The sequence below is a fragment of the Arachis ipaensis genome, chromosome B9 (assembly GCF_059453495.1).
Source record: "Arachis ipaensis isolate K30076 ecotype BB chromosome B9, ASM5945349v1, whole genome shotgun sequence".
In the NCBI taxonomy this organism is placed as follows: domain Eukaryota; kingdom Viridiplantae; phylum Streptophyta; class Magnoliopsida; order Fabales; family Fabaceae; genus Arachis; species Arachis ipaensis.
In genome coordinates this window covers 15,515,956-15,588,044 of record NC_142444.1, presented here as the reverse complement: position 1 = coordinate 15,588,044, position 72,089 = coordinate 15,515,956, and the positions used below count along the sequence as shown (strand labels likewise).

Here is a 72,089-nt window from a genome sequence, read left to right as displayed (position 1 = left end):
CCACCCTTTTCTACCCCCACTCTTCTAACATTGTAACTGCTTCGTGCTTCACATTTTTTCATTGGTTGCTGTTGTTTGCCATTGTACCTCTGCTGCTCGTGTTCGTTTTGTTCTGCTGTTCGCGTTCGCGTGTTGCTACTGCTGTTCCTATTCGCATTCCGGTTCAGTTCGTGTTGCTGGTGCTGGTCGCGCTCCATTGCTGCAGCTGTTTGCATTCATAGTGGCAGCTGTGCTTCTATGCAAAGGTAACAATTTGATAGCATATACATATGGAAATGATTAGGGTTCATACACTGATTTTTGAATTGCATGTGTGGTAGAAAACAAAAGAGGGATTTGTTGCGATGGTTATACAGAGCTTTGTTTATTTATGTTAATGTGTCCTCCATTTAAATGAATTGTTGCTTGAGTCTCTCTTCAATGCTGACTCTGAATCAGTGTTCTGTTTTTTCATTTTTTATAAATTTCATATTAAATCGATAGAAGTTTTTTCAATACTTTCTAAATTTTTAAATTTATTGAGTACTATATACATACTCTTATTAGTTTTATCGACAAATGGTTTGAGACATGTACTGAATTAAGGTTGGTCTTAATGGCAAGGCAGCACAAAGAGGTCTATTAAATAGAACTAAAAATGATAAGTTGATAACATGCATGGTTAATGTAAAGTGATAAATAACTTAGTAATAGTGATAAAAGATTTGTAGAATGATAAGACAAAAACTTAAATGAGTTATATATTAATATTCAGGAGATTATTTTAAACTCCCAATTATTATTGAATGTCTAATTGTTTATCCTTCGAAACCTTAGAAAAAGTTGGAATTCTTATACTGTGATTAGTAATGGATATTGGTGCTATAATAATTGGGCATAGGTTTAAAAGAAACTTAGTAGAATATAATCAAACATATATGGCTTTTATTTTCTTGTTTTCTTTGCATCCACTTCTGTAACACTCTAAAATTCAAATTCTTATGCTCGAGTCATAATTCAATGATATTACGGTGGTACGACTCTCAGGTAGATTTTTAATACATATTTATAAGTATAATTGAAAGGAGTATTAATCGAGAAGCCTAAAAAGAGTAAAAATAAAATCACGAAGTCGTGTCACTCACGCATCGACAACTAAAAGATAAAGCATGAAGCCAAAAGCGATATAAGGAATAAGCCATAAAGGAGAACGAGAGAAGGACAATATATAGATATATAATATAAGTACATAGCCACTAGTCGCGACCCACAAAGTTTAGGCTGGCTAGAGTACAGTATGAAAGTAGTTGACAACAGTATCTCCTAATCTCTCCCAAAAGAAACATAAGAGCCTCTATAGGCAAGATCAAAAGAGTTCAATACATAATATAAACTTTTCAAATAAAGGTGGAGAGATTCTAAGCAAAATATAAAGTAGAGAATATAAATTTCATCGCCATCTCTAAGATGAACCACAGCTCACTTCTGAGCACCTGGACCTGTATCTGAAAAACAAGAGATATATACGGAATGAGAACCCCCGACCCATAGGCTCCCAGTACGGTAAAAGTGCCAAATAAATACAATGCATTGTAATAAAAACTCACTAAGTATCCTAAACTCCCGTTCACCAATATTCACCCTATGTTCTCGCTAATCCGTAAACAGGCAACTGTCATAAGGGAATGCTAAATCTAAATTATATCTTTCATGCTTCTCAACTCTCTCTAACACTCCAACGAATCAGAGTCAGAGTCATAAACAAAACTATCACCAGTTATTCTGTCTCAGCAGTTCTATATCGTTACATCATATCCTCACCTGGAGCAAGTGAAATCACTTCACTGCATCTACCCAGGGAGCCCAATTCATCTCATTCAATAGTCATTGTCATTATTCAATTACATCATCAACTCATCTCATCAAGCACAGCCCTCAGCGTCCACCGACACCAGCATGAGGGACCTCTCAATTGTACAAACACAAGCAATACAGACAAGTAATACACAATTAAAGTACAAGTAGAGCAAGTAGTACATAATCAGGTAGCATAGCATATATGATATAGCAATCCAAAACAAATAGGCAAACCCAAACAATTCAAACATATGCAAATAATGTATGCCTGCCCTATGCTGATGAGTCTCATCTATCGGTTATAAAGCCAACCCGACAAGTCATGGTAGCTAACCATTGGACTGTCCCTCTGTCGTGCATCCCCAACTCGAGTTATTCTCAATCATAAACATGATCATAATCATAATCATACAACACTCACACTGGTGTTTATTCACGGGGGCGAGCTCATCCGGAACTTTCAGTGTCCGGCCACACTTATGACATAGGTTCAGTAGAATCTCGGATCTCAACCTGAAGCAAGTGGAGCTGATCCAATGCATCTACCCAAGGAAATCTGAGACTCAGATAGTTTCAATATCAAATCATACTCGACTGGGAGCAAGTGGAGGCTAACCACTGCATCTACCCCAAGAGTCTCAAAACTAAACCTGGAGCAAGTGGAACGAACCACAACCCTTACTACTACCAAGGCGTCACAATCTCTGACCCGGAGTAAGTGGGACGAACCACGACCCTTGCTACTACCCAGGCATCACAATCTCTTACCCAGAGCAAGTGGGATGAACCACAACCCTTGTGTCCACCCGAGGAGCCTCTATACTAACCAACCTGGAGCAAGTGGGGTGCAACCACAACCCTTACTACTATCTAGGAGGTACGTTCTCATATGCCCAGGAGGAACCAAAGAGGGGATCCTAACCTCCCACCATCTCGCTGGGGGCGATTTTACAATACCAGGAGGAATAAGGAAGGGGATCCTCCCCTTCCTCCATCTAATTGAGGTCGCACTTCCGAGAAAGAGAGCTCAAGATAAAACAATCGTTCAAGCCATACTTTCATTTTCACCCATAAATCAATATTTATCATAGCCATCCGGCTCATGGTATATCCCATAACCAGCCAATAATTATTATCAAATACAGCCCTTTGGCTCACGGCATACACCGCACTTCCATCATCACCCTCAGCAACTCATACAATCATCATTTCTCATCATTCATCATTAATTATCCCCTTACTTCGTCCACAAGTTACCACATCTCCTAGCCTCTTCTCATCACTAGGCATACTATAAGTATTTAGGACATAAAGGGTGAGAATGGAGACTTAAAAGTCTAAATTTTGGCTTGGAAACTCAAAAATCAACTTTGGAGTGAAAACCGGGTCACGCGTGCACGTCGCCCACGCGCGCGCGTGGGAGGCAGCAAGATACAGCGACACGTACGCGTCTCCCACGTGCACGTGTGGATGGGAGAAAATCCAAGTGACGCCTGCGCGTCAGCCACGCGTACGCGTGGGTGCGTTTTGTGCCTCAGGCACAAAACCAGCACAACTCAGGCACAACTCTCGAGAAATTTGGCTGGGCAACTGATTTAGCTCATAGACGCGTACGCGTCGGCCAGTCGCACATGTAAGGAGTGAAAATTTGAAAACTACGCATGCATGTCGGCCACGCATACGCGTGGGTGTGCGTTCGGCCAAAAATTTTACTAAGTTAAAAAGCTGCAGAATTCATTTTTAAACCTCAAATTCCCACCACACATAACTTCTTCTGTAAATTTTTTTTCAACCATTTCTGAACTGTTGGAAAGATCTTTGAATAGGCTTTCATAAAAATCCATTTTTGAAGAATTCCGAACTCCGTGGACCGAGTTACGGACCGCCAAAGTTGGTCAAAAATCAGTTTTTACCCAAAAATAGAAATCACCAATTTTTCTAATGTTCACAAGCCAAATTCATTTTCACCCATCCAAATGGCCACAATCCAACCACATTCATATAATTACACTCAACCAAACCAAACCTACCTCCTCTACACAATTTCGTCCAAAACTATAAAATTCCACACCTCAATTCTTTAGACCTTATTATTCAATAACCAAACCAATTATTCACACATTCAATAACTAAAATCCATCCAATCTCTTATATCATTACACAATACACATATCAACTTATCTTCCTTACCTCTTTCCGGCCTCCGGCCCAAAATTTACGGCCTCCGGCCCAAATTCACAATTTAAAAGCATATTCCACAAACCAATATTCATTATTCAATTTATCAAATTTTCAACACACCAAACATACAAATTCACACAATTCTCAACTCAATCATCAATTCTCATTACATAGCAACTATGCATATTAGTAAGGATGGCAATACCACCTGAACCCGCGGGTACCCACCCCGTCCCTACCCGCTCGGGGCGGGTTTTTAGTGGGGCGGGGTCGGGTTTAGGTAATACCCGCCCCTACCCGCCCCGCTATATATATAATATATATAATTTTAATATATAATATGTATAATATATGTAAAATAATTAGTAAATAATTAATAATATTGTATCATATTTAAATTTTTACTTTAATTTATGTTATGTATGTGATGATGGTTATATAAATTTTGAAATTTAATTTTATTTATTGAATTTTAATAATTATAGGGGCAGGGCGGGTACCCGCAAGGGCGGGGCAGGTATTCGCAGGAGTGGGTTAGGGTTCAACGTTTTACTACCCGCAGGTAGAAGAGGGGCGGGTTCCATGCAGGTTGTTGTACGGTGGGGCGGGGTTGGGTAGAGCAAAAACCCGCCCCTACCCGCCCCGTTGCCACCCTACATATTAGTACCAACCATTTGCACAATCCAAACTTAATCCTAGGGGCATCTAGCCTAGGAATTCTCATCACACCACACGGTACTTAAATGAAACTTAAATCGTACCTCTTGTAGCCAAAATAATTGAGCTTCTTCTTGGGAGTCTCCACCAACCTCCCAATTGTCCACAAAAATCACCAAATACACTAACATAACCAATTTCACATATATACATCAACCTAGGGTTCATGAAAATGATAAATCACAAGGGTTGGAGGGTTTCTTACCTTAACCCACTGAAGTTTGTGATGAATATCACCCATGGCTCATACTAGAGCACTCCTAAACAACAAAAATCACAAGATTTCCTCAAAACCCAAACCAAATTCGAATTTAAAGAGAAAAATGAAAGCTGGACAGAGGACAGTGGGATACTCACCACAAAACTTAGATAAAACTGTAGAGGATGAGAAGAGCAACGCGTGGCCATAAACGGCTCGTCAATCGGAGCTCCGTAGCTCAAGTTATGTGGTTTGAAGATTGAAATTGAAGTTGGAACCTTCCCCTTTCACCTCTCTTCTTATTTCAGCGCCCCACACCCCCTTCTTAGGGTAAGTGAGCTGAAATGCTCATAACTAATGTTTATATATGTTGGGTCTTAGGCCCACTTGGGTCCGATTCACTTATTTTTGTCCGTTGGTCTAATTTTGGGCCAAAACCTTTAAGATTAGAGTTTTAAATCGCATTTTAAATATTTCTACATTCCCTAATTATAAATCCTAATTTCTTAACCTTATTCACTTATAATTAATTTTCTCAAATACAGTACCAGACAGATCTCAGCCGGTACTGCCGGTCAAAATTTCAGTGCGCGTTTTTACGCAAAAAACTATGTTTTTCAGCTCAGAAAAATCCACTGAGTCCAAATATCATATTTAAATTATCAAATTCCGATTGCTAAATTTTCTAACCATATTCGCTCCTATTTAATTTATTATTTAATTAATTACGGTTTGACTGAATTTTACAACTTCACTGGTATTTGGCTAATTGAAGTTGATAAGAGTGGTTGGAGGGTCTTGATAACTTAAGTTAGTTCAATCCATTTGAAATTGAAGTATTTAAAAGCACTCTATATAGTAGCATTGATTAGTTTCATGCATGATTCCTGATATTGTACTGATTCAGTGTTATGTTTTTTCAATTATATGCATGACTCCTGATATTGTATTGATTAGTTTCGTGTTGCATATAATTGAGTCTATTAATTTGTTAGGTGTTATTGAATTTTTTGAACTTGATATTTGGCTTGTTAAAAAGTGAAATAATATTTAGCGATTCTAAACTCATTTGAAACAGAGAATGCTTCATGCTTCATTAACTTGGACCTTCGTCAGTTTCCAATTAAAATCTGATGAGAAAATTTAAAACAAATCTAATCTTGGAAAATTTAAAGCTTTCAATTTTTATAAATTACCATTTTTTTTCTTTTTCCCTCCTCTAATCCTATCATGATGTTTTAGACTGGTAGAAATTATTTTTTTTACTATTCAGTATCAGTTTCTACCTTCTACAATAGTAACATACTAAATTTTGAGGATATAATATTAATGCGTAATCACTTTTGTAATCTTCATTTTTCTTTTTTAATAGGAGATGTGTAAGAGAAATAAAGAAGTTCGTAAGAAGCAAGCAATTTCTCATACTGGTGGCTCGAAACCCATCTCAAGAAAAAGACATGAAATAGTGTAAACCATCACTCATTTTTTATTTTTACTAAATTATCATATGCTCTTTAACATTTTTTAATATTCTTTTGCATAGTTTTTAGAAACTAGACGAAAAATTAGCCGTAGAGAAATGTACATAGAAACTCATAAGAAGAAAGATGGGTCGTTTGTGACTGATGAAGCAAGGGATATAGCGGTAAGTTGTACTTTTTGGTCTATTTTAGTAAAAAGTGTAACTTCAAAAACTGCCAAACTTTAATGTTATTTTGTTAAATTTTTGTTGTTTAAATCTCAACTGTAAGAACAAATTGAAGTACTTATGACTCAAAATGAGAAAGATGAATCTGGACCATCTACAAATGATGCTATTGGAAAAGTGTTTGGAGAGGAGCATTCTAGTAGGGTGCGATGCATGGGAATGGGAGCAACACCTACTAATACTTTTAGAAATGCCAATCATCCTAGCCAGTTAGCTAATTCTTCAACTTCAATGTCATCTACTACTAATTACTCCCAAACTGATTTTAAACGTTTAGAGTCTAAATTTGATGGGACATTGATTGCATTCAAGGCTTATTTTCTTGCTAAAGAAGGAAGAATTCCTGTTGAACTTACTAGTATATTTGACCATAGAGCTCAGGTAAATTGCCTTCTCTTGTCGATTTTATGTTGCACTAATAATTTTGAAAATTATGATAAATGATAACTGTTATATTATGCTAATGTTCTAGCATGGTATTAATCTCGTATATTCTAACCTTACATCCCTACTCTTACTAATTTGTTGTTCAAGTTTTTGACACAAGGAAAGGTTAATGCCTTTTTAAATTATTTTTTATTTGAATTGTCGTTATAGTATCATAGATGTGGCAATTTTTATGTTGACATTTCTATTTTTAATTTATTTTAGGCTAATAATGTTAAGAACGAAACTATTACACCAACAACAGGAAGAACATCATCAGACGGAAGCAATGAAAATCGTGAAGACATTGTTTAGTATTGCTTTAAAGATTGATTAGTTGTGTATTATTGCACATTTGTTAGGGTATTATGTTGCACTTTTTTACTAAACAAACTTATTCAAGTAGTGAACTCATTAGTGGTAGTTATGAGTTTATATTATTTTAGCTTGTTTAATTTTAAGGATTAGACATATAGGATGTGTTTGTTTCCGAGAACAGGACAGGTCGACAAGACAAGACACTGAGAACAGGACACGACAAGACACTGATGGACAGAGACACAAAATTTTGTGTTCTTGTATTCTGTTTGGCGATAAACTAGAACAAATTATGAAAATCTAATTTATTCTCATTTTTTTCATTCAAAAAATTTGAGATGAAAATTATAATAATAAAAAATATAATTATGAAAAATTAATAAAAATAATGAAAGAAAAAATAAAAAATAAGTTGTGTCCCTTGTTAGTGTCTCCGTGTCCTTACTGTCAGGATGGACACAAAATACACTAATTCAGTGTCTCTGGACACATTGTCTCTATCCATATCTCCTCTGCCAAAAACAATTTTGTGTCTCTGTGTCCCTGTCTTAGTGTACTGTCTGTGTAAACAAATGTAGCCATAAAGACAGTGAGAATTCAGATATTATGCATTTTATTATAATATAAAAAGTTATTATTTATTTTAATGGGTTATATTTTAGATTTATACTTTAAAGAATTTTACTTTATTAAATTTTTCATTCTAATTAATATTTATAAAATAAGAAAAAACTATATATATCATAATAAATCTTATTTTGGTGTTACATTATAAATTGCAGGAGTTCACAACTCCAACAAAATAAAAAGTTATTTTAAGTATAAGATATTTGCGGGGGTTTAAAACCCCCCACAACCTGAATCAAAACTGCTGCAACATAGAACCGTTGGAGGTCTTTAGAAATCGATGCAATTTAGTTGAAACTGCCGCAAACAGCGGAGGGCAAAAAACGGCTACAATTCTGAGTTCAAAATAGCGTGGGTTCCAAAAAAACTCCCATAACTTATTGCAGGACACCTAACTGCGTCATTTTACTAAACCTCCGTTACACAACTTGCAGGGGTTAAAAACCCTGCAAAACAAAAAAAAAAAACTCCCGCAAATTAGCGCCTTTTTTGCAGAAATATACATATATCGACAGAATAAAAGAAACCCCAAAATGGATCCACTTCGCTGCAGAAGCTTCAGACGCCTACCAAGGTGCCTCTTGACCTGCATCTGAAAATAACAATATAGTATGGGATGAGAACCAGAGGTTCTCAGTATGGTAAAGGTGCCATGCACATAAGATATAAGGTTCTGGGAATGCCAGAGGCAATCCTAGAACGCCGACACTCAGATTATGAAGCTTAAAGTACTAAACAGAAGCCATAAAAGGGGTAGTTATCTAAGGAGTTCTAAACCTAGCTTAAACTTAATCTTAACACTAAACATGTCCACCTTTCTTCCGTTCCTCCATCTCTAGTGAGTTTACAAATACAGACAAATAGACAATTACAAGCACATGTAAGAGACAAGTAGTACAAGTAGCAAATATAACAATTAACATAATATATTCAGTTAGGCATTCCCAAGTAATGCATAGCAAATAAACAAACAAAATGCACATGATGTATGCCTGTCATGTGGCTGATGAGGCTCATCTGTCGGTTATCAAGCCAACCTGACAAGTCCGGTTTGCTAAACCCTTGGACTGTCCCTCGATGCGCATCCCCAAGAGTCTATGCATAGCTTTTTCTCAAATATATAAACTCGCTCAATGGGGGTCAACATCCCCGGGAATTTCTAAGTGCCCGGTCACACTTACGTCGTAGGGTCAACAGAGTATCGAATATCAACCTGGAACACGTGGTGGCAAGCCACGGTATTTTATCCAGGAAAACTCGTATCTCAAATAACATTAAATGCATAAGCCACATAAGTATTTATAGTCATCCATATTCATTACATAATCGTTCGTCATAGTCATGGCATCATATATCCCTCATGCATACATATTTCTCTCATATAATTCATCACTTTTAACCTTTACTTCATCCCCAAGTTACCTCTATTTCCTAGCTCCAACTTATTACTAAGCTTATCATTATGTTCTAGGGCTAAAAGGGTAAAAATAGAGGTTTGGAGGTTCGAAATTAAGCTTTAAAACACAAAAACTCATTTGCTAAAAACAGGGGGGTCACGCGTACGCGTGGGCGTGCAAACGGACCATTACGCATACGCATCCCCTCATTACGCGTACACATGCGCGCCTAACAGAAGCACACGATTGCGCATGGGAGTTTCGCGTGCGCATGCACCTCATGTCACGCGTACGCGCGGACATGTATCCTGGCCCACTACCCGTATGCATCGGGTTGTTCGCGTACGCATAGGAAGGGGGCAGTGAAGACAGTTCGCGAATGAAGTGTATGCGTACACAAAAATTCCATGTCACGCGTACGCGTGGGCGTACGTTTTACCAAAAATTTGACTAAGTTAGAAAAACCTGCAAAATTTTATTTTTAATTCCAAACTTCCGACGCGCATAACTTTTTTGTTAAAAATCATTTTTCTCCCATTCTTCGAATGGCATAAACTTCACGGACTCAATTTTCATATAAAACAAGTTTGAAACAATTTGGGGGCCCGGAAGCCAAGTTATGGCTCGCCGAAATTCGGCTAAAAGCCAATTTTTACACAAAATCTCAAAACCTCCATTTTCTTTAAAACTCAACTTTAATTCCACTTACCATACCTATAACCATCAACACAACATATCCTTATCAATACCACAACAATCTTCGCATCCTACCATTTCTCAACTCAACAATCTCATACATCAACCTCTCAAATACATCAACAAGATTCTCATTTTACCCATCCAATATATATATACATACAAATATCATTATCAAATCATCATTCATCATTCATCCAACAAACACCAAATCTATATCATAATCCTATGGTCATCTAGCCTAAGTTTTTACAGAACATTATATATTAAATATGCGAAACCTAAACCATACCTTGGCCGATTTTCACGTAATGTCCAAGGCAAATCACTAAAGCCAACACAGACCCTCAAGCCCAAAATCACCAAAGCACAAGCATCCAACCTCCACCAAGTTCCAAGGCTCACAATTCAAGCTCTTCCTCTCCCCCCCCTTCAATGTTACAGCGTGAATCTCCTTTTGGGGAAGAAGGAGATGCTGAGTCTTTAATTAATGAGGCCTTGGTTGGGCCCGGTTTGGATCCAATTCGGCCCGTTCGGCTCAATCTTGGGCCAAATTCTTTGAAATTAGTGTCAAAATTCTCATTTTAATTAACTATATCCTAATTTAATATAATATTCATATTTTTAATTTTATTTATTAAAATTTAATTTATTGACTAATTATTTGCTAATTTAACGGAGTTTACAAAAAGCATGTGGGATTGGAACACAAAGACAGAAAAAAACTGATTATAATTTTAAATACGTGTGATGAAATAGAAGAAAGGCAACCTGATACAACTGAACAATCAGAATCATCTAGAAGATCGCAAAGAGAGCGAAGACTACCTGCTAGATTAGCAGATTATGAAGTTGGCATGACAACGACCCGTTTGATGAAGAAATAATAGATTCTGCTCTATTTTCTGATTGTGAGTCGTTGAACTTTGAAGAAGCCTCTAAAGATAACAATTGGAAGAAAGTAATGGATGAAAAGATTCATGCCATTGAGAAAAATGACACATGGGAGCTAACAGATTTACCAGCAGATAAGAAGCCGATCGGGATAAAGTGGGTTTATAAAACTAAGTACAAACCCAGCGATGAAGTTGATCGTTTCAAGACAAAAATAGTTACAAAGGGAAACAAACAAAAGTCAGATATCGATTACTTTGAAGTATTTGCTCCTGATGCTAGATTAGATATCATTCATATGATTATTTCACTCTTCAGCATTTCTAAATGGTAATTTAGAAGAATAAATTACGTTGAGAAACTTGCAGGATATGAAGTTCTTGGAGAAGAAACTAAAGTTTACAAGTTGAAGAAAGCTTTGTTCGGGTTAAATTAAAGCAAGCACCAAAAGTGTGGTACAAGAAGATTGATTCTTATTTCACTCAGAATGGTTTTAAAAGATGTCCATTTGAGCATACTCTTTATATCAAGTTCGTTGAATCTGGAGATATCTTGATTGTGTGTCTTTATGTTGACGGTTTAATTTTTATTGGCAACGTTTTGAAGATAATTGCAGAATTCAGGGAGGCTATGATAAAATACTTTGAAATGATGAATATGGGCTTGATGTCTTATTTTCTTGGCATTGATGTTCTTCAAAAGGATGATGAAATTTTTATTCTCAAAAAAAAAAATGCAAATGATATTTTGAAAAAATTTCAGATGGAGCACTCAAAAATAATTCCTACTTCGGTCGAAGAGAAGTACAAGTAGCTGAGAGAAGATAAAGGAAGAGTAGTAAATCCTACATATTATAAAAACTTGATTAGAAGTCTGAGGTATGTAATTGTAACTAGACTAGATATTGTGTTTGACTGTTTGGAGTTGGTTTGCTTAGCAGATTTATGGAGGATCCTTGTACCGACCATTTGCAAGCTGCAAAACAAATTCTTTGAAATAACCAAAGTACTTTAAATGATGGTATTTATTATGAAAATACTAATAAAGTGAATCTTATCGGTTACACTAATAGTGATTGAGTTGAAGATATAGAAATAAGAAAAAGTACTTCAAAATTTGCATTTCATCTTAGTTTTGGTACAATTTCATGGTCATAAAAAAAATAAACGAGAAACAAAGTATTCCAATAACAATATTTTTCAATAGCAAGTCAACTATTGCACTTTGCAAAAATTCAGTATTTCATGGAAGATCGAAGCATATTGATATTCAATTTCATAAAATTAGAGAATTGGTGAATGAAAAAGAAGTTGTAATCGAGTATTGTCCTACTAAAGAACAAGTAGTAGATATTTTTTCAAAACCATTGAAAACCGAATTATTTTTCAAGTTAAAGAAGATACTTGGAATAATTAATTCTATAAGCTTGATTTAAGAGAGGCAATGTTAGATAATTAAATCAAGAACATTCAAGAATAGTACAAATACAATATGCTAGAATATTGAAGAAATTCGAAATCAAATTGAATTGGAATTTGAATCAAGTTGCAACGTAGCTTAAAAGGTTATAGAAACTGTATGAATACAAAAGAAGATTATGAAAACTATATGAATGCAAGTTTCTAGTGCAAGGCACCAAGTTTGACAAGTCAAAAGAAGATTAATAAAGACAACTTATAGGATAGTGAGCAATCTAACAATTTGAAGCAAATTATACAAGTTTTATTGTGCCATTTATGTATACAACTGAGTATTAGTTGTTAAAAAAATTATGAATTCTGCTAGGAAACCAAGAGGAGTATAGCCAACAACAAGCCAACAAGTATATTTAAACTACATTCTATATTAATTAATTATCATTAATTATTAATTATATAAATTATATTTTTAAAAAATATAAAATTAATGATTATTAATTACTTCTTTTTACTTTAATTCATCTTTTACCATTTATTACATAAATCCTAATTTCTCTTTTAAAAGAAAAACGTCAGAACTAAAAAAATACCAAAATATAAGATAAAGAATCATCCAAATCCTAAAAACAAACATACAAAACATAGAAAAAAGAATTATCTACATTCTAAGAAAAAAATATACAAAACATAGGAAAAAGAATCATCCAAAACTAAGAAAAAGAATCATCCAAAATTTAGGAAAAAGAAACATAAAAAGCTAGTTAAAATAATCATTTAAAACCAAATAGGAAAGGAGAAGAAGAAGAGCCGCATGGTGACCAGCGATGCATCTTGGACGGTGTTGCATGTACCGTGGGAGACTCGTGGTGGCGCGTTGCAAAGAGAAAGCCACTGATGCCGGGCATGGCGAGGGGAAGAGTCGCCATGGATCGGAGTAGTTGATCGCGTGTCGTAAATGGAGGACCGGCGGTGGCTGCGTCACAACGGGACGGTGGGCGATGGCGTCGACGAAAGAAGAACGGTGATGGAACGTGTGGAAGAGGCCGCACAACGCGCGAAAGACGCGACGGTGGTTAGTGGACGGCGGCGTCGAAAATACGGGGAGACGGCGGGTTTGAGGAGGGAAAGATTTAACTGTTTCCAAATGAATGAAAATGGATTAGTTTTTTATGAATTGTTTTTATTGTGTATTATAAACGTGATTATGATAAATGAAGAAAGAATCTTTTCTGAATTTTGATTTTTGATTTTTAAATTTTTATTTATTTATAAAGTTTAAATTATAATAGAGTTGGCTTATATTGACTTGTAGGAGAGTTGTTTCCCTATACTTTTTCAAAAATTATTATTTTATTGAAAAATTTTGCCTATATAAAGGCGTATATATCTATGTAATGATCATCTTTTTATAAATCAAAATGCTTAGTGTTTGTTTCAAAGATTCTCTCTTATATTCTTATAATTGTTGATGAGTTTGAGATATAAAAATAGAAATATTTGGTAACGAGAGAAAATTAATCAAAAACAATCATAACTTGTCTTATTTAGTATTCATTAATAATTACGACAATTAATGAATGCTAAATAAAGTAAATTCTGACTTTTTTTTCTCTTCTTAACATTACTAATAAAATATAATATTATTTATGTGAGTGAATTATCTTGAGATTAATTAAGCGTAAATATTATATTTACAAACATAAATTTTGACGTTTAAATAAGTTACATATACATAAAACTCAACTAATAAAATGATAAAGTATGAGTCAATGAGTTATAGTTCAAATGGTATAATATTTCCATAGTCAACTAAAAGGTTGGAAATCCGAATCTCTCTTCCGTAAAAAAAAAAAAAGAAATTATAAAGTATAGACTCAATTTTTATAAAAATTCAGTTAGTCTAACTTAATCAAATCGGATCAAAACTCTATTGTTTTTTCTTAGTCATATACAAACAACAACAACAACAAAGCCTTGTCCCACTAAGTGGGGTCGGCTACATGAATCAAACGACGTCATTGTGCTCTGTCATGTATCATGTCTACAGAGAGACCGTTTACATGTAGATCTCGTTTGACCACCGCATGGATAGTCTTCTTAGGTCTTCCTCTGCCTTTCGCCCTTTGTCCATCTTCCATCTCATCCACCCTCCTGACTGGATGTTCTATCGGTCTTCTTCTCACATGTCCAAACCACCTGAGACGCGATTCAACCATCTTTTCCACAATGGGTGCTACTCCAACTCTCTCCCTTATATCTTCATTCCTTATTTTATCCAATCGCGTATGACCACTTATCCATCTCAACATCTTCATCTCTGCCACACTCAACTTATGTTCGTGCTCCCCTTTAGCCGCCCAACACTCCGTACCATACAGCATAGCCGGTCTTATAGCGGTGCGATAGAATTTACTTTTAAATTTTAAAGGCACTTTTTTGTCGCATATAAAACCAGATGCACTCCGCCATTTTGACCAACCTGCTTGGATCCTATGATTTACATCTTGTTCAATCTCTCCATTATCCTGTATGATGCACCCAAAATACTTAAAATTTTTAACTTTTCGTAGGATGTTTTCTCCAATCTTCACCTCTATATTGGGATTTTCCCTTCTCAGACTGAACTTGCATTCCATATATTCCGTTTTGTTACGGTTTATGCGCAGACCATACACTTCTAGAGCTTCTCTCCATAACTTCAACTTTTTATTTAGGTCTTCCCTTGACTCTCCCATAAGGACGATATCATCGGTAAAAAGCATGCACCATGGCACAGCTTTCTAATATCTATTTTTGCTGATGCAGTAAATTTTGAAGCTTTCTAACATTCTGTCCTTATGAAATCCTTAGTTTATTTATTTATTATTTATGATTTTTTAATTATGACATAATTAACGTGACGACGTAAATGATTCCACCAACTTGCTTGGCTCAAATGCCCAACAAACAAAATTAAAACGGTCACACACTGCCTCACTAAATCCAAACCATACAATCATACACAGCTGAGAGACTTCATTTCATTTCATAAGATTATAATGTGACTAACCCCATACCTAATTAAATTTACTTCTTCCAACCCCAAATGCCCAAACTCAATCACTCATATGTTATTATTTTTTATTTATAAAAAATATAAATTCAAATAATATCTATTTTACTTCATAATCAGGCGGCATCCCATTTAAGCATTAGCGTAATTTTAATTTTTCAAATTCTTACTTATGATATGAATAACTCTATTTTTAAAAAAAGTTGTTTGAAATGAATAAAGTATTATTTTTATTCTAAATATTTGAGTAATATATATATATATATATATATATATATATTATTTTTTCGTGTTATTTGTATCACAAAAAATTTTAAAAATAATTTAAGTTGTTTCGTTCTTAATTCTTTAAAATGTTACTAATGAAGGTGGTGAGATATATAGTAAATTAGTGTTAAATTCGTGCAATACACAAATTTACATTAAATTTGATATGATAAATTAAATAATATTTTATAATTATAAATTTTTAATTTTAATATAATATTATTATCGTTATTATATAATAAGTGTATTGAATATATTATTTTATATTTATTCAAAGTAAAATGTAAAGGAAGTAGTATGAAATCTATAATATTCTTAAACCATAAGAAAAGAGACCTGAAAAAATAAGAACATATATAATTGTATTAGTAGCATGTCAAATTTGCACTAAACTTTATATTAAAAGACTAAACAAAGTTTATCGATAATTTAGTATTTTACTAATCTCATTAGATAAACAATTGCTATATGATGCTGTGCTCCATATTACACATTTTATTTCAAGTCTGAAAGTGTAGTTATAGATAAATTAGTTATATCTATGACAAATAATTGGACAAAAGTGTAAATTATAACATATTACTAAAATGAAAATGATATTTGTCTTACCTAAATATTATTAAAAAAATTTTTGAATACAATATTTGTTGTTGATAACTTTGGATTGGTGTCTTTGTCTAGAATTAGAACGTTCAAGTCATTGCGACTCTTAACTCTTGAGAAAGTAACGTAAAGTTGCCCATAAGTGAACACTAATTTTGACAAGTAAAATTCTACATGTGATAATGATTTACCACATAGTAAAATACCTTGATTTTTCAATATTTTTCTCCTCTTATATAGTATCCTGTCAGCCAATGATACCCAAGTTGCATTCCAAATACGATTTGATTTGCTAACATTATTAAATATTAGTAGCATAACAAATAGTTTTCTCAAAATTGATGACCAGACCTCATTAATAGCTGCAATGATTTTTTTATCATTACACAGTAGTTCCATAGAATAGAAAGCATCTTGAAAGTTAGGATATATAATTTTATTAACTGTTCTAATAGACTTATATGTTGTGCAATTTTTTTGAACAGTTAACAAAATTCTCATATAGTAGATTTCATCTATATCCGATGGAACATAGTTTAACCTCCTGATAAAATACCTTCTCTTGCGTAAATGTCATTCCCTTTCTATCATAAACAAATTGATTTGGAAACTCAGCATACGTTAAAGTTTGACATGCTTCAAATTTTTTGTTGGCTTTTATATCCATGCTAAGGACATTGTACCTTTTTCTTTCTCTTATTTCATGATTTTCTCAAGATTGTCATCATCTTTAAATATGATATTTTGCTTTCCAAGCAAATAAAAGGTTAATCTCATCACTAAAGGTCATCTTTGATAAATATCATAAGCCAAAGTTCTCCACATAGCCTCACGTGCAAATAAATACCCACAATTATAAAATTGTTTGATCTCATAATAATCTAAACATCCTCTTCATTAAAAACTTCCTTTAAAACCTCAACTGCCACCTTAGTTGAATCTAAAGGCTGTGTTTGGTTTATGTGTAGTTTGAAACATAGACATAAATATATAGACATTGAAGACATAGACACAGTGATACACATATTATTTTAATTTGTTTGATAAGTAAGCACAAGACACAACAATAAATTAACTCTTTATAAAATGTCAACATTGTCCTTACCACAAAATATCACCACCACTATCACCATTTTCTCTCTGTCACTGTTTAAACAACCATCTCCGCTTTTCTACTACCATTGACAACTCTTGAACTAATAAAAGAAATTAATCAAATAAAATAACCCAAAATATTTAACAAATGGTCCTAACCAGCCTCTAATAAAATACAATTTGTTTTTAAAAAAATAAAGAATACTTCATCAACAAACAGTCCTAACCATTTGTCTCCAACAACACCAAGATCTTCCTTCCATCTTCAGTTTGAAGATCTATTTTAAAAATGATAAAAATGATGAAACTCTTGAACAAGAGAGACAAAGGCGGAAACAAATCGAGAAAATGAGAAGAAGAATGGCAGATCTGGAAGTTAACGACATTAAAAACGATGATAGATGCGATATGGAGCAATAACAATGGCGGATTTGGGCATAAACAAAGGTAAATACAACAAGAAGTAGAAGAGGCAGAAGAATAGGTGAAGAAGAAGAAAAATAAAAAAAGAGATTAGGGGAATAGACAAAAATAAAGAGGAGAAAGAGAAAAATATGTAACTATCCTGGAAGAGAAATAGACCATGATGAAGAAAAAGAGAAAGATGGAGGTGAAAAGATGGAAGAGTTTAGATTCACTGAAAAAGAAGATGAAGTGGGAGGAGATGAAGTAGGAAAGAGGGTAGTCTTAGAAATTTTATAAAATTAGTAAGGGTGAAATTATCCAAAAAAATGATATAATTTGTGTCCGCTTTTAAAAATCTGTGTCTCACCATTTGGAAGAGACACAAAATACACGTATTCCATGTATTCTTGTGTGTAACCGTGTCTCTTACTTTTTTGTGTCTCATACAACAAACACTGGACGTGTGTCACCGTGTCTATGTCTTTGATAGACATGGACAATAACCAAACGGGCCATTTATTCACGTACTTGAATAAATATTTGATAGCATTTGACTTATTGCAACTAACACTCTACGTTAACATGCGTTTGATAAGACATCAGCAGATATGCGTTGTAAGAAACTACATTCCTATTATCCATATGGACTTCTTTCTTCTCAATAACTACTCTTGTGTCTTATCTTCTATATGATGGGTATCCACTATTATTGATAAGTGTGGTGTTATTAAATATTTTAGGATAATATTTGGTATAATATCCATCTTTTATGCAGGGAGATTTTGAGAAAGCTCTCTGCCACAAGGTCCATGAATCATATATGTAAACACAGTTCTAAACAATTTTGGGTAGCGAACAGAATTGGACAACTCTAACAATATTAATCGATTAATTTAATTGTGGTTGTTATCTTATGGTCTCCATTCAACCACAAAAGAATATGAGTATGTGGGAGACCTTTTTTTAGAATTTTACTATGTACATCTTTTATAACAAAAAGACAAAAAAAAAATAATATGTTATAAATAAATTATCTATTTTACGTATGTGCTTTAATAAATATATAACTGCATAAATAATTTAAGAAAAAAATTTTCTAAATAAGGTTAGATGATGATCAATACCTGTATCTAGCACTCCGAATGAAATTTCTTACTTAAGATCGGAGATTATCATGTCAAGCTTAATTTTAAACACTGTATATGATATATTTAGTCGGTCTTCAATCTTTAAATTTCTTGAAATATTAATTCTACCAATTTCTTGCCAATTCGGGTTACATGTCATTGTGATAAAGAAGTCTGGATATCCATATATTTCTTATAAAATTGTCAGAATATCTTGACAATTATTAAACATGTATCTTATGTCACCAGTGAAAGACGCAGATAGCTAAAATGACACATTTACCTGCTATAAAAGCACGAAATTCACTCCCTAACAATTATATCTTGAATTCTAACTCCTTGTATATGCTATATATCACTCCTGATCTTATTTAAAATTTAATTAATTAATTAATAGCTTTATTTTACGCTTCTTTCAAAATAATGGCATGAAAAAAATTGAGATTGAATATTATTTTAAAATATAAAACTCTTTTAATCTAATAAAAAAATAGAAATTAAAAATAATTTTTGAGTTTTGTTATAAATTATATCTATCATATTATTTGTCGTTAAAAATAAAAAAATTAATTACAATTTAAAAATTAATAGTCTTATAAATTATGTAAATATCTAAAACTAACAACTTAAGAAAGTGTATTTAAAATTTTAAAAACTAACGTAAATAACTTAAAATTTAAAAAATAACGATTTAAGTAAAATAACTTAAATAAATAACTTAAAATTTAAAAAATAACTCTAAGCAAATAATTTTCAAACTTAATATATAAACGCTACTTCAGCAAAAAATCTTTTTATTTGTATATTAAAAACTAAATATCTAATCATTTTAAAAAATATTTTTAAAAATTTAAAAGCTAACCACCTAAGCAAATAATTTAAAATTTGAAAAATAACAACCTAAGTAAAACAACGTAAATAAATAACTTAAAATTTAAAAAATAACCACCTAAACAAATAACTTATAATTTATAAATAAAAATTTAAAATTTTTTAATAATAATACCTAAACAAATAATTTTTAAATTCAATGTATGAATATTATATCAGTATAAAAATTTTCTATTTATATTATTATAAAAATAAAGATATTACATATGACAATATTAATATACATGAAATTATTGTTGTGAATACATTTAAAAAATAGATAAAAGAATAATAATATTTAGAAAAGGAAAATATTTCGCATATTATGATCACCACTCCGCATCATCATTGTGTTCTTTTATATATATATATATATATATATATATATATATATATATATATATATATATATATATATTATAAAGGTATATAGAAAAAATTATTATAAAGGATGTTAAAAAGATTTAATTATTGAAAAAGATTTTTAATATTAAAATTATTTAGAAGGATTAATTTTATAATATTTAAAGAAAATTATCAAAATTTTTTTGTGAAGAGATAAATATATCTTTAGATTATTTTTTATTTATTTTTTTTGTAAACATTTTTTTTTTAATTATTTATCATACTCAAATCCTTATTTTTCATCTATAACTCATAAAGATATTTGTTGCTACCAATCACAAAACGTAAGAATTAGGAGTATACTAATATTTTACTATTATTATATAATATTTTTCTCGAAAAATCTCTTTCTTCAATTATTTAAGATTTAGTCTTTGAATCAAATGTAATAATAGGTGCTGATCTAATTGGTCTCTTTCCTCTATTACCCTAGGACTTGCTTGTTTTTGAAGAATCTATAACTTCTTACTATTTTGTTTTGTAGAGTAGTCAACAATTAGGAATAATTAATCAATATTAGTATTTTTTTTTTCTTGACTAGATCAATTCTAAGGTATAGAAGTGGAGTGAGTTTAGGAAACTTGATTTTTCTGTGAGTGAAAAAAATGAAAAAAAGAAAACAAGAGAAAAAAAAAGATAAATTATGGAATAATATTATTTTTTTAATTTTTAATTTTTATTTTTATTTTTAATAATATATAAATTAATCCTTTTTAATAATTTTAATATTAATAATTTTTCTTATTAATTAAGTTTTATTAATGATCCTTTACAATAATTTTCTCATATATATATATGAGCAGATTTTTCTTTATTAAATTGCTGAAAATTTTAAGATTTAACACGATATATATTTTCCAACAGTATTTTTACTTGCATTAAAAATAAAAGTAACATTAAATTATTTTTAATACATTTAAAAAAAATTAATTTTGATTAAATATAAAATAATTTTACATCGTACATTTAATTATACAACGTAATTACACAACTATATAAAAAACTTTAGCTGCGTCAAAATGAAACTCCAAAAATAATATCTAAAAGTTTTAAGAGAGTGTACATTAAGTACTAACAAGTAACAAATAACAATTATATGACTTGGAAGGGACAGAAACATGAATGGTGGCTTCCATGAAATAATTTCTTATTTCTTCAATCCTTGTCAATTTTAATTTAAATAAAATACTTAATTAATGCCATATCATGTATGACTTAGTAGACAGAGAAGTTGGAAGCAGAAAACATATATTAATTTTCAGAGCATTTCCGGTGGCTCCGATCAAAGAACGCTTCATAATCCTCTTCCTCTCTCTTTTTTCTCACAGCGTCACAGACTCTGATCCTTCGCCGGCAGCCGCCACGTGTCTCTTCTGCTCTGCACTTTCTGCGGATTCTTTTCCAAGCTTGGTTAGAAATGGCAGTAAGTTTTTTTCCTCCTTCTATTTTTGTAAATATATTTTCATTTTTATTTTTAATTTTTGTCATGGTTTTGTCATGTTATATGTGTTTATGATTGCTGAGAAAATTGTACAAATTGGTCACTGAATAGAGGGAAATTCAATGTCTTGCATTATGTTATTGCTATGGAAGGTGAGGTTCTTCTTCTTCTTCTCCTGGTTTGTTTTTCTGTGACTGTTCATCTTCTAGACTTTGATATGGTTGACCAGACAAGATTTTCTTGGTCAATTCGTTTCATCTGCAGCCAAATCAACTATTAGCAGCTTCAGTTTTTCGTTCTGCTTCTTAGAAATTTCAAGCAATTCAATAAGATTCTTATCATGCAGAGTTTTCTTGGTTTTTCTTTGTAGCTAGTTCCATGAATCATGCTGCTTTGAGAATTTAGCTTGTAGCCTTGTGTGGGTGGATATATTTCTTAAAATTCAAAATGTTCAAAGATATGGATCATGTACCTAATTAATCAAGGAAATGTTATACTTTTATGTGTAGTGAATTACTAAATTGGATATTTGGATCTGTCAAAGATAAGAGAGAACAAGCAGCTAGTAGGGTTGTATCCATGAGTTTGGTCGAAACAAGTTATCCTTAGTTTGGAGGGAGTTCTGCTCTAGCCTGATAGGACCACTTAGGAAGCAAAGCTTTCCCTTCCGAGTTAGAGCGTAGCCGGTCGCATACCCATTGGACTTGAACCAAAAGCTTCTGGTTAAGCTAGCAAAACCTCCCGCTAGCTGAGCAACACACTCGGACTCGGTGGTGTTTGTTCTTATGCTTTAAGAATAACTTTGATCGGCTGAAATGTTCACCAGAAATACTAATCATTAGACTTGTTAAGAGAATTAAAATATCATGAGTGAAAAAGAAGCACTCAACTTCCCGGCTTAGGTTTAATAGAAAGAGAGAGAATTATTTATTTTAGGTTTGAAATAATCATTTTGTGCAAGTAAAATCGGGTTGTTGATTTGTAAGGTTGCATGTGGTAAAGTGCATAAACATTCATCTTATTTGTTCTGATATGAGGGACTATGTGGTAAACAGCTACAGCCATCGTTATTTAGCTTATAAGAAATTAAGAATTTAAAACTTTTGAGGATATATTTATTGTTGTTAAAAAGCATCATACTGATGCAGCCATTTCATGGAGTCATAAGAGCACATGAGTGAGAATAAAGATGATCAAATTGAAAGACTCAAAATGTTTGATGATACAATACAAAGAGTTATCAATGTTGCACACACAAGTGCAGTGAGGTTTCTGATTCCCTAAGCAGTGTGCAGAAGGGAGTTGTATTTGAGAATGTTAGATAAAAGGATTGCTTTAATTGTTCAATCTTTGATCATCTCATTGTTGCTCCCTGCATGTTTCTCACCTCAAAGCTGTGTTAGGCTTAGAATTATTATTCTTGTTGAAGTTTGATCAAGGTATCTCTGAGGATGAATTGGAAAGAAATGTTTAGAATATTGGGCCAACCATTCATAAAAATTGCAGTTGATAACAACTCTTTCATGCATGCTACAATGTTATTTAAGTAGACAACCATGTAAAAATGTAAGATGTTAGATAATATAATTGGATTATATTGTAGCGATAAGAATGTCACCTTGGTAAGTGGATATGCTTGCTATGATAGGATTAGGAATGAATCCATCAGAAAGAAAGTTGGTGTAGGACCTCTTGTTGACAAGATGCTAGATTATTGCCTTTGGTATTTCGGTCATGCAAGGAAATTGAGAATGCTTATAGAAGAACTGGTAAGAAAAGTGGATCAATTAAAGTATCCCAATAGTCAAAGGTAGAGAGAAACCAAGAAAAGTCGTAGAATCGTAGCCAAACAATTAATAAGAACTGATATTCAAATGATCTGCCCTACAAACACGATCTACACTTTACAACAGTTTAGCATGACTTGTGATCCTTGTAATTATTGGGGAAAAGCTCTCCAATTGTAATTAAGAGTATTAGCTTTCAGTACTTAGGGAACTTTCGAGGTTAAAGTTCTCAATGATCTCACAATTGTTTCTTAACATAAACTAATATCAGAGCATCTTTGGATGAAATCATTGTAGATTGAAATTGAAAACCACATTTATATGCACAGTCTAATACTGGATCTATTTACTTTTAATTGTTACTAAGAGACTAAGAATATAAGATTGTCACGAGTTAGTCAAATGGGGACAAATACAGTGTAAATTCTTCCAATCTGTATGATCTTTGTGTTCTCTATAAACTACCCTCATGTTGAATTATTAAGTCTAGTTTCAATTTGATTTGACTCCTGAAATATCAAAATATCATCTTTGTTGCCAGGAAAATGGAAAGAGAATTAAGTGTTGGTTAGAATTGGCTTTTTTGAGTGAAAGAAATACTCTTTTTTTCATAAATAAAGTATTTTTATTCAAATTAAACCTGTCTGGATATATCTTTTTAAAAAAAAATTTTTATTAAAAAAAAACAGAAACAAAAGACGTTTTTATACTTAAAAAGCTTTTTTGAAAAAGTCTATACAAACGTAAAATAGCTTTTGTCTATTAAATATTTTTTTCAAAAAAATAAAAAATAATTACTTTTCTCAAAAGACAATCCACAGTGACCCTCTGCTATTATTTTCCACATTTGATAACTCTAATTCATCTAGATACCAAACCCAAAAGTCATATCCTTGGTTTATTCAATGAAACTGTACTTGACATACTTCTTTTTTATGTCTGAATTTGATAGCAACGATCGCATGTACCAAAATTTGGCAATTGGGAAAGTGGAGAAAATGTTCCATATACAGCTTATTTTGACAAGGCTCGGAAAGATCGAACTGGCACGAAGATGATAAATCCGAATGACCCTGAGGAGAATTCGGATTTATCATTTTATAATTCATCATCTGATCAGCTACCTCCGGCCATACCCGGAACTGATTCAGAGCATCCATCTGGAAAGGGATCTAAGACATCCACACATGAGTTACAGAAGAGCAAGGAAGACAGTGATGCTAAGCCTTTTGTTGACTCTCCTGCTCGTCAAGCAAGCCAGGGAGTAGGTTCTGCCGATAACCGAAGAAGACCTTCTAGACAAAGTACTGGTTCTGAGTACAGCATCGAACGTTCTCCCCTTCATCGTCAGGCTAGAGCCCCTGGAAAGGATAGTCCATCATGGGAAGGAAAGAATTCCTATGATAGCAGCCATGGAACACCAGGAAGATCCCGGTTAAGACCAGCTAATCGGGGCGATGAGACTGTTGGTTTTTTTAGTCCTGTTCTCTCTTGGTCACCATGCATGGCATGAAACTTAAAAGCTTTCATATATATTACACAATTTGTGTTATCTTTACACATAAAAAATGGGACATCGTGCTAACTCATACCATTGAATGGGGTATGAGTCGTCATGGTGTTCCACATGGCATATTTACACACACTATTTTTGAGATTACATCAAATCATCAATGATTGATCAGAGCTTTTATGCAATGTTTTGCTTCACAAAATTTTCTGACTTCTAGCATTATGATGCGGCAGCCTGACAAAGGAGCAGCTGTTCCGAAGTTCGGCGAGTGGGATGTTAGTAACCCTGCATCGGCTGATGGCTACACTCACATTTTCAACCAAGTGAGGGAGGAGAGACAGGGTGGAGCTGGAGTTACGCCAGGCACACCTAATCAAAGACCACACTTTATCAAGAACCAACCTAGCAATGACAAAGCACAGGTATGCAACGGATTAACCTCTTCTAGAGTGCACAAATTGGTTAAATGTTATGAAACACACACACTTTGCTGAGTTGTCGTGTCCGCGTGTCAGACACATTTCGGACACACGTATCGACGTTCGTCTACTGTATCTAACTGTGTTTTAATAAAAAATAAAAAATTATTCTCCGGACACACTTGAATACACCTAAATACCAGTGTGTCCAATTTTATTCTTAACATGTATTCTTGAAATGAGTTTAGAAATAATATATATTATTTATTAAAACAAAAAAAAATTTAAATACTTTATTTAAGGGTAAAGTATACTTTTTGTCCCTGAAGTTTGGCAAAAGTTTCAAAAATATCCTTAAGTTTTATTTTGTTTCAATTTTGTCCCAAAAGTTTTCGATTTTCATCAAATATACCCTGACGGCTAAATTTTCAAAAAATTTAAGACCAATCTAACAATAATGCATGAAAATTATGCTTGATTTGCTTGTGTTGAGGGTTGTTCTTATGAAATTATTATTGAATTGGTCTTAAAATTTTTAAAAAATTAGCCGCCAAGGGTATATTTGATGCAAATCGAAAACTTTTGGGACAAAATTGAAACAAAATAAAACTTAAGGATATTTTTAAAACTTTTGTCAAACTTTAGGGACAAAAAGTATACTTTACCCCTTTATTTAATTAAAAGAAGATATTAAAAGCAATTAAAAAAATATTTTATATTTTAATATCAATTAAATATCAAAATATCATTGTAATTTATCTAAAAAATATTTTATATTTTTATATATATCGTGTATCCGTGTCTTATAAGATTTTAAAATCGTGTGTCTGCGTGCCATGTCATGTCCCGTGTCTTTATTGCATCGTTGGTTAAATGAGATAGTGTTGAACAACCTTGACTAACAAATTCCAATGTGTATGCTACCCTTTATTACCAACGTGTACACTTTAAAGAAGTCAAGTCTAGATGGAATATTATGATACATAGATGGATAGGTTTAAAAATATTCACCATACTAATGCTTGTTTTTGTACTTGTTTGCTGCTTCAGTGTTGCTGCTTTTGGTGGAGCAACAAATGACCCCATGAATGTGTGAATTATTTTCTGAACAGAGAAGAGGCTAAAGAAAAAGAACATAAAAGTGTTTTCAATGATCATGAGGTGTGTGTAGCACTTGTAAATAATTCAAGGCTCTCTCTCTTCCGACATGATTGAAGTGCATTTATCATACTTTGCGCCTATTTTTCTTGCTTCTTTTTTCACCCACTTTTATTCAGTTGTCAATCTAAACACAACTTGCTTTGTATGCAAAAGATGGTGAATTTTCTTTCCCTTTTTTTTATCTATTTTTTTATCTTATTGTGGTGCTAATTTATGGTTTAAAATATAGTTAAGTTTATTTATCTGAGAAGAAGTGATGTATTTTGATTTGTAACTGGCGACTCGAGTTCCAAAGTATTCAAGTTGGTGTTGAGCTTCTCTATGCAGGTGTTAACTGTTAACAACTTAAGTTCATTTCTATTTATTCAAAAGCACAAAATTACCTCATTTTGTGTTTGGTAAATTAAAAAGCCTAACTGCTTATACTTGCGACTTTTAAAAGTTAGGAGTGCTTTTGAAAGCACTAAGAGAGAGCTTTTTAAAGTTGGTTTGTACTTATCAAAATTAAAAAAAATCTAATATAATAAATATTCAAAATTGTTGCGATAAGGATAAAAATGGATGACCATGAGCAGATCATATTTTCCATGCTGAATGGCTACATTATCAATGTCCTTATATTTAATGATAGTTGAAAATTATAGCCTCCTTGCATGTATAAATAGACATCCTCAGTGCATGATATGTACACTACAAGCAATAACAAAATACTATTCTCCCTTCCTTTTCATACAAATCAATCTTATTTTATGCTGCAATTAAATACTCTTCTTCTTATATTTCTACTACAATTCTTTCTCTTCTTTTATTTTATAAGTATTTTAAATTCTATTTTCTATTACTCTTTACATATAATATTAATAGCAATATTAACCATCTTTATTATATTGAGATTGCAACAATAAACAGATGCGATTCTCTCTCTTTATTTTTAATACTTCTTTCTATCTTTGTATATATATACACATTACAACATATAATATTATTATATATATATAAATTATTATTGGGCTAATTATTTTAATACTAGAGTCTTCTATTTGTACATCTCTATTATATATCTTTTATTTCACAACACGTTATCAGCACGAGACTCTGATCAAATTTTTAGGAAGACTCAGGTAACAAATTTTCATTATGTCGAAGCTCTCTCATCTTGAATTCAATGCTCTTGATATATCTGGAAACAATTATTTATCATGGATATTAGATGCTGAAATCCATCTTGATTCAATGGATCTTGGAGATACCATTAAGGCTGAAAATAATGCATCCCAGAAGGATAAAGCTAAAGCCATGATTTTTCTCCGTCGTCATCTTGACGAAGGATTGAAAAATGAATATCTTACATTAAAAGATCCTGCAGATCTTTGGAAAGACCTTGAAGAAAGGTACAATCATCAGAAAACGGTGATACTTCCTCAAGCCCGGTATGAATGGACGCATTTGCGTTTACAAGATTTTAAATCTATAAATGAATATAATTCTGCAATGTTTCGGATCACCTCACGAATGAAATTGTGTGGGGAAAAAATAACTGATCATGATATGTTGGAGAAAACTTTCTCAACCTTCCATGCCTCGAATGTGCTCCTGCAGCAGCAGTATCGAGAGAAAGGGTTTAAGAAATATTCTGAGTTAATTTCTTGCCTTCTTGTTGCCGAACGCAACAATGAGTTGTTATTGAAAAATCATGAAGCGCGCCCAGCTGGCGCCGCCCCATTTCCTGAAGTAAATGCGGCAAATCATTACCCCAGAAGAGGTAAATGGCAAGCTTTTAATAACAAGAAAAATTATGGAAGGAAAAAGAATTATGTTCAAAAGAGAGGATCTCACCAGAAGTGGGACAAAGAAAAGAATATCGGGCAGAATAAATCAACCGAGGAGAAGTGTTTCCGCTGTGGTGGAAAGGGCCATTGGTCACGTACCTGTCGTACCCCAAGGCACCTAGTCGATCTTTACCAGGCATCTTTGAAAAAGAACGACAAAGGAAAGGAAACAAATTTTGTTTCAAATGATGCTGAGAACTCCACCACTCATTATGATGTATCTGATTTCTTTGAGGACCCTGAAGGAAATATTGGCCATTTGATCAATGATGGAATAGTTTAATATGTGAAATTGTGAAGTATCTATGTAAATAAATAATGTAAAAAATTTATTGTTAAAGTTTTATTTTCTATGTATTTAAGTTTCAAATGTGATGTACATAAATAATGAAATATTAATATTTATGAATTTTGAAATTATTAATTGTGTCAAATTTTAAAATAAAATTTCAGTATATGACATTATTTTATGTACAGTGTTTCTTAGAAAAATAATTCTGATCAAGTATTCAATTTAACTATGCATACTACTCATTTTATTATTATTTGTTTTTTGAAGAATGGCAAGGATATGTAATGAAGATGTATGCCTTGCGGATAGTGCAAGTTCACACACTATTCTCAAAAGTGATATATATTTTACCCATCTTGTGCCAAAAGAGGAATATGTTAACATTATTATTGGCTCAGGCAATGTGATAGAAGGCTCCGGAAGAGCTATAATTTTGTTTCCTGGAGGAACAAAATTTATAATAAATAATGCACTATTATCTACCAAGTCTCTGAGAAACTTGTTGAGTTTCAAAGATATTCGCCGAAATGGATATCATGTTGAGACGATGAATGAGGGAAATCATGAGTATTTATGTATAACAACTCATGATTCAAATAAGAAAGTTATATTAGAAAAATTACCCTCACTTTCATCTGGGTTGTATTATACCAAGATTAGTGCAATTGAATCACATGCCACTATAAACCAGAAGTTTACTAGCGCAAATGAGTTCATAACTTGGCACGACCGATTGGGTCATCCGGGAACAACCATGATGAGGAGAATTATTGAAAACTCTCATGGACATTCACTAAAGAACCAGAAGATTCTTAAATCTAGTGAATTTTGTTGTGCTGCATGTTCTCAAGGGAAGTTAATTTTAAGGCCATCACCAGTAAAGATTGGATTTGAGTCCCTTGAATTCCTAGAAAGGATTCAAGGTGATATATGTGGGCCTATTCATCCACCATGTGGATCTTTTAGATATTTTATGGTCCTGATAGACGCATCTTCGAGATGGTCACATGTGTGCTTATTATCTTCTCGCAACCTGGCGTTTGCAAGATTACTGGCTCAAATTATTCGATTAAAAGCACAATTTCCAGAAAATCCAATCAAAGCAATTCGTCTTGATAATGCTGGTGAATTTACTTCCCAAGCTTTTGATGCTTATTGTATGGCCAATGGAATAAGTGTTGAACATCCAGTAGCTTATGTTCACACACAAAATGGGTTAGCAGAATCACTTATTAAGCGCCTCCAATTAATTGCTAGACCCTTGCTTATGAGAACAAATCTCCCAACCTCGGTTTGGGGGCATGCTATTTTACATGCCGCAGCACTTATTCGTTTGAGGCCAACGAGTTATCATCAATTCTCTCCTATACAATTAGCTTTTGGCCAGCAGCCAAATGTTTCCCATTTAAGAATATTTGGGTGTGCGATATATGTTCCCATTGCACCACCTAATCGCACCAAAATGGGACCCCAAAGAAAATTGGGGATATATGTTGGATATGATTCTCCCTCTATAGTGAGGTATCTTGAGATACAAACTGGTGATGTGTTTAAAGCCCGGTTTGCCGATTGTCATTTTGATGAATCAAAATTTCCAACATTAGGGGGAGAGAATAAGTTTCCTGAAAAGGAACTTAATTGGAATGCATCATCGTTGATGCATTTAGATCCTCGATCAGAGCAATGTGAACTAGAAGTTCAAAAGATTGTACATTTGCAAAGAATAGCAAATGAATTGCCTGATGCATTTTCCGATACAAAGAGGATAACCAAATCTTATATACCAGCGGAAAATGCCCCAATTCGAATTGATGTCCCAGTAGGACAAGTAGCTACTGAAGCGAATTCACGCCAGAAGCGTGGCAGGGCGGAAAATGTCCCAATTCGAATTGATGTCCCAGTAGGAAAAATAGCCACTGAAGCAAATACACGCCAGAAGCGTGGCAGGCCTGTCGGTTCTAAAGATAGAAATCCTCGAAAGAGAAAAGAGGTAAATACTATTCCTGTTGAAAAAGACATAGTAGAGACACCCGCAGTTGTCCAAAATTCTGATATAACGCCAGAAGACGTTCAGGTACCTGAAAATTGTGAAAATGACGAGATCTCGATAAATTATGTCTTTACAGGAGAGAAATGGGACCGAAATAAGACAATTGTCAATGAAATATTTGCATATAATGTGGCATTAGATATCATGCATGAAAGTAAGGATCTTGAGCCAAGATCAGTCGAAGAATGTCGACAAAGAAGTGATTGGCCAAAATGGGAAGCAGCCATGAAGGCTGAATTAGACTCACTTGCAAAACGTGAAGTCTTTGGACCTGTAGTCCGTACACCTGCAGATGTAAAACCTGTTGGATACAAATGGGTATTTGTGAGAAAACGAAATGAGAAAAATGAAGTTGTGCGCTATAAAGCCCGACTTGTGGCACAAGGTTTTTCACAAAGGCCCGGTATAGATTATGAAGAAACGTATTCCCCAGTAGTGGATGCGATAACATTGCGTTATTTGGTCAGTTTATCTGCATATCATAAACTGCATATGCATTTAATGGATGTGGTAACAGCCTATTTATACGGATCATTAGATCGGAATATATATATGAAAGTCCCCGAAGGACTAAAGATATCTAAACCATCCAATGAATATTCGCAAGGGTTATACTCAGTCAAATTGCAAAGATCTTTATATGGTCTAAAGCAATCTGGACGAATGTGGTATAATCGTCTTACTGAGTATCTGGCCAAAAACGGATTCAAGAATGATGATATCTGCCCGTGTGTTTTCATAAAGAAAACTGCTTCTGGATTCATTATAATTGCTGTGTACGTTGATGATTTAAATATCATTGGAACTCCTGAAGAGATTCCAACAATTATAAAAATTCTAAAGGAAGAGTTTGAGATGAAAGATCTTGGAAAAACTAAATTTTGTCTCGGCCTGCAGATCGAGCATATAAAAAGTGGGATCTTTATTCATCAAACAACATACACAGAAAAGATCTTGAAAAGATTTTATATGGATAAGTCACATCCATTAAGTACCCCAATGATTGTAAGATCTTTAGATGTGAAAAAGGATCAATTCCGTCCTAAAGAAGAAAATGAAGATATCCTTGGTCCTGAAGTACCATATCTTAGTGCCATTGGAGCGCTAATGTATCTTGCTAATAATACGCGACCTGACATATCATTCGCGGTGAATTTACTAGCAAGGTATAGTTCCTCTCCAACCAGAAGACATTGGAGTGGAATCAAACAAATTTTTCGATATCTTCATGGAACGGTTGATATGGGATTGTTTTATCCCTATGGATCCAAGTCACAACTAGTTGGCTATGCAGATGCCGGATACCTGTCTGATCCACATAAAGGGAGGTCTCAAACAGGATACCTATTCACATATGGTGGTACAGCTATATCATGGAGGTCCACGAAACAGACGATTGCAGCAACCTCCTCTAATCATGCTGAAATACTGGCGATTCATGAAGCTAGTCGCGAGTGTTTTTGGCTAAGGAATTTGATTCAATATATTATGTCATCATGTGGACTGATTGATCATAAGATAGCTCCAACTGTCCTGTTTGAAGATAATACAGCATGCATTGCTCAACTTAAAGGCGGATACATCAAAGGTGATAGAACAAAGCATATTTCTCCCAAATTCTTCTTCACTCATGACCTTCAAAATCAAGGGACAATTGATGTCCAACAGATCCGTTCAAGTGACAATCTGGCAGATTTATTCACAAAGTCACTCCCGAAATCCTCCTTTGAAAGATTGGTACATGAGATTGGGATGCGCCGATTTCGAGACATTAAATGATGTCGGCAAGAGGGGGAGACTGTACTCTTTTTTCCTTGGTCAGGTTTTTTTTCCCATTGGGTTTTTCTTGACAAGGTTTTTAATGAGGCAGTCCCCATCATAAAGGATATTGTACTCTTTTTCCTTCACTGAGGTTTTTCCCACAGGGTTTTCCTTTAGTAAGGTTTTAATGAGGCAATAATCCTTAATGGTCATCCAAGGGGGAGTGTTGCGATAAGGATAAAAATGGATGACCATGAGCAGATCATATTTTCCATGCTGAATGGCTACATTATCAATGTCCTTATATTTAATGATAGTTGAAAATTATAGCCTCCTTGCATGTATAAATAGACATCCTCAGTGCATGATATGTACACTACAAGCAATAACAAAATACTATTCTCCCTTCCTTTTCATACAAATCAATCTTATTTTATGCTGCAATTAAATACTCTTCTTCTTATATTTCTACTACAATTCTTTCTCTTCTTTTATTTTATAAGTATTTTAAATTCTATTTTCTATTACTCTTTACATATAATATTAATAGCAATATTAACCATCTTTATTATATTGAGATTGCAACAATAAACAGATGCGATTCTCTCTCTCTTTATTTTTAATACTTCTTTCTATCTTTGTATATATATACACATTACAACATATAATATTATTATATATATATAAATTATTATTGGGCTAATTATTTTAATACTAGAGTCTTCTATTTGTACATCTCTATTATATATCTTTTATTTCACAACAAAAATTACCATTATTAATTATTAACACCAGATTTTATTTATTTTTCCTCACATATTTTCTGTCATTATATTGTCATTGAAATACTCATATATTTCTAATTTCTCAACTCTAAACCCTAAACCCAAATTCTAACACAATCTTCATATATTTTTTTATTTTCAACCTAATCTTCATAATTTCAACACAAATACATCTCTACCACGTATTAAGTATGAACTTCTATCTATTTATATTATTTTTTGTGCATTGTTTTTGTATTTTTTAGTAGATGTTTGTTTTTCTCTGTTCTTTAAAACGTGAAGAAGGAGACCTAATTTATGGAAACCAATCATAAAATTTTCGTACACCAATTTCATGAACATTAGTCAAAATTATAATAACAACATATATACATATGTAAATATAGATATATAATTTTACTTGAGATATGTGTTTCATTTTCTGTGATTTGTAAAAGTGAGTCAATATATATAGATGGATAATGGACGTATCAGTACTAACATTGGATTACATACAAGTTTTATTATTGACTAATGATAACTCCATTTATATTAATATAGAGAGTAAATCAAATAAATATTTAAATTATTGGTCTCTAAAATTTGAAAGAAAAAATATTTTTTGTTATAAACATGTTTATTATAATTTTAATTTTTAAAAGCTGTTTTACCAAACACAATTGTAGTGCTTGTGCTTATTAAGAGCTATTTTTAACGTGATTTTACCAAACTCAAGTGCTGCCGCTTTTAGAAAGCTGTCTTTTAAAAGACAGCTTTCATAAGCTATTTTCGAAAAGTAAAAGCTTTACCAAATCAAGCCTAATAAGCATAAAAAATTTATAAACAACCTCATCATAACTAATATAAAACTCAACTAGAAGAACCAATTTGCATACCAGGTGTGTGTCCATTGTTCCTACCACTATTATTCAAATCATGATTCCTGTTTTGATGCTGCTGTTGTTGCTGCAATTGATCTTCACCATGATCAGCAATTCTAAGTTTCTTTGGGAATTTGGCCAAGCTCTCAATAGGTGCAATCTTATTCCGTATGCTGAAATCAATCATGTCTTTCATGAAGTTCCCAACTTCTGATAATTGAAGGCACCTAACATAGCTCTTAGCAAACCCCGAATAATCATCAAGCATTGGAACTTCCAATTTCTTAGCCAATTCTTGTGTTACTGCAACCAACTTACTGCTACTTTCTTGAAACTCCTCAGCAGCAACATTATTGTTGTCATTATTATTGGCTGCGAAATCCCGGAACTTTGATATGGCATCGCCAATTTGATTCACATTAGGAACCAAATGCCTTCTGCTAATGAACACTTCGTGGCGCGTCACGCAGAATTCCCAAGAACATATCTTGATGTAAGGGGAGAAGACTATTCGAATGGAACCTTCGTGGACGACGTGAAACTTGTGGAACAAGCTTTCTCTTCTTGCTTTCTTGCAGACCAGAACAATGTAGCCGGAAGGGTCTCTGAATTCGCAGGGAATGTCGGTAAAAAGCCTCTCTTCCAATAGTCCACTTTCATATTTCACCATTAAAAGCCTTGGAAGAACATCAAAACACACTTCATAGCCATTAACAGGATTCTTCTTGCATATATCACATTTTTTCATACCACCAAGGGGAAAATTGGCTCTGGTTTTTGTTCTTGGATACAAGGAGAAACAGAAGCTCTTCTTACCATTCGGAGCGAAAAACTCGGCCACAAATCTCTTCCAGAAGATAATGTTGTTGTCGGCCGGCCGGCGCTGCTGGCAATGGACAAATTCTTGCATCTTTTTTGCACAAACTCCGGATTGATAGATTGGAAGAATGTTTTTTTGTTGTTGGAATTGCACTGGAATTTGTGGCATTGGCAGTTGTTGTTGTTGTTGAGGCAAACCCCTCAAGAATTGTTGTTGATGGTTCAACATGTTGAGATTTGCAGCAGTTGAAGCTACTTCTTTAGTGGGTTGCATCGAGATTATTTTCTTGTTGCTGATAAAAGAAACAAATTTATGGTCAGAACAATGGGTTGATTTGTTTGTGTTCATGTTTTCTGAATTGTATTGTGGCAGAGTTCTTTATCTTTTTTTTGTTTTGATTCTAAACTTTGTGTTCAAAAAAGATTTAGATCGGAGTTGATTTAATTTGTATATAAAACAGTGTTTGGAACTTCGCGACTGGATAAATTTGCTAGCATTTAGCGGGAATTGCTTTCATCTTTTATTAAAAATTTAATTAAATCAAATTATTTTAAGTTTTAAAATAACTTCAAAGTCAAATTCACCCGGTGTGTTTGTAATTTTGTTTAAAAAAAATCTAATGATAAGATAAAATATTACGTTACTTTAAATATCAGAAATTAATTTTTGTTTTTCAGATTTCTTGGGATTTGCTTCCTTTATTTATTTAAATCCTATCAAAATTATAAGTTTCCATAGGAATTGATTTAATATAATGTGAAAGATAAAAATTGATTTCATCTATTTTCGTAAACCAATTCAACACTCCTTTTCTTTTTATTTGGTTCGATTTTTATTTTTTTTCAAATCCAAATTAACCCGCTCCGTGAACCCTCTTAAATTATATGTTATATCACAGTTATATTGAGTTTGTGCGTGCTAGCATATGTGAGTGTATTAAACTAAAATTAACGGAAAAAAAGAGATATAATCTAAAGGAGAATAAAAGGACTTAGGTTCAATTTGAATAAATAGTTTAATTAATTTATTTTAAAAAAATAATTTAAATAATAAATGATTATATTAAAAAGTCACAAAAAAAATGACTATATTAAAAGTAGTTTATAAATAAGTTATTTTGTGTTTGGATTTTTAATTTTAAAGGTGTTTATTTTATAGAAATGTGATAAAAGATTTGTTTGAGTGAACTTCCAAGAAAAGATTTTTTTTCGAGTTATCTTTTTTTAAAAGATCTTATGGAAAAGTAAAAGTAATTTTATATTTGGATATCTCATACAAAAAGATCTTTTTATTTATCAATTATGTTTGGGTATAACGATATAAAAGTACTTTTTATTTATTTATTACATAAAAAATATCTTTTTTTTTTAAGGAAAAAAGATTTAAACAAAAAAGATGTAAATTATAACTTCTTAAAAAAGATGTTTTTTTTTATTTTTCTAGTACTTTTATTTCTACTACTAGAAATTTGCTAAACACGCTAAAAAATTAAAAAAAAATTGTTTTATTAAGAAAAGATATTTTTTTATTAAAATAATAGCGTTCAAACAAACCAAAAAATAGTAGTATTATGAGAGAAGTCATTTTTTTAACTTTTCTATAAATTCCTAAATAGCTTTTTAAAAAGTTACAATTTAGTTTTAAAAATTCCACAAAATATTAATACTATTATTTTTCATAAATTAAAAAATTTTAAAAAAAATAGTTTTGAAGCTTTCTGAACGAAGCATACTATTCTATTGACTTTTGATAGAGATTTCTTTTATTCTTTTGGATGTCTGAAAATTACCTTTCTTAAAATATTGTCTCGGCCTCCTTTTAATTTTTACCATCATTGTTAATGGAAAATGGAAAAATTTTTGGTTGATTTTCTTTAAGTCATAGCGCTGTCAAAGTGACAAGTAGTGCATCACGGTGACAATTTGGTTGCAATGGTTTTATTGATTTTTTTTTTTTTGGTGACTAAATGGTTTTATTGATTGATATACTAAGAATGCATCAAACAGTATATCTATATTGAATCAACATAAAACAACTCTGATGATTAGGATTGAAATTCTATCTTTTTATCATTACAATAAAAAAAGATATCGATTTTAAAAAGGTCAATTTTAAGTTTTGTTTAAATGAATGTAGCATGAAACACTTCATATATTTTTAAATTTTTTGTTTTCATTTTAAATATAAGTAGAGATGATGGACAATTTATATCTTCGGATATTTAGCCTATCCAACTTAATTGTGACGGATAATTATTCAACCCGTGCAAAGAAAAATTTTAATTGAGGTAAATTTATGTTTGGAGCGAAATGAGATCGAGGTATAGATATATCTTTCATATTTTTCCGGTGTGTATATATAAGTTAATAGAAAAACATTAATTTAAAAGGTTATAGGACAGGGCAGGTATATTATTCGTAGAATTAGGGTGAAGTCTTTTTATTATGCAAAGGTAGTATCAAATAAAATGAATTTTAAAAGAATAAATTCTTAATAGACATTGAAAGATTCTAAAGAGTTATGGTTATGATTTTGATTTTTTTTTTCCAATACTTATTATGGTTATGATTTATATTACATTTTCTTCAAGTATTCATAATATTTTGAAAAATAATAAATTCTTAATAAAGTAAATAAAAAACTGATCATATATAACAATAGAATCATAAATGATAAAATTTTATAGTATAAAATAATACTAAATAAAAGAATACTAAGAATACTACAAAAAATTATAGAATATTTTTTTGTTTGACATTATAAAATTTATTATTATAATTCTTATTCACTATTTATTATTCTAATTTGTTATAATCTGTATTATTGTTTCTATTGAAAATGATAAATTAAATAAAAAATTAATCATAAATAATAAAAACATAACTAGTAAAAAGTTAGAATCCAAAACAGTAAACAAAATAAGATTATTGAGAATTATATATTATTTTTAATTTAATAAATAAATATTAATTTTTATTATAATAATAAAAAATTATAACAAACTAAAATAGAGTTTTATAAAAAATACTATATAAAAAATATACTAAAAGAAGTATAAAAAAAATTAAATATGCTAAAAAATAATATTATAATTTAATATTATAATTTTTTATTAATTAACTAATTATCTATCAAAAGTGATTTTAATTAATATTATCCAAATAATTTTATTTTATCAAAATTAATTTTAGTATAGAATTGTCAAACATAAATCATGTTGGCACAAACTTACTTCTATCCAAAATCAATTTTACAAAATTATTTTTATTGTAGTTTAAAAAGTTAGATGAGGGTATTTTTGAAAATAAATGTTATTAAAATTTCAGTCACTATATTTAAAAAAATGTTTTTTTTTTTGGTTTAATCCCTTGTGTTTTTACTTTTTTGAGGTATTAATGGGACAGACATTTTATGTCTTAAGACTAAAAATTTAATTCTAATCTTCCAGTCTCAGTCCCAGTCCCAAACTCTCTACTAAAAATACTACCTTATTATTTTAAAGTCTATTTTATTAATACCAAGATTAGAGGTGTTCGGTTAAAACCGGGTTTGATGTGACCTAAATCTGACTCGAAATATATATTGGGCCTATTTGTTAGATCCGAACCTGATCCTAAACTCGATGAAACCTACACACTTTCGGGTTATAATTATACCGGATGAAAACTGAGCCGTTAACATTATATTATATTGATACCTTCTTGTAAGGTAGCATGTAAAAATACACAAATTTTCAAAACTCCAACCATGATTTGACATGGTAAAATTTATCTAAAAAATATAACAAGAATCAACCATTTTCCAAAGTTAAAGCATAACCACAATCAATACTAATATTGTTTAATAATACCAAATATTTAAGTCAATACAAATAACACAATATTATACATTAGTCTAAAATCTTATGCATTCTAAACATAAAACATTAATTTATAGTCTTATAACGACTAATAACACAAAATTTAAAGTTTGCAATGCTTAAGTTCTACATAAAAATAGCCATCATCCATCAATAATAACACAAAATATTAATTGTGTATGATGACTAGACCATCATACCAGAATCCGAATGACCCGATCCCAATTTTTCTCACTTCCCAAATTTCATTTTTTTCCCAGGTCAATTCCGAATCACTTCGAACCTAGATTTTTATGGTCCAAAATCTTTTGAGACCGGACCAGATCTTCGAATCGGACCGAACGTGCACATCCTATAAAGGAGAATGAAAAAGATTGTTTATTGTAGTTGCTATTTTGATGGAATTTTCTATTCTTTCGATATTTGGCTTTCAAATTTAATAGTTGATCATGGACCATTATTATTAATTTGATACTCTTTATTATTACTAAACATATATACTAGAGAAAATAGTAATTAAATTTATTTTCTTAATTCATGATGCTATATATTACAGAATAAAAGGTATCACCATAGTAATTTGGTCATAACGATTTTATTTTTTTTATATAATTTAATCACAGAATAAAATAAGACACTGAGAATAAAATACAAAAGATAGAAGTATAAACTTTTGTATTTTTATATTGTATTTGATAATAAATTAAAACAAATTATAAAAATATAATTTATTCTTATTTTTCATTCAAAAAATTTAATAAAAAATATAATAATAAAAATATCATTATAAAAAAATAAAAATAATATAAAAAATAAAAAATAAAATTTATTTTTTGTTAGTGTTCCTGTATTTTTTATGTTAGAATAGATACAAAATACATTAATTCAGTGTCTTTAGACACAATATCTCTATCCATGTCTCATCTGCTTAAACACAAATTTATATCTCCGTATTCCTATTTTAGTGTCCTGTCCCTAAAAACAAACGCAACCTTACCGTGGCTAATTTTTTTTGTTATGGAAGTAGAAGTGGTGATATACTTTAACATTGTAATTTTTGGTGTTTTTCAAATCTGTGGAAGTACATAAATCGGAGGGTCCGATTTCTGTACCTCAAATTTTTTAATTTTTTTAAACACAAATCGGACGGTCCGATTTGTGTACTCTAAATTTTTTTGATTTTTTAACATAAATCGAACGATCCGAGTACAGAAATCAGACGATCCGATTTGTACTCCGTACATTAAATCATCCCACATTTAAAAAAAAAACCATTGTTAATCCAATATTAAAAATAAAAAAGTGCCTTATCGTATGCAAACAATAGACTTTACCTTCAACTTTTTTAGATCCGGCTCTAATAAAATCAAGAATAACAAAGAAAAATATGTATGCAAACAATAGATTTGTTTGTGTAAATTTTTTAAAAAAGATTTTTTTAATTATCTTTTTTTAAAAAATCTTATAAAAAAGTAAAAATAATTTTATGTTTGGATATTTCATACAAAAAAATCTTTTTATTTATTAATTATGTTTGACTATAACATAAAAGTATTTTTTATTTATTTATTACATAAAAAATATTTTTTTTAAAAAAAAATTAAAAAAATGTGAATTACAATTTTTTAAAAAAGATATATTTTTTATTTTTTTATTTTTTTTATTTTTACTATTAAAAATTTAAAATTGTTAAGCACACTAAAAAATACAAAAAATATTTTTTTATTAAAATTTTTTTTAATCAAAATAACGACGCCCAAATAAGTACAATATTTCCCAACAAATTACCAGTTTATCACTCTTGTCATTTTTTTGTCTGTTTGCCGTGGTTTTTGGTTGGTTTTTGAAATTGTAAAATAACAACACTACCCTCACTTTGATTCTCACTTCTAAACTCCAAAATCGAAGCCAGTCCCGAATCAGCGCATGGTTTCCGTGTCCATCACCTAGCGGCTTCTTACGCAAACACCTTATTCGACTTTGGCATCACATCCAGTCATTCAGGTAATACATCTGAAACTAACTCCTCATAAATTCTTGAAAATTTTGGATTGTATTTGTGCAGTTACTTCTACCTGCGTTAGTTTTATCCACGAGTAAGTTTAATGTTCTTCTCACCAATGTTCTGAAAACCAGCAAAGAAAACGGTCCAATCCAGCGTGCAAAACCGTAAAATTAAAAACCGCTCAAGAACTGCTGAACCGGCCGGTTACCGGCAGGTCGGACCGGACCGGAACCCGGCCGGTTCACAGAAAACGACCTCGTTTCCTTCCTTGAAAGGGAAAAAGTTGCGCGTTATACCCCATTCCCCCCTTCTCCAACTCCTTCCTTCATCAAACCCTAGCCTCCACCAAAGAAAGCAAACCCTAGCCTCCACCAATAGTTGTCGCCGTCTGTCGGAGTGAGAGACTGCTGCCGCCGTCCATCGCACTCAAGAACTTCCGTCTTCGTGCTCTCGGGCCTCTCGCCGGATCCTCCACGTCGGGTGCTCGCATCTCGCCGTTCTCCTCTCTCCGCCAGTGAGTGCTCGAGCTGTGCGTGTTGGTTGCTGCTCGTCGTCCGTGGTTGTCTCTGCTCGATTCTGCCTCCCAGCCTCACTCGAGTCTCGTCTCAGTCACTGGCATCTCGTGGTTCGTCTGTCTCGTCGCCGGCGGTAGAAGCAACTCGTGGGGTGGTCGTCGACTCGCCGTCGATCGTTGGTGAGTCCCTGCACCATCGCTTCCCTGTTCTCTCTTTTCAGATTTCCCTTCTCCCTGTATTTTTGTATGTTGCTGAATTGCTAATCAAATTTGCCTTGTTGCTAATCTAAATGTTGCTGTAAATCGGGACTTTACTTGGATTTGTTGAATTTGTTGCTGTAACTTGAATTTGTTGCTTCCCAGTCACAGAATCAGAACAGAATACTCAGTCAGTGCTTTGTTGATTGGTTTTGCTTACTGCTTCTAGGCTTTGAAATCAGTTTATGATAACTGTGATGCAATTATTTAGTTGGATAACTGATGTAATTATTGAGTTCAAGAGATTGAGTTTTTGATTTGCAAGGTGATTTTTGGTTGATTTTTTATTTAATTTGGTAATGATGTTTATGATTGGGGTTATCTGATTGTAGGCAGAATTGTGTTGTGTTGAATGGCTGAATGTTGTAGGCACTAGGCAAAATTGTGTTGTGTTGAATGGCTGAATGCTGTAGGCAAATATGGTCTTGTGTTGTGGTTAAGAACATGCTGTTAATTTTCATTGTGTTTGGGTCCTGCTTTAGGTTAAGAACATGGTTAATGCTATTGTTGAATGATTAACTCTACTGCTACTGCTGGGCTGTACTCTATTTGATTGTTTTTTTATGCTGTATTGAAAAAAATTATGCTTAAACTTTGATAATTCTTTGTTAATTTATGTTAAAATGATACTAAAGCATGAGTTTATATGAATGATTAAGTCTTCTCTGTTGTATTGAACTGAATTTATTTATTAAATTTTTTAGTTAAATTTAGCTAAGTTGTATCTTGTTTTGAACTGATTAAAATGAATGATGGAATTTTTATTATTGAATTTTTATTGTTACATCTTGTTTCCATTGAAAAAAAGAAACTAAAAGGAGAAGAAAGAAACTATAGAATATTAAGTTAATTCCCACAAATTATAAACTGTTAATATCTATTTTTGTACAATTGTTCTCTCTGTTTTAGATGTTGAGTATTGCTAATTTCTGAAATGTTAGTGCTCAATCCCTGCACATTTGGTCTATGTTCACTTATCTTTTCAATCATTTGGTTGCCAAAGAATCAAGGAGTTTTAATTTTTATTTATTTTTTTAATGAGTTTCAAGTCAATAAAATTATTGAATGTGACCTCTATGATGTATTGCACATAAGATGCTTTTCCATTCAAATTTAACCTTACATAAAGGACATATATATTTGGTAACAATTGTAATTAGAAGCTTTCAACTGGTACTTTCTCATGTTTTTAGAGTTTTGTATATTTCTAATAAACTTACCTGTATAAAGCACCTTATAATTTATTTATTATTCTATTCTAAAACGATTTATCCGGTTGAACCACCGGTTGGACCGGTTAGACCAGTAAACCAGTGAACCAATGACTAGAACGGTTTGATGACCGGTCTGGTTTTCTGAACCTTGCTTCTCACAGTTACTTTTGCTTTGATTTCATTGACATGCATACACCTCAAGCTTTAATATGTTTTGAGCCATAGTATTAAAATGTTTTGAAATTTCTACTTGAAACTTTATTAGGGAGCAGCTCAAAGTTAGGAGTGGAGTAGCTCAAACTTTTATCTTTCATTTGTATGGGGTTTTACTTTTACCTTCTTTTGTTGATGCCTGCTGATGAGGAAATATCTGAAAATCAAGTATTAAATTGAGGTAGGGAATCAATGGCGTGGAGAGGAAATCTTTCAAAGAACATAAGGGAGCTTCGGTTTTTGATGTGCCAGTCATCACCTGCAAGCTCATCTGCAAGGTTATATTATTTACATTTTCTTATCTCTTGATTTGATTATGTAAATCTTATAGATAGTTAAGTAGTAATGAGTGTTCTTTATTTTGTTATCTTCAGGACATTTGTGGAAAAGAATTATAAGGAACTGAAGACATTGAACCCAAAATTGCCAATACTGATTCGCGAATGCAGTGGAGCTGAACCCCAGTTATGGGCAAGATTTGGTATCATCATTCTAATGTCTCATTCTTTTTCTTCTTATTATTATTTGAATTTAATTTTGATAGTGTAGAGTAGTTTGGTATCATCATTCTAATGTCTCATTCTTTTTCTTATTATTATTTGAATTTAATTTTGATAGTGTAGAGTAGTTTTACACATGCATCCAATCACATAACCACGTCAGTAATAATAACTACTTTTTATATTGACTGCAAGAATGGTCTTCTAAAAGAACAGATATGTGAACGACTCACTGTTAGTGCATCAAAATTAAACTCTCTCTATATTTGAATTTATCACCCTTTGATATGCTTTTCTGTTCTATATCATCATCAATGAGCCCTTCTATCCCCGTTTGTTCATTGGCACAATATACATAACTAAATATTAATATACAATACTTTTCGCTTTTATCCTGAGTCAAGAATTCTCAACTTTCTTGCTTACACACTTAATGTATAGTGAGGCTAAAAGTTTTAGTTGTACTGGTCTTGCACAAAGATCAATCCACACCAACTAGTCCAATTACAATCACAATTAGCAATAATATTCACCGTCAATGAATTGTTCCTTTAATGATCATCTTTTACTAACATTGTACTCATGGGCATAATAGGACTAGATCACAGAAAATATGCTCGAATTTAGACTGAAATTGCAAGAATAGTAAAATGTGCATGCCTCTTCTGGAGGCCAAATCTCTTCTATAGTTGAGTATTCAAGAAACTTAATACTCTCCTAAGTCTGGTTCATTTCTAACTTCTGAGATATTCCCCTCAATACCCCTCCCCTTACCACTTCTAAAATATTCACCCTCCTCTGTCTAGTTGGTAGAGTTAGTTTCTATTTTCTAAATCTATCCCCATAGAACCTTGCCCACAATTCACTCTTCATCCTGCACACTTGACAATTAAAATTGAATCCCAATAGTCTATGGCTAGGTATCTATAACTTCACCTGAATACCTGATACACAAATGGAAGATTTTAATAACTTGGTACATAGATAGTATCAGAATAGGTAATTGCAGAAATAAGGAAGAAGTCTCACCATCCTCATACCTTCACTTTAATGAAGTGCCTCTTTTTAGTTGGAAATGCTCATGTGGTCACTTCTCCTTGCACCGCTATATTCCGTATCATGTGGCATGCTTGGTTAATATTTAACTAGCTCTTTGATTTACTCTTCCATTTTGGTGAGTTACCTCATTCCTACCGACCTGTTTCCCTTGCAACTCAATTTCGATGGTTGATGCTGTCATTTGTGACATAAATATATACCACATTTGAGAGAATAATTTTGTGGGGTTGGGTTTTATGCCTTTTGAAACCCCTGGGATGTTCAATTTGTGGGTAAACAAACTGTTGTTACAAAACATAGTTTACATCTTCCTAATGACAAAAACTACCCCTTATTGTTCAATTTTAGATTATTTATTGAAAGAAAACATCATATTATATTCTTTTCTTAAATATCGGTTGACATCCTTCATCATGTAATGTGAACAAAATAGGTTTTTATAACAAATTTGATCCAAGTCAAGAACCTAATGTAAGGAGCGATTTTTGCTCTTGCTAAGGCCCTGCTTATGTTCATTTTTTTTTAATTAATAATTTGATATTGATATAATTGCTATGTAAAATGACTTGGTTAACTACCCACATTCCACCAAATGTACACCAGATATTAGAATTTATGAAGAGACCTGCAATTCCATGCAAAGGCATCACCATACCTTTGGGGAAAAATTGCTGACATGGAAATAGAGATAACAAATTCCCAGTTTCCTACCCTTTTTTTTCCTGGATTTTGAGGGCATTAAAGAGTGCTTAAAGAATCCACTGACATAGAGAATGTGTATAAGAAATAAATCCCCATATTTCAGCGTATCTATTGTTCATCTATGTCTATCGAACATCTTGATTATTTCTTGCATTATTTTGAAATGAGCACCTCTTTATGGCGAGCTCTCACTTTGTTCAATTTGTTAATGCTAGACTTTGGTGTTGAGAAAGGCATCAAATTGGAAGGCTTGTCTGAGGCACAGATCTCCAAGGCACTTGAAGATCTGGTGAAAGCCGGAGAGATTTTGAAAGCTTGATATTGCTGCTTCTGAACTGTTTGGAATGGAATAATGCTCTCATGCTATACTTCTAATTACATTTGCTTATGGTTTATAATAAACCAGAGTTTTACCATTATTTCTAATTGTAATTTATCCGGTTTCATTCGGTCTCTATGTGCATCTTCTAGTCACTTCAAGTATGCCGAGGGATTCATTCAGAACTCAGATTTATTCTATTCACTTTGACTTTGGTTCTTATCAATAGTCTTTCTTGGTGAAAGATTGCATTGCCAGAGATGTTTTGTATTTACTGTAACAAGTGCAGAAACCGATTTTTGTATTGTTTTCCCCTTTGAGTTTTTTTCTGCCATAAAGTTTTCAAAATTGATCGTTGTACACCATTAGCCATCACTCCCATCAGCCCCCAGCTACTATTCATTAAATATACATTTTGAGTTGAAAAAAATACTTACATTTAGTAAATGTTTTTAAGACTTTTTTTTAAAAGAAATTTATTTAGTTTAGATACATATATTTGTATTAAAAGCAAATATGAAATTATGAGAAGTAATTAAGCATTATATGCTCGTTGGATTTTTTTTAAATAAATAAAATAAATATTATAATTATTGATATATGTAGTTTTGAGAGTATTAATAGTTTTTCATATTTAATCTTATCTCGTTTAAGGTGTAAACGAGATAAATATGATTGTATCTTGTTTACATGATACGGTACGTACACGTTTTTGCGTATCATGTCTATAAACGCGATGTCATACATGTCTTATCTCATGTTTATAAACGCGATGTCATACATGCCTTATCTCGTTTACAGTGTAAACGAGTTATGGCCGGTGTAAATCAGATAAGACTGAGTCTAGGTCGTTGACATAGTAAATGAGATATAATAGGACAAACATCTAGCTTCTATAAAAGGACTAGCAAACTATTGATATTCTTCACAAAATTATCAAATCTTCTTTCTCTTCCGTTTTCCTTCCTAGAGCTTTGGAAAAAATGTCTAATAGTAGTGGTTTTTTTGTTATGATGGTTTATCCCAATTGTTAGATGAGAAACAGTGACAGCAGGGTGATATTTGAGTGCGAGAGTCCGACGCTTTTTCGAAGTAGAAGAGTGGATTCGTTGTCAAAACTAAAGAGTATGATATTGTCGCACGTTGGTGGTATGGAGCCAAAAGAGGTTGGTCGAGTTGGGTATAGGATGCTAGCGTCGATGGGGAATGAGGTGTTTCGATTTCGTCTGTTTTGGCTCGATGGCGACGAGTATGTGCGCCTTATGTTTGATGTGCATGGGAGAATTATGGTTGAACAAGTGATGGAGCTTTCAGCGGAGGTTCGTGACATTGGTGGGGGCGGTAGTGGTACCTCAGACTTCGTATCGGATGACCCTCCTCTCGCACCACGTCCGTTGCACTGTGCAAGTCCGGTGCAGGACATGGAAGTTGAGGGTGAGGATCGGACGATGACTACGTTGCCGATAGTGACGGAAGTGGTTCATCTGAGGGTGATGATGAAGATGAGTTCATACCAGAGACTCCCGTTAGGGGATCACGTCGATACTTGTTGCCAACTCCCAAACCAATCCCGGAGTTATCATCTGTGCCCAGCTACTACCACACATTGGACTTGGATGCGATGTATGAGAAAACTCCGTACTCGAACACGGGGCCGAGGATTACAACATGGATGGTAGTGTGGAGTTTAGGGTTGGTCACAGATTCAGGAGTAGAGAGGTAGTGGTGCAAAGTGTGAAGAATTACAGCATTCGGCGAAGCACAAAGTATCGGGTAGTTGAGTCGGACCGGATGAAGTACCACGTACGATGCAGGCATTTCACGTACGGTTGTCCTTGGACCCTCCAGATCGCCCTCCGACAGAATCTCGGATATTGGCGAGTGTTTTAGGATTTTAGCTCGTCTTTAAAATCGCTGTTGTCATTCTGGTTAGATTTTAATTTGATGATACTTAAAAACTTTAGGGAGGTGCATAAATTTGGCGGACCACATACATGTCTAGCCCCCACTATATCGCAGGATTATCGGCAGTTGGACAGTCACCTCATATGCAGACTCATCTTGCCGCTCATACAGTCAAGTCCATCAGTTTTCATCCTTGTTCTACAAAGTACACTGAGACAAAGCTATCACTTCAAGCCGCCATACAGAAAAGTATGGATGGCAAAACAAAGATAATTGCACAGATCTATGGTGATTGGGAGGAGTTATACAATAGGATGTCACGGTTGCTCCAAACATTGCAGAGTTGTTGTCTAGGCACGTTATGTGACTTGAGTGCTGTGCCATACTATGATGGACACGTGATGGTTCCGGACTGCAGTTAGTTTGACAAGGTTTTCTGGTCGTACCCTCCATGCATTGAAGCGTTCAAGCATTGCAATCCCTTTGTCTTAGTAGACGACACGCATTTGTACGACAAGTATGGGGTGATGTTGCTAATTGTAGTTGTCCAAGACGGTAACAATAATATCCTACCTGTGGCTTTCGCCATTGTTGAGTCTGAGAGTATGGAGTCATGGTCGTTATTTCTATCCAATTTGAGGCGCCATGTCATACCGCAGGAAGGGCTTCTCATTATAGCTGACAGATTCCAAGCAATCAAGGCTGCGCTTAGAGTGGATGATAGCCTATGGAAGCCTCCTAGGGCATTTCATGCATCTTGTGTTAGGCATATGACTGCGAACTTTTTGTCTCAGTTCAAGTCAGCTGAGGGCAAGCGATACCTCATTAATGATGCCTATAGTCCTAGTAGTGCTGGCTACAAGTGGTACATGGATGCTCTGAGGACCTTATCGCGTGATATGGCTGACTGAGTCGGGAGATTTAAGAAGGAAATATGGCTGCAACATTGTGATGGTGGACGTCGGTTTGGTCACATGACAACGAGACTTTCCAAGTGCATCAATGCAGTGCTGAAGGGAACAATGTATCTACCCATTTCAGCTATAGTGAGATGCACCTACGAGAGGTTGCAGCAGTTGTTCGTCCGTAAGAAGCGGTGTGCAGCCAGCGATGTCCGTCGTATCACAATGTGCTGCATGGCACAAGGAATGGTACGTCCATACAAGTACAGCGGACCCCCACGAAAGACCGCTGCACCTCCCAAAGTCCGCCAACAATGGCAACCACCTAATGTGCACCTGATTGTTGAACTTGTCGATCATCAGATATCTACCGATTAGCAGCATGATATAGCACTTGGTGTACTGTCGGAGGGTGGCCGGATCGGTGATAGCTGGCATCTACCGGACCCGGTCCCTAAACTAGGTCATTTTGATGCTGAACGACTCCTTCCTCTGCGCACCCTACTGCGCTGGAAGGGGCGGTCTGACTCCTAGGAGCTCCTCCACATACTCCCATGTCAGCCGCTGGTGTCAAGTCTGGAAGTCACGCAGGCACCTATCCACTGGCTCTCCGTCTGTGCGTAACCCAAGGTGGTACGCAACATCCTGCAGGGTGATGGTGCACTCATCCCATGGCAGGTGGAAAGTGTGGGTCTCTGGACGCCACCGCTCCACAAATACAGTGATCAGGATGTTGTCAAAGACAAAGTCGCAGAGTTGCACTGTATCACCAACCCGACTTCCCTCAGGTAAGGGACGATGCCATCCGGGGGTGCAAGTGTATGACTAACTTGCCTAGGCAATAAAAGGCGATGCCTTTGTTTAAAAGTAAAAAAGTTACAAATACAATACTTTAAACTAATTTCTCTAGCATGTTTAGATTTATTCTAAAAAATATAATATGCAACTCAGATAACCATCAGATAAACATCAGAAAAAATAGTATTTATAATTCCTATTTGCTAACTAACATACTTATCAAATTTTCACTATGAATAAACTTGATTTCTGCAAAATAAGTTGTCAACAAGTCTTCCCTATGAATAAAAAGTTCATTATGAATTAACTTAATTACTTATAAATATCTTAATCCATATTTGTCAACTAACATACTCTGTGTTACCTAAATATCATTTAATCTATCCCGTCTATTCACTAATTAAAAGACAATCAATTATTAATTTGAACCATAAAAAATAGCACCAACCTCAAAGTCAATGACTCCCGTAATGTGTCAGTATGCGTTCAACCAATTTATATCAAAGTTGCGTGCCATAATGTACCAGAAACTCAAAAATATCAATAAACTAACCTAAGGATGGAGAGAAATGTGAGAAATGTGGATCAAGAGTGGGTCAGACGATCTGTTAATGAGTTGCATTTATAGGCACCAACTTTCCTTATCTCGTATGTAAATGAGATAAGTACGACCGTATCTCGTTTACACTGTAAACGAAATAAGGTATGTATCACATCGCGTTCATAAATGTAATATATAGAGACGTGTGCGTACCTTATTGTAAACGAGATAAGGTTAAATATAAAAAATCGTTAATACTCTCAAAATTATATATATCAGTAATTATAATATTTATTTTATTTATTTTTAAAAAATTCTATACTCGTTAGTAAATTATATAAAATATTTTTATGAGTATATTATGCGAAGAGTATGTGATGTTTGTTACAATCTCATATTCTTTTAAATAAAATGGTACTATATTAAAGTGAATTCTAAAAAAAAAATGTGTTAAAATCATTTTTAATATATTTTTATTTACAATATATTTTAACAAATGATAAATACGTTTTTCACTCCCAACATTTATATTTGATTTTAATTTTGTTTATAATCTTTGATTTTTATTTTACTCCTAATTTTTCAAATAGGAGCATATAATATAAATATATAACATTTGATAATATATCTCCTAAGTACAACATTTAGATTTATTTTTTTGTGTCAAATTCACACACACACTTAAAATTAATAATTCATTGTATAAAATTCAACTAACTTTAATTTTATAATTTTAAATAATTTAAAAAATAAAACAAAAACACATTTAGTACACTTCTCAATTCTCATACTTACGGACTCAAACTCTCTCTTCTCTCTTCTCTCTCACTGTTACTAGAGTCTCGTCTCCTTCACACTCGCCGGCGTCTCGTCGTTCGTTTCGTTTTGTCGCCGGCATTTCAACGTCTCGTGGCCTTTCCTGGGCTACTCGTCGCCGGCGACAGAGGCGTCGCTCGTCGTCTTCTGGTTTTGGGTCCTCGCCGTCGCCGAGTCACCGTGGACCGTCGTGGGGTCGTCGCGTGCTTCGTCCCTCGTCGTCTTCTGGTTTCGAGTCCTCCCCGTCGCCGAGTCTCCGTGGACCATTAGTGAGTCCCTGCATCATCGCTTCCCTGTTCTGTCTTTTCCAGATTTCCCTTGTCCCTCTATTTTGAGATGATGTTGAATTGCTAATCAATTAGTTTGCCTTGTTGCTGATCTAAATGTTGCTGTAAATGATGAATGAAGTAGGATTTGCTGAATTTGTTGCTGTAAGCTGAATTTGTTGCTGAAAATATCACTCAGATAATTTTTTTTGTTGATGAAAAATCATCAATGAGTTGAATTTGTTGCTAATTATCGTCGCTGTACCTTGAATTTGTTGCTGTCTTACTGAAATAATCACCTAGCTAAATTTTTTGTTCATGAAAATTATCATCGTTGAATTTGTTGTTAAAAATTATCAATGAGTTGAATTTGTTGCTGTAAGAATAGATTTGATTCTTAGTATTGATTGATTTGATTCTTATATAGGCAGTATTGGTCAAGCTCCAAATTTGTCATATGAAGATATAGATGCCGACTTTAGATCACTCTTGGACTAGATTTACTTCTCGAGTTATGTTTTGCTGTATGTTTCTGTTCTGTTTCATCTTTTAATGTGCTTGCATTAGTTAATCTTTTTGCCAACTAGTATTCTAAGATTAGCTTTTAACAAATTAAGGTAGATAGCGCTAAAGAGACCTTTTTTAAATGAGTGCTCTTAGAATACTTGTTGGTAATCATTGTAATAATTTTCTTAAAATTGTTCATTTTATAATAATTGATTCAAAGAAGTTGTACCAACTTGATCTTGATAGAATACTTTGTCCACGTTTTAATTTATACTCGAAGTTTGCACACTTTTTACCCTCTCGTTTCAATTTTTTCTCTCGATCCTGTGATTTTTTTCGCCTCTTGTCATTTATCTATTCAATTCTGGAGATCAATTCCCTCTCTTTTCTTGGATCAATTCCTCTTGTCATTAATTGAGGATTTTTGCATTAGATTGAGAAAGATCAACTTGTGCAGATTTCTTGTTTTGATTTATTTTTCTTTTAAAAATTTGTATTCTTTGCTGTGCTTTTGATGTAGAGTTTTTCATTTCCCCTTCTGATGTTTTGTGTTGTGTGCATTTGTCGAAGCCTTCATTGTCCAGATTGAGCTGTTCTTGACTTCCACGTGAAAAATACGATTTATATGACTTTTCTTTGCTGAGACTAACCTTGCTTTGTTGTGAATACTAACTAGACTATGAAAACGGATTAGTGAAGGAAGGGTTGTTACCTTTATATATTTATGACCCACCTGAGGATTCCAATCAGCAGATTGCATCTTGAATTTTCCAGTGCATACCATAGATTATAATTTTGCTTGATACTATATATGCCATCATAGTTAGAATCTTCCCATGTTGCTGTACTTATTGAAAGCCTGCAGATTCTTTTCCCATATATTTGTGTATGCAAAAGCTGCAATAGATTATATTCAACTCAGCATTTTGATACTTCATTGGAAACTGTTTAGGCTTTGTCACAAATGTGATATGTTGAATTTTTTGTTGCATATCCTAGTGAGCAACATCATGAATATGGTTGTTTACTTAATGTGAATCTATTGCAGATCTTCTGGGCATTTTCAATATACTTGGAGGCTGTTGCAATACTGCCCCAGTTGGTTTTGTTGCAACCAAGTGGAAATGTGGACAATTTGACAGGGTAATATATATTCTTTCTTGGGTATGTGTGCTTCTGTTTATGTTAGTTTCCTCTCTAAGATTTGCCTTATGATTTGGTTGCTTATACCATGAACATCCACCTTTATGTTTGTCGTCACCGAACAGTCACATCAAAAGGGTTTAATTTCCATCTCATTGCTAGGAAATTAAGTCCCTGGAGAGTGATGTGTTATACATTATTTTACCTCTACTGGATCTCTATTTGGGACAAAAATTTTCAATGCTACCTTATCATATATCCTCTTTCTTCTCCTGAAGAACACCATCCAGCTTCAGTATTTCCTATTTTGCCTACAGTTTTGATGCTTGCATAACTATTTGAATCAATTTAATTTGAGCAATTAGCTCTAGAAGTTTAGGTATTGTTATAGCCTTATTTTGAGGAACTAATTTGAATTTTAGCGAGTAGCTTCAGATATTATGCACACTAGAAGAATAATCATGAATGAATCCAAAATGTGTTTTGCCATACTTGTCCCGTTTCTTTTTTTTTTATTGTGCCAATTGAATGATAAAATGTTCAATTTTATGGATGCATGTTCAAGTTTTTGTTGTTTAGTAGATATAGATACCATAGTTACAACAAGAGTTGTTTTTCACTTTTTATTGATTTTTGCTTTACGGCTCATACAGCGAACCATTCTTACCCTAATAATTGTTTTGAAGTGGAGTTAAATCTCAATTTGGTCCCTGAAATTTAGTCCGATGCTCAAAATGACCCCCACAATTTTATTGGCCCCAATTAGAACCCCCAAATTTGCAATTGTGGCTCCAACTTGCCCCTGCAATCATCTCCGTCACCAGAATGCTGATTTGATGCAATTGCATGACACGGTGGATACTACTTAAACGACGGCGCATTGGTTTCGCGTCCAAACCATTTGGAAACCACGTCATTTCAATTTTTTGTGGGTTAAAACTCTCTTTCCATTACGACGATCATAAGTTGCGAAACATCAATGAAACCTTTACACTACGTGGTTTCCAAAGGGTTTGGCGCGAAAACCAATGCGCCGTCGTTTAAGTAGTGTCCACCATGTCATGCAATTGCGCTAAATCAGCATTTCGGTGACGGAGATGATCGCAGGGGCAAGTTGGAGTCACAATTGTAAATTTTTGGGTTCTAATTGAGGCCAACGAAATTGTAAGGGTCATTCTAAGTATCAGGCCAAATTTCAGGGGTCAAATTGAGATTTAACTCTTTAAAGTGCATTTAAAGTTTCTTTCCTTTCGGGCTCAGCCCGTCTCTATGGCAAAAATATTAACATCTCAGTCTGGAAAAAAAACCACCTATGCATTGAAGAAAAGAAGGAAAGCTCTTGCAGACTATGCGAACTGCGAAGCTCAGACAGACAAAGTCATCATCGCAGGCTCGGTCGCCATTCATCGCAACGGATCGGCGAGGCTGCTCTAACGTCATCTGAAACAGATGCAGATTTTCAAAAGGGCACAAGAAGAACCAAATCACGACTGCAGAGCAAGTAGAAGCACAGAACACCCTGGGAGGAATTGAATTGAATCGAATCAAGGGAAATGAGGATAGTTGGGTTGTCCGGCGGAATCGCGTCTGGGAAGAGCACCGTTTCCAATCTCTTCAAGTCCCATGGGATTCCTGTTGTTGACGCTGACGTCATCGCTCGTGTTCGTTATTTATTCTAAATCTTTTTCTTGTGATGTGAGTGTTCTTGTTTGAGTTTTGCTTTTGAACTGAATAAGATTCTCAAGCTCAGTTAATGTTTGGAATTCGCAGGATGCTTTGAAGAAAGGTAGCGGTGGATGGAAAAAAGTTGTTGCAGCTTTTGGGGAGGAAATCCTTCTTGAAAATGGAGAAGTCAATAGACCCATGCTTGGCCAGATTGTTTTTTCCGATCCTGATAAGCGCCAATTTCTCGATCGGTTATCAAATCTTACTCTTTTTCTCTTAATTTACATGGAATTTTTTAACAATTTTGCATATGTGGATTGCTCAAAGCTACTTCTTTTAGTATTTATTTTACGTGCCCTGATCCTAGATTTTTGGTTAATTCTCTTTCTAAGGTTAGAGTAGGCTAAAGTTGAAGACTTTATAATTCGTAACCGACAGCTAGTATTTTCAATTCAATCATTCCTAAAATGCATCATTTTTAGGATTAGTTTGTTGAATTTTATTTGAATTTCAGTTGTGATCATGTTTTAGATTATTGGCTCCCCATATATCCTCTGGAATCTTTTGGGAAGTTGTGAAGCTGTGGCTGAAGGGATACAAGGTTATTGTTCTTGATGTCCCCTTGTTGTTTGAGGCCAAGATCGACAAGTTCACAAAGCCAATTATAGTTGTGTGGATTGATCCTGAAACACAGAAAAAGAGACTCATGGGGAGAGACAAATCAAATGAGGAGGATGCTGGAAACAGGATCAATGCTCAAATGCCACTTGATGTGAAGAGGAATAAAGCGGATATAGTGATAGATAACACTGGATCACTTGATGACTTGAAGGAACAGTTTCAGAAGGTTCTAATTGAAGTGTCAAAACCCTTGACAGGGACTCAGTTTTGGCATTCCAGGAATGGAGCCTTGGTCATACTTGCTTCACTCACTTCGGGTCTTGTTTTGTGTATAAAAGCACTTTCATAGTCACTTATGTTCTTTAGGGTAGCGTTTGTTTTCGAAGACAGGACATAGAAACATGGACAGTACATATTTAGAATGTGTTTGGAAGCAGAGACATGGATACGGAACACATTGTCTCCGGGACAGTTTTTTATATTTTTGTGTCCACTCTTCTACGAAGGACAACGATGGACACGGAATTTGGAAGAGTGGACACGAACTTTTTTATAAATTTTGTTTTCCTTTTTGTCCATAGATATTTTTTATTATTCCACTATTATCTCTTCTTATTTTTCCTATAATTAGTCTTAAAATTTTTGAAAGATAAATATTATTAAAGGTAAAATTGATCTTTTAAAATGCTAAAAAATAATTTATAAATTGTAATTGATTTTATATAATTTAAAAAAAATCAGTTTTTAGATAAAAAAAAATTAGTTTTCTAAATAAAAATAAATTTTTATGTGCAAAAACTATTTTTTCATGTAAAAATGATTCTTTTTTAAAACTGATTTTTTATTTAAAATTAATTTGGCAGATTAACCTAAACAAAATTTTTTATTAATTAAACTCAGATCTATTTTTTTATATGTATTCCTACGTATTAATAATAAATTTAAAAATAAAATAAATATATTTATAATTTTTATTTTAATATAAATACTATTATATGTTTTTTTATTAAAATTTTTTGTCTCTTTAAATATTTTTTCAAGTTTCGTCTGTACTCCTATGTACTCTCATTCTCTATTAAATTAGTTTGTACTTGATGTAGAAAATTTGGAATCATATGGTTATTTTAGTCATTTCATATAATATTTTAGTCTTATCCATGTGTATCCAAACATAATATTGGACATTACATTAGTGTCTTGTACATCGTATCCAAACACAATACACAAACAATAATTTTTAGTGTCTCCGTCTTATTGTCTCTGTCTCAGTGTCATGTTCTGTCCTGTCTTTGAAAACAAACGCAGCCTAGAAGATTAAATTTAAATTTGTAATTTAGCATTTTAAAAGATGAATTTAGCTGTCAAGTACTGCTATCTTTTTTGTGGCAGTTTGACTAATTTATAATTATGATGAGGTTGACCACTGTTTTAACATTGATAATAATGAGAAGGTGCAACAGGGAATTGACCAAAAAATTATAAAGAATTATAGTCTTTGATCCTAGTCTACTCTAACCTTAGACAGAGAATTGACTAAAAATCTAGGATCAGGGCACCTAAAATAAATACTAAAAGAAGTAGGTTTGAGCAATTCACATATACAAAATTGTTAAGAAATTTCATGCAAATTAAGAGAAAGAGTAAGATTTGATAATTGAGAAATTGGCGTTTATTGAGTGGAAAAAATAATCTGGCCAAGCATGAGTTTCTTGACTTTTCTATTTTCATGGAGCATTTTCTCCTAGAAACTGCAACCAATTTTTTCCATTCACCACTACCTTTCTTCAAAGCAACATGCAAATTTCAAACATTTGTGAATTCCAAACATTCACTAAATTTAAGAATTTTATTCAGTTCAAAAACAAAACCCTAACAAAAACACAGGCATCACAAGATAAAAAAAAAATAGAATACATAACTCACACGAGCGATGACGTCAATGTCAACAATTGTAAACGGTGCTCTTCTAGGACCTGAAAACAAAAGACGACGACCTGAGGAGTTGCTTCTGTCGTCGGTGACGAGGAGGCTAAAGAAGACCACGAGACATTGAAACGCAGGCGAGTGTAAAGGAGACATGATACGAAACGTATCTAGATTAAGATGAAAAATTAAAGAAAGGGACTTCTCTACTTTAATTTGATTTTCTGATGCAATAATTAAGGTATGTTTATACCTAAATTTTTCAAAAAAAAATTCATTCATCAAAATTAAAGAAAAAAAAAGTGATTACTAAATTTTAGAGAGTTTTAATACTTTTTAAGTTTAAAATTCTAACACATAAATTCACTAAAATAAAAATGGGTCAAATCATAACTGGGCCTAAAATAAACAAAACAAACTAAAATAAAATAAATATAAAATAAATACTAAGAAAGTGATGTCTATTTAATTTTTGACTAACGAGAATCCTCAATACATCTTGTAAATAGTAAGACGTTTGACTTTCCATAATTGTTAATAATTGTCTTGTCTAATTCTTGATGCATCTCCTAAACAAATGGTTTAGCCATGTTTACAAAATCTTCTTTTATTCTCTTAGTTGTTGTTCTTGTAATTAAACCAATTGGTAGGGGGTGATCGCGGATCGGGTTGGTTCAGATTTTGGGTAAAATTAGAACCGAACCAATTCAATTGTAATTAGTTCGGTTTGGCTCGAATTTACGTTTTTTTTGTGTGTGTATGTACCGGAACCAAACCAAACCGATTAGGAACAGATTGGTTTGATTCGGAAAATTAGGTACCCAATAAACCAGAAATTCATAAAAAAAAATTAAAAAAATAAAATTTTTATCTTGAAAATTCTGTAAATACAATAAACATGTAAAATTAATAGAAATAATCTATATGTTAAATACCAAACACATTAAATCCAAACATATTTAAAGGCATATATATTTTAAATTTTTATTTTTTATTTAATTAACACATGGTCGGGTCCACGTATTGGTTTAGATTTCGCACCCTCAGAACCGTTACCTGAACCAATTACTAGAGAGAGTCATTCGTTTAGTTTTGATTAGACCTGATTATCTATTAGTTTTAAAACCAATTTAATTTGTTCAGTTCGGATTCAAACGGGTAATCGGATACCCAATATCTATGATCACCCCTACCAATTAGTATATGACAGTTTTTAGTTTGTCCCACAAAATTCGTATTAAGACAGAATCGAGTGAGGCTGAGAGAGACTCAAATGGGTAAGTGGCAGTGAGAGAGAAGAGAGTTTGAGTTTGAGAATTGAGAGCGCAAGAAAGTGAAATGTTCCTTGAGATTGTGAAAGAGAAGTGAGAAAATTCAGTTAAAATGAAGGACTCCTTTGATTTTTTTTCTAGGTTTTTAGAATTTTTTTTAGTATGAATGACTCATGGGGAGCATTAACAAATTGAAACAATTTTTTTTAGTGTGAATAAATAATTAAATGTGTTTTTGTTTTATTTTTTAAATTATTTAAAATTTAAAATTATACCATTAAAATTAGTTAAATTTTAAAATTTGATTAATTTAAATATGTAGTTTTTGTGGAACACAGGAAAAAAAAATATTTAAGACTTTTATAAAATAGAATAAATTTTTTTTTTATTTTCACTAAATTATAAGTTTGTTAATAAAAGTATTGATATGATATATATTTTTTAAAAAAATTAAATGTTGATATGAATAATATAATTTATGTGTCATTTTGTTATTTATCTATATTTTTATCGTATCAGTATATATGAATTTATTATCGTATCAAAACAAACACTTTATAAATTTTTTGTTTTTAAAATTCTTTCTCTACCAAGTCACACATTTCATGAAATTAATTAATTAATTAAGTATTTTTAAAAACTAATTTGACAAGAAGTAAGAAAATATTTCATTGAAGTCATATGCCTCCAAGTTCTATGTCACAAAATTGGTAATAAGTTAATATGCACTTAATAATTATATTGGAATATCAACTTATACGTTATAATTTCTCAAAATGGAGTGTGTTTAACGAAAACAAAAAGTTATTAATGAATTACTTATAATATATATTGTTAAGTCGTTTGGGATTTTAATTTTTTTTCTCGCAATTAATAATGATTAGAGCACGTGAAGTTTGTAAAAGTGAGCAACTGAGCATATCTAAATATGTTAATCAACAATTTTTTTTTAAAAAATATTTGATATTATCTTATACACGAGTACAGATTCTTGGAAAAGTAAAAATATGCTAGTGCTTAGATCTTAGATGGATTCTTGATTTTGAAATAAAATAATGATTGTTTGAATAAAAAACAAATAAAAAATTGAGTTTGAGAATTTGGGGGTAGAAATAGGAATTTTATCCTAATTTTATTTGTGGTTTAACCCGATTCGTATTTTAAAATAGTGAAAATTTAGATGTAGTTAATTTTACGTGAAGTTGATAGTTAAGAATCGTGAAATGATTTAACTAATTTGACTAAATTTTTATTTAACAGTTCTCAATTATCAATTTTACGTGAAGTTAACTGTACCTAAATTTCTACCTTTCAAAATTCTCAACACTATTTTATCCAATTCTACCAACAAAAAAATTAAATTTTTTTAGTAAATATAAAATTTAATTATTTTATATTTCATATATATTAATAAAATAAAAAATAAAAAATATAATTTAAATTAAAATAAAAAATATAATTTTTTTAAAAAACTTAACATAAAATTATAAATAATATACATTAAATTTTTAATAAAATTAAAATAATACAAACAAAAATAAATATTTTATATTTTTTCTAATTCCAAATTTTTACAATTTTATTTTTTAAATAATAAACATACTAAATTAATAATTTAAATAATTAATTTAATGATTACTTAAAGCTTAATGGTTACTAAATTAATGATTCCTTTCAACTTTAAATGCGTCACTATTTATCTAATTTTTTTAGTCTTTTTTTCTGGGCCACTGTTCCTTCCAAATTTTATCTTTTTATGATAAAGTATTTAAACTTGTCCTTTTAATTTAGGTAGCATTTTTTTACGAGGCCTGCTATACATACAAATTTTTTGGCTTATAAGTCTTGCAAGTTGGTACAAGCCCAATAAAAAATATGCATTACACTTTCACATTTAAGAGTAAATAAATGCACGTTATTCAACCACTTCCTATTTTCAAAGCGCGCTACTCACCATGCATTATAAACGACTCTTCTTCTTCTTCCTCCATGAAAACGAGTTTCTTGCCAAATTTGAAGATAATGGAACTTTAGAAATACACCTAAACGATTACAGAAATACACTCAAATGATTACAGAAATACACCCAAAAAATTACAGAAATACACCCAAACGGTTACAGGAATTCACCTAAATGATTATAGAAATACACCCGATTACAGAAATACACCAAAAGGATTACAAAAACTACACCCAGAGGATTTAAGAAATACACCCAAAATTCGTTGAAGTACACCTTATGCATAATTCATAACTCTTTCTCTTTCTCCTCCTCATCTTCTGCTGCTTCTTCTTCTTCAAAAACGATTTCAGAGTTTGATGTAAAAAAACAATGGAAATCGAGAATAACGAAGAAAGAAAACAGAGAGAAAAGCACGTAAATGAAGAAGGAGAAAGAAAAGGTAAGAAACGAAAGAAAAGAAGAAGAAGAAGAAGAATGTGTAGCAAGAAGAAGAAGAAGAAGGTGCAGCGAAAACGTGCAGTAACGGTTGAAGAAGGAGAAAGAGAAGAGGAAGAGGAAGAGGAAGAAGAACGTGTAGCAAGAAGAAGAAGAAGGTGCAGTGAAAACGTGCATTAACAGTTGAAGAAGGAGAAAGAAAAGGCAAGAAACGAAAGAAAAGAGGAAGAAGAAGAGGAAGAGGAAGAAGAACGTGCAGCAAGAAGAAGAAGAATGTGCAGTGAAAACGTGCAGTAATGGTTGAAGAAAGAGAAAGAGAAGGCAAGAAACGAAAGAAAAGAAGAAGAAGAGGAAGAGGAAGAAGAACGTGCGCAAGAAGAAGAAGAAGATTCACTTGTAAAGACTTGTATAAAAAAACGCTTGTATGTAGAGAATTTCTCTTTTTTTATTTATTGTTCTTAATTTTTATTTAAAAAGTTTAGAGAACCAACATTATTTCAGGCCACTAATTTAAAAATCAGCCAAAAAAGATTAACATAAAAAAAATAATATCCAAAATTAGTTGGAATAAAAACATTCAAAACTCACATTAAAAAAAAGCATTTGAAAGTGAAATAAAATAAAATTAATTTAAAGTATAACATTTAGGATTTAAGATTTAAGATTTAGGAATTAGGGTTAAGAATATAAAATCTAGTGAGAGTGTTTGTGATGCGATTTGGATCGATTTTAAGTAAAAAATTCATCTGATCAGAATATTAATTTTATTTGCGGTACAGTTTGGATTTGATGAGTTTTTTTAAAAAATCCGATCCAATTTTAAATGGTTTGAATTTGATTGGAATTGCGATTTTCTAAATTAAAAAATTAAATATGTATAACAAGTTTTAACATTAAATTTTAAATAACCAATAATGACATAACAAGTCTCAATAATATGTTGAAAAATCAATAATAATATAACAATAGAAATAAAATTATAAGTTAGTTAAAATAAATAAATAAATATAATTTTAAATATAAAATATTTATTAAATAATAATAATACATTAATAATATAAAAAATATAACAAATTAAACATATTACAAGTAAAATTATAAATATAATAAAATAATAATATTATAGCATATTATGCGGTTGGATTGGATCGGATCGGATCGGTTTTTACTTTTTAGAAGTAAATCCAAAATCCGATCCGATCCACGTAGTTTGAAAAAATAGAATCCAATCAAATCCAATTAGTGCGATTTTAATTGATTTTTAATTTGAACTCTCTAAAATCTAAGGTTCTGAGTTTAAGATGTAGGGATTAGAATTTAAGTTTCAAAATTTAGGGTTTAGGATTTAAAATTTAGAGTTTAAGATTTAAAATGATAAGAGAAAATGGCAGCCAGCGGTGGCAGAGGGACTGTAGCCGGCGACAAAAGTGGTGGTTGTGGGTGATTTTGTGGTGTTGAGGAAAGGGAAAAAAAAAAAGTGAAAAAGGGTAAAAAAACAAAAAAAGAAAAAACCGAAAAGAGTAACCTAATATACAAGTATTTCGTGTTAATGTTGGATATAAGGAAGGGCGCTTCCAAATTAAAAAAAAAAAAAATTGTCAATAAATTGGTTATTTTGTTTGTTGGCTAAAATTGGTTGATAGGAAATTAGCTCCCCAGTTGGATTGTTTCTTATTTATGGTGAGTTTTTTTAACCTCTTATTCTCTTTATTTCAACCTTTTTTTTTTCTCTTTGATCGTTGTATATTTTTTTATTAGTAAACATTATTTTTATTCTTGAGAAAAAATATTATTATAATAATTAATAATCAAATTAATTATTTACTACTTTATATATTTATAATACATTTAAAATAATAAAATAACACACAAAATATTTTAATAAACATTTAAAATTTGTATATATATTTTTCTTAATACAAATAATTTTTTAACACATCTAAAATAATAAAATAACATACAAAATATTTTTGATACATATTTAAAATTCGTGCTTATATTTTTTTAACATAAATTATTTTTTAACACATTTAAAATTATAAAATTACTCACTAAATAATTTTTTAATACATCCAAAACTTATCTAAAAATAATTGTGTTTATTATTTTTGTTAAATAATTATATACCATATTTAGAATCGAAAAAAAATTGATTTTAATAGTATTATTTTCTTTAAATGTTATCCTTCACTCTATCTTTAAATTTAATATTATGTATTTTACTTTTTTAACACAAAATATTTTGATACACATCCAAAATTTGTTTAAATCTGTGTTTATATTTTTCTTAACATAAATAATTTTTTAACACATCTAAAATAATAAAATAACATATAAAATACTTTTGATATATATCCAAAATTCGTAGTTATATTTTCTTAACATAAATTATTTTTTAATACATCTAAAATTCATCCAAAATAATTATATTTATTATTCGTGTTAAATAATTATATACCACATTTAGAATAAAAAAAATTGATTTTGATAGATTATTTTAATTTTAATTTTGTTAAAATTTAATTTTAATTTGTTGTTTTTATTTTATTAGATTTAAATTTAAATTTGAATATTCTAACTAAAGGAGATATAATTTTAAAATTTAGATATATGAGAGAAAAAAATTGAGATATAATATCTAAAAATAATTATTATAATTAACTTTTTTAAATTTTTATAAATGTTGACTAATTAAAGAATAAATTTTGATGGATATATATCTAGTCGTACTGATAATATATTAAGAATGCGGATAAAGTATAATAGAATATACTATAAATCTGTATTTTGCTCTATCTATAAACAAATTCTATTTATAATGAGTTGGATAAATAACCTTATCGATCGAATTGGGTAGAATTGAGTACTCACAAACAGGGTACATAATGCCAGCCGTTGATGAAAAGGTGGGGCATTAGTGACATTATTGTGTAATGAAATGAGGTCTCTGAGCTGTGTATGGTTTGGATTTTTTAAGGCTGAGAGTGATCGTTTTTCGGTTGTTGGGCATTTGTGGCAAGTTGGTGGATTCACGTCGTCACGTTAACTATGTCATAATTATTTAAATGAAAAAAAAAAACTATGTCATAATTATAAATAAATAAAATAAATTTATAATTTGCTACATTAACTATTATTATTAACTTTCACCAAGTCAACTAGTGTAAGATTGATTAAAGTGGTTAAGTATCTTGGTCTCTCAACTAGTGGTAATATTGAAAGAAAAAAAATTATTGTTGAAAAATTTCTATGTCTATATGTTTTATTCAAATTTTGTTAATATTTAAAAAAATATATAAATATTTTAATGTCATAATTATTATATTAATAAAAATTAAAAATAATAAAAATAATAAATAAACAAAGAAATACAAAGTATTAGAAGTAAAGTAAATTATAGAAATTAAAACAAAAAAAATTAAAAAAAAAAAGATAAAAAAAAGAAATATAAACGTAAAAGAGAAAAATACATAAAAGTAAAAAAATTGTATTAATAAAAACAGAAAAAAAAAAATAAATTACAAATGTTTGAGTTAGGAATTATTTAAAATTTTTAATTTTTATTTTGTGAAGAGCTGAGAATAGTTTGAGTTTCTAAGTATTTTTTAAAAGAATTGAACTCTCTTACAATATTAGCCTAAGACCTATTTATAGACTTCCTATGTCAACTGACAATTATACTCAACACTCTATTTTTCGGCCAATTTAAATTATTCTGTGTAACTATTCCTGCACTTCTTGCTTGATGTCAATTTAAAAAAAAAAATAAACTGTCAAATTACCTAATTTAATTAAAATAAATATAAATATTATATACAAAAATATTAACCTATAACTAATATTTTTTTCATAATCTTCTTAAAAAAATAATATTTTTTTTGTCTAACACCATCATCAAAAATAGGACTCAAATATTGATGGTTCAATCGGCACCTTTAACTAAGGCCATAGTTAAATTCTTAAGAACGTTAATCTCAATTAAATTTATTGCATTCCATTTGATTCTTCTTATTTTTTTTTTTTTCTTTAGCCTATAATTTGGTGGTTAAATTCCCATAAAAAAAAATAAAAATATTTGGTCGTTAAATCAAATCTCTTACATCTCATTTGTGTAATAACATTAAAAAACAAACCTGAATCCACGCAACACTCCAAGTGGTTGCACATGTTAAGACACTCTTCTTCAACTTTTTCTTTAGATGGGTTGAATAATCTCTAATTTTAAGTATTACAATATATATACACATACAATTAATTTAAATTCATCGAATAGTCAGCTCACTTGTCCGCTTAAATAAGTGTAAAAATTCGAATTTTATATTATATATGCATCAATTTATTAGCCAACAATAAACCCTTAAATAAAGTTAGTCGAAATCAAAGTTTTAACCCAAAGATGGTCTTTTAAAAAGCAACAAATGCGTTATAAGCAATGATGGACGTTGGTCCCCGACCCTAAAAGACTTTCAGCAAATTTTAATATTGTGAAAAAGTTTATGATGTTGAGTTGGTTGTTAACTTTTATACAAGGAACTATTAATTTTAAGTTTGTGTGAATTTGACACAAAATTGGATCTAAAAATTGTACTTCGCAGGTATATTATCAAATGTCATATACTTATATGTTCCTATTTGAAAAATTAGGAGTAAAATCAAAATCAGACCTTACAAAAAAAATTAAAATCAAATATAAATGTTGAGAGTAAAAAAGGTATTTATCACTTATTAAAATATATTGTAAATAAAAATATATTAAAATTGACTTTAAAACATTTTCTTTAGAATTCACTTTAATATAGTACCAATTTATTTAAAAGAATATGAGATTATGAAAAACGTCACATACTCTTCGCATAATATACTCACACAAAAATAGTTTATATAATTTACTAACAAGAGTATATAATGCTTAATTGCTTCTCATACTTTCATATTTGTTTTTAATACAAATATATGTTTTTAAATTAAATGAGTTTCTTTTTAAAAAAATATGTTTTAAAAAAAATGTTTTAGGGTTCATGGAAGCATCAATAAGATTAAAGCAAAATTTTTTAGAGAGAATAAATAACCAAATGCATTTTTGTTTTATTTTTTAAATTATTTAAAATTTAAAATTATAAGATTAAAGTTAGTTAAATTTTAAAATTTGATTAATTAAAAAAATAGTTTTTATCAAACATAAAAAAATGATATTTAGATCTTTTTATAAAATTAAATAAAAAATATTTTAATAAAAATATTAATAAATATATATATTTTTTAAAAAATTAAATACTAACGTAAATAATATAATTCACATCGTTTTATTATTTATCCACAATTACGTTCAAATTTACTATGCTACTAAAATAAATACCTAATTATTAAGTGCATATTAAGTATTGCCAATTTTATGGCATGGAACTTAAGAGTCACATGAGTAATGAGTTCAATGAAATATTTCTTACTTCTTGTCAAATTATTTTTTAAAACTACTTAATTAATTAATTTCATGAAATGTAATGACTTGGTAGACACAGAATTTTGAAAACAGAAAACTTATAATAATAATAATAATAATAATAATACAAAGACACCGGGAAAAAAAGTAATGGTCAAACATTACCGGTGGCTCCGGTTAACGGTTGATAAACCTCTCTCTCTTGTAATTAAGCTCTCTCTCCTCTTTCTCACATAACTCAGCGTCACAGGCTCCAGCTCTGATCCCTCACCATCGCTGTGTCGCCTTCGTTTCTTCGCCGGCCACCGCCGCGTCTCCGTTCTGCTCCGTTCTTCGCCTTCTCCACCTCGTCTCCAGTGCTCCGTTCTTCTCTTCGCTCAATCACCGCCGCATCTCCATTTTGCTCCGTTCTCCTCTGAACTTTCTGGAGATTTTCCCAAGCCTGGTTAGAAATGACAGTAAGTTTTTTAATTTTTAGTTTTTGTCATAGTTTTTTTACGTTCTATCTGTTTGTGATTGCTGAGAAAATTGTACAAATTGGTTAGGAAATTTCTTTTTCCTTTTTCCTTTTTATTTTTTATTTTAATTATATAGAGGAATTCAATGTCTTGCATTATGTTTTATGTTTTTGCTATGTTAGGTGAGTTTTTTCTTATTCTTCTGTATTTTGAGTTTCTTTTCATCTTCTAGACTTTGAGATGGTTGACCAAATTTCTTGGTCAACTCGTTCCGTCTGCAGCCAAATTAACAATTAGCAGCTTCAGTTTTTCTGCAATTCAATAAGATTCTTTTGCCATGGATTATGCTGCTTTAAGAAGTTAGCAGCCTTGTGTATAGGGGTGGATATATATCTTGAAATTCAAAATTTTCTGGGGTATGGATCATCTACATAATTAATCAAGAAACTATAATACTTTGTACTTGTAGTGAATTGCTAAATTGTATATTTGGAGTAGTCAAAGAAAAGAGACCTCAATCAGCTTTGAGCGCTGTGTGTGAGTATGTTCTTCTGCGTTTTTTGGTTGAAAGTTGAAACAAGTAATCCTTCATTTGGAGGGACTCCTCTACTCTGGCTGGGTAGGACCACTTAGGAAGCAAAGCTCTCCCTTCCGAGTTTTAATAAGTCTTATATGCATAGGAATTGAACCTAAAATCTCTGATTCACCTAGCAAAAGTTTCTTCCAGCTGAGCAACATATACATTGGTGTTTGTTCTTATGCTTTAGTCTTACGTTTGAGTTAACAGACTAACTTTGATCAGCTGAAATGTTCACCTTAAATACTGAGTACTGACCCTTAGACTTGTTAAGGGACTTAGGCTTAGTTTGGTAAAACTTTTATTTTTCAAAAGTAGCTTGTAAAAGTTAATTTTTAAAAGATGATTTTTTTAAGAAGTGTAGTATTTATGTTTGGTAAATTAAATTAAAAATGACTTTGAATAAACATAAGCAACAACAATTACGTTTGGTAAAATAGTTTTTAAAATTTAAAAATACTATAAGAGACATAAATTTAAGCGTCAAATTTGAAAATTAGTTAATATATGAGGTTATATTAGACTTTTAAATTTTGAAAAGCACAAGCCAATTTTGAAAAGTTCCAACTTAGTGCTTTCAAAAGTACCCTGATCTTTTAAAAACTGCAAGTACAAGCACATAGTCTTTTTTATTTACCAAACACAAAATAAGAAGCTTGTGCTTTTAAAAAGCACAAGCACCTCTTCGAAAAGCTTTACCAAACCAAGTCTTAGAATACCATGAGTAACAAAAAAAAAAGGAAATCTCAACTTCCCTGCTTACGTTTAACAAGAGAGACATTTTATTTATTTATTTATTTATTTTAGGGATGAAACAACCATTCTCGTAAGTGAAATTGGTTGTAAGGTTGCAGGTGTTATTCCCTTTGGTGCGATAACTTGCCAGACTCCAATACCTGAGAATATTACTTTGCAGGTGGCATCTGTTCTGATGGAAAAAAATAGTGAAAATTGAACTTGTGGGATTCAGACTTAACTTATGTTGCAAATATGTATTAGACTATTAGTTAACATAAATAATGGGGAACTAAGCTTGATCACTATAAATTGAACTAAGAAATGGCTAAAAGCATCATTTTGATTAAATAACAGAAAACAGTTGTAGTTGAAGTTCAATCAATATGTTTTATGTCTTCTAAGTTATGATTCGTAAGGCAGAAAGGGCTTAAGTTTAGTTCTTCTTTGGAAAATATGTGGATTAGTTTTGGCGATCACGGTAACATGGCTAGAAAATTGAGACTTTGGGCATCCTATAATGCCCAAGCCCTAACAATCACCTAGTGTAGAAAAGATGCTAGAATATTGCCTTAGGTAGTTTTGTGATACGAGGAAACCAATAAGTAGGTTTGGAAGTGATTCAGGTTAACTTGTGAGCCAGCTCAAGCTTGACTCGTTAATGGCTTATTGGCTTAATAAGTTTCGCTCATGAGTTTGTGAGTTGAGCTTAGACTTGAATTTGAGCTCATATATTAAATGAGTTCAGTTTGAGCTTGGGTAAGTTCAACTCATTGGCTCGTGAGTTGGCTCGATTATATATATATATATATATATATATATATATATATATATATAAAGATTTACATAATATGTATTACCTTTTTTTATTTTTAATTTCTAATAGTATGTCTGCATAACTCTTTTGATATATATATATATATATATATATATAGACTATGTGAAGAATTTGGTGCACAAAATTCTTCCCCTAAAATGCCCTTTGTGATATACAACTTATAAAAAAAATATATTTTTGCCATTTCGAAGACTTGAATCTAAAATTTTTTAGTTAGAATATTACATATTTACCATTTTAACTAACCTTATATTTGTTATTACTATATTTATTTGAAAGGCGGTTAATGGGCATGTTAGTGCCTATTGATTAATATGCTAGTAAAATATAATTATGATTGAGGTCTCGTATCATATATATTAATAAATATATATAATTGATAGTTTTTTAATAAGTTATAATTCATAGCAATTATGTTCATGCTATTTAAGCCAGCTTGTGAGTTCAAGACAATTCATGAGCTTTTGGTGAGTCGGCTTGAACCTTACAATTAGGCTCAATTATTGATTAGTCGAGAGCTGGTGAATCAAGCTCAATTTTTGTGAGATGAACATGAACTTAGCCTTGATCGGCTTAATTTGACTCACTTTCACCATGCTGACAAGGCTTGTAGAAACCCTTGGTAAGAGAAGATCAGATGGAAACATCCCATACAGTAGTCAAAGGTAGAGAGGGGCCGAGTAAAGTTGTAGCTGAAAAGCTTAGGTTCAAATTATTTGCCTACAAACATGGTGTACACTCTGGATTAGATTAACATGACTTGTGATCCGTGTAGTTAGTGGCAAAAAGCTTTGCTATAAGATTATTAGCCTACAGTACTTAGGGGACTTGTGAAGCTAAATTTCTCTACGTTCTCTTGACTTGAGCATGTTTGAATGAAATTATTATAGACTAAAAGTAAAAATCGTATTTATATTTATGTACACAACCTAATATTGGCTGTGTTTACTTTTCAATGTTAGTAAAAGATTGTCATGACTCATGAGTTGGTCAAATGTGGACAAATGCTGTGTAAATTTCTTCCAATTGTATCTTTGTGTTCTCTTATAAAGTAACCTTACATGTTGACCATTTTTTGCTTCAATTTGATTCAACTCGCTAAAGTACCATTTATTGCCATGAAAAGAGAAAGAGAACTTGTTATTTGGTATTTCTGCTGCTATTCTTTATACTTAACGTACTTCTTTTCAATGTCTCAATTTGACAGCAACGTTCTCATGTACCAAAATTTGGCAATTGGGAAAGTGGAGATAATGTTCCTTATACAGCTTATTTTGACAAGGCCCGGAAAGGTCGAACAGGCACAAAGATGATAAACCCGAATGACCCTGAGGAGAATCCGGATTTATCATTTGATAATTCATCATCTGATCAGCTACCTCCGGTCAAACTGAGAGCTGATTCAGAGCCTCCATCTGGAAAGGGATCAGCGAGATCATCAAATGAGTTACAGAAGAGCAACGATGACGGTAATCCTAAGCCTTTTGTTGACTCTCCTGCTCGTCAAGCAGGCCATGGAGTAGGTTCTGCTGATAACCGCAGAAGACCTTCTAGACAAAGTACTGGTTCTGAATACAGCATTGAACGTTCTCCCCTTCATCGCCAGGCTAGAGCACCCGGCAGGGATAGTCCATCATGGGAAGGAAAGAATTCCTATGATAGCAGCCACGGAACACCAGGAAGATCTCGGTTAAGACCAGCCAATCGTGGCGATGAAACTGTTAGTTTTCTTAGTCCAATTCTTTCTTGATAACCATGCATTATATGAAACTTTAAGAGCTTTTGGTATATATTACATGAGTTGCATTATATTACTGGGTTCACATGTCATAGTGGATGGAGTGCGAGTCTTTAGGGTGTTCCACACCATGAGTACACGTAATATTTTTCATATTATATCAATGATTCATCAGTCATCAAACTTCCAAGATTTCACCTCTCTTTTTATACGTGTTAGCTTAACAAAAAATGCTGAGTTTAAGCATTCTGATATGGCAGCCTGACAAAGGAGCAGCTGTTCCAAAGTTTGGTGAGTGGGATGTTAGTAACCCTGCATCAGCTGATGGCTATACTCACATTTTTAACAAAGTGAGGGAGGAGAGACAGGGTGGGGCTGGAGTTACTCCAGGAACACCTAACCAGAGACCACACCTTATCCGGAACCAACCTAGCAATGACAAACCACAGGTATGCATGCATGCAATGGATTAACCTCCTCAAAAGTACACAAATTGGTTAAGTAGGTTTGAACACCCTTCAATCAATAAATTCCAATGCGTGTGGGACCTGCTAAATTATCCAAGGATGTGTCTTGGTTTGTGTTTTTATTTTCGGTATTTTTTGTTTTAAAGATTTTGTGAAAATAATTGTAGAAAAAGAAAACATGCTTTTATTTTCACAGATTTCTTTCACAAAATCCTAAAATTAGAAAGCACAAAGCAAATAAGCCTGTTGAATCTCATTTTTCTTTTCCAACTTACCGGAATGTTATGAGACATAAATGGATAAGTTTGGAATATTCACCATACTGATCCTTGTATTTGTTTGTTTTTGCTTCTTCAGTGTTGCTGCTTTTGGTGGAGCAACAAATGATCATTTGGATGTGTGAATTATTTTCTCAACAGATAAGAGATCAAAGGGGGAGAAAATAGTGTGAATGATCATGAGGGGTGTGTAGCACTTGTAAATATTCAAGGCTCTCTCTTTCTCTGTCCCTGCAGGGAAAGACAAAGTAAATGGTCAAATTAGTTCCTGAAAAATCACTCATTCTCATTGGTCCCTGAAAGATTTTTTTAATCAAATTCGTCCTTTAAAGATTTTAAATTAGTCATGCTAGTTATTCTGTCACATTGTTTGTTAATGATGTCAAAATTTGCTAATGTGACACGTTAAGTAACACCCTAACACACACCTAGAAGTCTTAATTGACTATTAACATGATTAATTTATAAAATTAGATAAAATCAATTCCAATGCCTTAAATTCTCCCCACAATTAGGTTTTGATTTGATCTAATTTTATAAATTTATTATGTTAATAGTCAATTAAGACTGATAGGTATGTGTTGGAGTGTCATTTAATGTGTCACATAAGCAAATTTGACACTATCAACAAACAAAATAACAGAATAACTAATATGACTAATTTAAAATCTTTAAAGGACGAATTTGATTAAAAAAATTTTTTAGAGACCAATTTAAAAAACGAGTGATATTTCAGGGACTAATTTAACTATTTACTTGAAAAAGACATGATTGAAGTGCATTTATTATACATTATGCATATTTTCTTCCCAACCCTTCTCTCCCCCCCCCCCTTTTTTTTCTTTTTTTTCCCCACTATCTTTGATGGTCAATTAAACACAATTTGTATGGAAAAACGGTGAACTTTCTTTCTTTTTATCTTATTCTGTGGTGTTAATGTTATGCTTTTTAAAGTAGAAATTAATTGTATTTACATGAGACATGAGAGATTATTTATATAATTTTTTTCTAAAGAACTTATGGGTTTGTTTATGTAGTAAAATCATGTATCTAAGTTTAAAATTGATAGACAGAGACATGTAAATTATTATATCTCTAACAAGTCTCATGTTATTTTAGAATATTAATTTTGTATGGGTATTTTTTCTCTCTTTTCTATTTGTTTTAATATTAAAAAAAGAAATATTGCAAATACATTTC

At 31.9% G+C, this 72,089-nt stretch overlaps 5 protein-coding genes and 1 pseudogene across 16 annotated transcripts; 5 read left to right on the top strand and 1 right to left on the bottom strand.

Moving 5' to 3' along the window:
• The first annotated feature begins 6,512 nt into the window (after positions 1-6,512).
• LOC148543847 (uncharacterized) lies at positions 6,513-7,404 on the top strand. The gene is made up of 3 exons (XM_088498187.1): positions 6,513-6,582; positions 6,685-6,850; positions 7,293-7,404. The coding sequence occupies exons 1-3, from the start codon at positions 6,513-6,515 to the stop codon at positions 7,402-7,404; spliced, it is 348 nt and encodes a 115-aa protein (XP_088354313.1).
• Positions 7,405-21,327: 13,923 nt separating this feature from the next.
• LOC107618951 (RPM1-interacting protein 4) lies at positions 21,328-26,882 on the top strand. Of its 2 annotated transcripts, none has more exons than XM_088500398.1 (4): positions 21,328-21,664; positions 24,422-24,976; positions 25,216-25,404; positions 26,452-26,882. In XM_088500398.1, the coding sequence occupies exons 1-4, from the start codon at positions 21,659-21,661 to the stop codon at positions 26,479-26,481; spliced, it is 780 nt and encodes a 259-aa protein (XP_088356524.1). In that variant the 5' UTR covers positions 21,328-21,658; the 3' UTR covers positions 26,482-26,882. The 2 variants fall into 2 exon arrangements, with proteins under 2 accessions (XP_088356524.1, XP_020966574.1); XM_021110915.2 differs by having other exon boundaries at positions 21,332-21,664; positions 24,422-24,934.
• A 7,246-nt stretch (positions 26,883-34,128) lies between these two features.
• Positions 34,129-35,232, bottom strand: LOC107615142 (transcriptional corepressor SEUSS pseudogene; annotated as a pseudogene).
• A 5,458-nt stretch (positions 35,233-40,690) lies between these two features.
• LOC107618573 (NADH dehydrogenase [ubiquinone] 1 alpha subcomplex subunit 2) lies at positions 40,691-45,859 on the top strand. Of its 3 annotated transcripts, none has more exons than XM_088499637.1 (5): positions 40,691-40,822; positions 40,955-41,517; positions 43,208-43,300; positions 43,397-43,503; positions 45,499-45,859. In XM_088499637.1, exons 3-5 carry the CDS (start codon positions 43,215-43,217, stop codon positions 45,600-45,602), a joined length of 297 nt encoding a protein of 98 aa, XP_088355763.1. In that variant the 5' UTR covers positions 40,691-40,822; positions 40,955-41,517; positions 43,208-43,214; the 3' UTR covers positions 45,603-45,859. The 3 variants fall into 3 exon arrangements, with proteins under 3 accessions (XP_088355763.1, XP_088355764.1, XP_088355765.1); XM_088499638.1 differs by having other exon boundaries at positions 43,192-43,300; XM_088499639.1 differs by lacking the exon at positions 40,691-40,822 and having other exon boundaries at positions 41,146-41,517; positions 43,075-43,300.
• Positions 45,860-50,510: 4,651 nt separating this feature from the next.
• Positions 50,511-56,195, top strand: LOC107618430 (dephospho-CoA kinase). Of its 9 annotated transcripts, none has more exons than XM_088499865.1 (6): positions 50,529-50,833; positions 52,386-52,480; positions 53,809-54,175; positions 54,251-54,396; positions 54,677-55,133; positions 56,077-56,195. In XM_088499865.1, the coding sequence occupies exons 3-5, from the start codon at positions 54,104-54,106 to the stop codon at positions 55,113-55,115; spliced, it is 657 nt and encodes a 218-aa protein (XP_088355991.1). In that variant the 5' UTR covers positions 50,529-50,833; positions 52,386-52,480; positions 53,809-54,103; the 3' UTR covers positions 55,116-55,133; positions 56,077-56,195. The 9 variants fall into 9 exon arrangements, with proteins under 9 accessions (XP_088355988.1, XP_016175975.1, XP_016175977.1 ...); XM_016320488.3 differs by having other exon boundaries at positions 50,536-50,833; positions 53,809-54,141; XM_088499862.1 differs by lacking the exon at positions 56,077-56,195 and having other exon boundaries at positions 50,511-50,833; positions 53,804-54,175; positions 54,677-55,346.
• A 9,836-nt stretch (positions 56,196-66,031) lies between these two features.
• LOC107618887 (RPM1-interacting protein 4) lies at positions 66,032-71,243 on the top strand. Its single transcript, XM_016321062.3, has 4 exons — positions 66,032-66,256; positions 69,614-70,126; positions 70,405-70,593; positions 70,969-71,243. Exons 1-4 carry the CDS (start codon positions 66,251-66,253, stop codon positions 70,996-70,998), a joined length of 738 nt encoding a protein of 245 aa, XP_016176548.1. The 5' UTR covers positions 66,032-66,250; the 3' UTR covers positions 70,999-71,243.
• The last annotated feature ends 846 nt before the right edge of the window (positions 71,244-72,089 follow it).

Bases quoted from the DNA above. Each gene is read 5' to 3' on its own strand.
- LOC148543847 (XM_088498187.1), top strand. From the start codon at position 6,513: ATGTACATAGAAACTCATAAGAAGAAAGATGGGTCGTTTGTGACTGAT. The intron at 6,583-6,684 runs GTTGTACTTTTT...CTCAACTGTAAG, and splicing joins AGCAAGGGATATAGCGGTAA to AACAAATTGAAGTACTTATG. The intron at 6,851-7,292 runs GTTAGCTAATTC...AATTTATTTTAG, and splicing joins AATGCCAATCATCCTAGCCA to GCTAATAATGTTAAGAACGA.
- LOC107618951 (XM_088500398.1), top strand. The intron at 24,977-25,215 runs GCATGAAACTTA...ATGATGCGGCAG, and splicing joins TCTCTTGGTCACCATGCATG to CCTGACAAAGGAGCAGCTGT. The intron at 25,405-26,451 runs GTATGCAACGGA...TTGCTGCTTCAG, and splicing joins CTAGCAATGACAAAGCACAG to TGTTGCTGCTTTTGGTGGAG.
- LOC107618573 (XM_088499637.1), top strand. From the start codon at position 43,215: ATGGCGTGGAGAGGAAATCTTTCAAAGAACATAAGGGAGCTTCGGTTT. The intron at 43,301-43,396 runs GTTATATTATTT...TGTTATCTTCAG, and splicing joins CCTGCAAGCTCATCTGCAAG to GACATTTGTGGAAAAGAATT. The intron at 43,504-45,498 runs GTATCATCATTC...TGTTAATGCTAG, and splicing joins CCAGTTATGGGCAAGATTTG to ACTTTGGTGTTGAGAAAGGC.
- LOC107618430 (XM_016320488.3), top strand. From the start codon at position 54,034: ATGAGGATAGTTGGGTTGTCCGGCGGAATCGCGTCTGGGAAGAGCACC. The intron at 54,142-54,250 runs GTTCGTTATTTA...TGGAATTCGCAG, and splicing joins ACGCTGACGTCATCGCTCGT to GATGCTTTGAAGAAAGGTAG. The intron at 54,397-54,676 runs GTTATCAAATCT...ATCATGTTTTAG, and splicing joins AAGCGCCAATTTCTCGATCG to ATTATTGGCTCCCCATATAT.
- LOC107618887 (XM_016321062.3), top strand. The intron at 70,127-70,404 runs GTTAGTTTTCTT...CTGATATGGCAG, and splicing joins CCAATCGTGGCGATGAAACT to CCTGACAAAGGAGCAGCTGT. The intron at 70,594-70,968 runs GTATGCATGCAT...TTGCTTCTTCAG, and splicing joins CTAGCAATGACAAACCACAG to TGTTGCTGCTTTTGGTGGAG.